This window comes from Peromyscus leucopus, chromosome 8a (assembly GCF_004664715.2).
Source record: "Peromyscus leucopus breed LL Stock chromosome 8a, UCI_PerLeu_2.1, whole genome shotgun sequence".
Taxonomy (NCBI): Eukaryota; Metazoa; Chordata; class Mammalia; order Rodentia; family Cricetidae; genus Peromyscus; species Peromyscus leucopus.
This window is the reverse complement of record NC_051085.1, coordinates 10,392,255-10,464,343: the sequence shown is the minus strand read 5'-3', so window position 1 is coordinate 10,464,343 and position 72,089 is coordinate 10,392,255. Positions and strand designations below refer to the sequence as shown.

General features: G+C 39.7%; 1 pseudogene; it reads left to right on the top strand.

Moving 5' to 3' along the window:
- The first annotated feature begins 23,093 nt into the window (after positions 1–23,093).
- On the top strand, positions 23,094–55,947 carry LOC114696852 (annotated as a pseudogene).
- Positions 55,948–72,089: the final 16,142 nt, after the last annotated feature.

The following is a 72,089-nucleotide window of genomic DNA, read 5'->3' as shown; positions in this document are numbered from 1 at the left end:
AGCTAATTAATAAGATAATGATGAAATAAACATGAAATATTGTTTCTAAGTTATGCTAATGATATTTCTGATGAGCTAGAAAAGGCCATTACAGAGGAGCAGATGCTAGTGTGATAGTCTGTGTTTCACTGGCAATGTTTAAATTTCCTAGCTATGTATTTTTAACCATCTATTAATCATTTGGACAGCCATCACACACACACACACACACACACACACACACACACACACACACACATACATACATGCACAGATTCACACATACATACATACCTGCACAGATTCACACATGCACACACACATACACACAGAGAGACTGCTTAAATGATAAAAACAATAGAAATTTGCTTACTCACAATTCTGAAAGCCAGAAGGAAGAATAAGATCAAGAGACTGACCAACTCTGGTATAGATGAGGGATCCCTTTCTAGCTTGCACACATCTGCCTTCTTACTTTTTGTCACATGACAGAGAGAGACAGAGACAGAGAGAAACAGACAGAGACAGAAAAACAGAGAGAGAGAAACAGAGAGAGAGAGAGAGAGAGAGAAGAGAGAGAGAGAGAGAACTCAGTCAGCAGCTGGCGCTTTTTTTAAATAAAACATCAACTCTATCGAAATCAGGTCTCACCCTCAGTTTTCATAGACCTAGTCATATATAGTCTTCTTAGACCTAGTCATATACAACCTGGAGGGTTGGGGCTCAACAAATGAATTTGAGGGAGACATAGATATGTCCATAATGATTCTAAAAACACCACCACTGTTGAATGCATATGGTAAATTTCATTTTGTTATCACAAGATCAAGACGGATGATACCTCATCTCTATTCTTCTTTCCCAGCTGTATTTGATGAATCAGCACTCTATGAAAAAAAAATATTACACTTGATGAAGTAACTTGAACTTTTATAGTGATTTTAGACATGAATGGAGTGTTTAAACAAAAGGAATATTTGATGTTTTACTCCTTAGAAAAATAATTCTTGAAGGTACACAAACATGTCTTACCATCTTTACAACACCCTTTTTTCTCCACATATTTTAGCAATAAAATGTCAATGTGTGGCATTTTGAATAATAAAACGAAAAGCATTGTATGAAATAAAAGCAAAGATTTCTCAAAGGCTATGAAGTATTTGTATGCAATAACTTTACTACAATGCACATAAAAATTTTATATGTCTCACCAGGCAATGCTAAGAAAATATCGGTGCTATTTTATTTTACATTTGAAGTACATTATATTTTCTCAAGGAATGCTGATGTGCATAGCATACTGGCTGTACCCCAAGTCTTTAAAGAATTCAATTTATTAACTGTCATTAGACATCTAGGGTATATCTTTTCATTTCTTGCAGTAAATACATATTGTTCTCTACCCTGACATCTGAAAGCTATTTTCTTATTCTTACTTTCTATATATTTGATAATTTTGCCTTTTATGTTTAGGCCTTTGTGTATGTATAAAGTAAGGTAAAGCTTCAGTTTGCTTTTCATGGGAACAGTATTCAGAAATAGAATTGTTAACCCTCCCCTAATATTCCATGATACTTTTTTCATATACAGCCATATTTTAACAATAGGGTTCTGTTCTAAGAGATATTTCATTCATTGATTCCATTATTGTGTGGCCATCATAAAGTATAATTGTAAAAATGAGTGTGCTATAAGTCAAACCCCTAATAAAGCCTCTTGGTGAAACTAAGTGATGTAGTAAATGTGAGAGATCTAGGTTGCTGTCAGCATGATCTAGTAGCATGTCACTGTACAGCAAACATTTCTAGTAACTAGCAAAGGATTATAGTCTAAGACAGTCTTGAAGATAATAGCACAGTAAATAGATTAGTCATCATTATTATCATTATCAAGCTTCCTATACTGTACATAATTGCATATTCTATATTCTTGTACAACTAACAATACTGATTTGTTTACACTGTTGTTGTGATTTGAATTTGATATGTCTCCCTTAGGCTCATGTCTCCAGATGGTGGAGCCATTTGGTTATATAACTTTTAGGAGATAGACTTACAGGAGGAAGTATGCCACTAAGGGTGTGCTTTGAGTTGTTAATATTGGCAAGCTCTGCTTACTGTTTGCTCCCTGTTTCCTGACTGACTGGCTAGCCTCATGCTTCTCCTGCCATGACCTCCCTGCAATGATGGACTGTAATCTGAAACTGTAAGCCAAAGTTAACCCTTCTTTGTTTAAGTTGCTTTGTTGGGGTATTTTATCAATCAACAGAAAGGAAACTCATAAAATTATCATCTCCACAAATCAATCACATATTATGCTTTGATGTTATGATGGCTCTGGTTTTACCAGGTGTTATAGCAAGGATCTTAAGTCTCTTCCAAAGATCCATGTGTTAGAAGCTTAGTCCTCAGTCTGAGGCATTGTGGAGATAATGGAGCCTCAACAATGTGGGGCCTACCTTGAGGAAGTTAGGTTATTGGAAACATGCTCTTGAATGGGATTTGGGGTTCTATCTCTTTCCTTTCTCATGCATTGCTTTCCAGTCTGGAAAACACACATGAATATTTTCTATCATGTGACCCTACAATGATACACTGTGCTACCACAGTCCCAAAGCAATAGGGCTAGTCAACATGAACTGAAACCATGACCCCAAATAGAGCTTTCTTCTTCTAAATTAATTGTCTCAGGTATTTTGTCATAGAGACAGGAAGCTAGCAAACATGCTAGATGGGACTTTTTTCAACTCCATATTAAATCAAACGGGACCACAGTTTGTTTGTGGTCCATTATTGCCTAAAATATTATACAATGCATTACTATACATGTAGACATTAACTCCTGGCCTCTCACTTTATTTAGTCTTTTGTTGTGATACCTCCTAATATGAATTATTAGAATACTAAGTATCAATACTCAGCAGAGCAAGTCTTTGCAATGACTTTTTTTTAAAAGACCATCTGTTTTAGTCAGTGTTGTATTGATGTGAAGAGGCACAATGACCAAAGCAACTCTTATAAAAGAGCTTTGATTGTGGCTTGCTTACAGTTTCAGGGGTATAGTTCATTATCATCTTGGTGGGAAGCATGGCAACATGAAGGCAGACATGTTGGTGGAGAAGTAGCTGAGAGTTCTACATCTGTATCCATAGGCAGAAGGAAGAGAGAGACACTGGGCTTAGCTTGGGCTTTGGAAATCTCAAAGCCCCACCTTCAGTGACACACTTCCATTTAAAAGGCCACACCTACTCCAACCAGGCCGCACCTCCCAATCCTTCCAAAACAGTGGCACTTCCTGATGACTAAGCATTCAAAAATATGAGCCTATGGGGGTCATTCTTATTCAAAACACCCCACTACCCTATTGGGTTTACATTCAAATTTTGCAATTATCTTGTTGATTTCTATAAAAAGATCTTCTTGTGATTTTTGACTGTGATCACATTAAATATATAAATAATTTTGAAGTAAAATGATTAATAAAATTTGTCTTATATTTCATTAGGTATTATTTGATGGTTTTCAATACTTTTCAATTGCTATGTTTCTGGTTTATTTGCAGAATCCTTGACCATCTCTGTTGGTCCTATTACTAGGTAATATGCATATTTTGTGCTACTATAAAGAGAATCTTTAATTTTTATTTATATTCTACCTGTTATTATTACATAAAGATACATTTTACTATGCATTTATTATAAAGCAAAATTGTCTTGCTCCTTTCTTTCTTCATCCCAACAACCTGTTTGTAAGAATTTTAACTATTTCTATCACACAAAACATGATTTTCAAATGACTCATTTTACATCTTTGTTCTTTCCATTCTTGACACCCACACATTTTTTCTTGTCATCCTCTACTGGCTAAAAATCTCTAAATAAATTCTGAATAAATGATGTGGCATTTGTGGTCTGGTCGAGTCTTAAGTGTATTTCACTATATGTCATCTGTTCTGCCTCTAATTTGCTAAGAACATCAACAACAACTATTAGAGAAACACATACTCATTTATACATACAGAGTAGACAAAGCCTTTAGTGAGGACTGTCTTAAGTCCTCTTTTGCAGTAAGAGGTCACTGCAAAAGAACCTTGAAATAGAGCAGAATTTGCGATGGAGTTCAAACACCACATAAGCAAGCAGGCAATTACAGTGATCTATGCAGAGAACTGAAGACAGAAACATCAGGATTCTGAATAAACATGCCTAAAATAATTCTTATTGAAGACAAGACCAAGAGATTGAACACTGGGAGAGTAGAAAAAAAATGAGGAGCCTGATGAGATACCAAGTGAGAGTTTTGATTATGTTGACTTATCATAGTTCTTGTTACATCTGTGTCTCACACGGAAGTGCATAGATGGCCATAGGAGAAGGCTCAGACTGTTGACTAAAGTTTAGTCAGTAAAGAATTTTTGTCACAATGAACATTATATTCTATCAAGTGTTTTTCTTATATAACTGAAGTAATTATAAGATGCTTCACTGTATCTCATAATGTGACAAGTTGCCTTAATATGCCTTTTAATATTAATATGAACTAATCGTCTTAGGATAAACCCTACTTTGACACAGAGGATTAAACTGTTATCACTTGTGTGTTCTAAATTTGTCTTGCTATCATAACACGTACAGCTTTTGCATCTCTGTGTTGCAAATAAGACTGTCCAAGATTTGGAAAACTTGGAGCTTTCCTAAGGGGAAAAAAATACATTTAAGGTTACTGCAAAGGAGATATAGTCACTATAAAGAAGTCATGCCGTTGCACAGGAACAATATGGGAGATGCCTTTTAGCATCTCAGAAGTTGGCCATATTCCCAAGCATCATGAAATTAAAGACTTTTGCTTAAGAAGAGAGTCCTTGAGTTCCCTGTTCTCATATAGAAGCCACTAGAGTAAGTCCTTTGAATCTTCCATGAGTTCAACCAGCATGGCACTCAGAGCTTGCAGCAGCTGAGAGAACCTTAGCAGATGACCTTTGCATTATCTATGTGATGCTAGGTCTGCAGGAATTCTGAATGCAAGAGCTCTGGGGTCATAGGGGCTTCCACCAATGCTTTAGAGCAAAGTCTCAGAGGTCAGCATATGCCAAGTTAGAGTCCCCATAAGCCGCTACTGAGAGTGTGATGTATACATCTGTGAGAGTAAGAGTCAGTTGAGACCCCGAGAAGTGAGAAGCCAGGAGCATGGAACAACATCCAATGGAAGCTGTGGTGGTTTGAAAGAAAAGGACCCTCAAAGGGAGTGGCACTATTAGAAGGTGTGGCTTTGTTGGAGTAGGTGTGGCCTTGTTAGAGAAAGTATATTACTGTGGGGTGGGCTTTGAGGCCTCATATGTGCTCAGGCCACATCCAGTGTCACAGACCACTTCCTGTTGTCTATAAGTCAAGATGTAGGACTCTCAGCTCCTTCTCTTGCAACATGTCTGCCTGTGTGCTGCCATGTTTCCTGCCATGATGATAATGGACTAAACTTCTGAACTGTAATTGAGCCACCCTAATCAAATATTTTCCTTTTTAAGAGTTGCTGTGGTCATGATGTCTCTTCACAGCAATAGAAACCCTAACTAAGACAGAAGTCATAGGCCCACGTTATAACCAAGAGAATAGCAATGTGGGCTAAAGTCACTGAAGACATAGCAGTGGGGATGGACAAATCCTTTAGGGGCTATATCCTACCACTGAGTACACCAAGTATGAGATGTGACACTTGCTTTGGTCCAAGTCTTTTTTGCTGTTTTCCTAATCTCCCTTTTTGAAGTATTTCAGTGTGTCTTGGATGTATGAAACTTTTTAATAGAAGTGTGTAGTTAAGAGTTGTCTTGAGTCTCAAACTTTGAACTTGAACTTCTCCTCAGTATTTTAACAGTTAAGCATCGAGGGGCTCCTGGAGAGGATCTGGGTTCACAAGCCTCTAAAGCCAGATGTAGAATGTTATTGTTTGGATGCAACATGTCCACTCAAGGCCATATGTTAAAGGGTCATTCACCAGACTGTGGGACTTTTGGGGAGGTGGTAGAAATTGTGGAATGAAGCCTGGTGGCAGTTCTATCACTTCAAGTGTGTTCTTGGGGGGTATACTTAGGATACTAGGCCCTTGCTCTCTTTTTTGCTTCAGTGCTTGTAAGGTGAGAACGGATTTCTACCTAGAACTTCCGTCATGATACACCAGCTCAATGCACATCAGAAACAAATGGGACCACGCATCATTGACTAAAACCGATTTCCTCCGCTATTTTGTCAAAGTGAGGGCAAGATGAATAACATAAGTGGATACCATCCCTTTCATTTGCAGAAAGAAAAAAAAAACAAAGTTTGAAGTTTCAGTAATAGCCTTCAGATACAGTGACAGAAAACAAAGTGTCGATTCAAGCCCAGAGTGGAGAATAAAAATGGCCAAATGGCCCCAAGGGCTCATATATCTGAATGTCTGCTCATCAGGTAGTGGAACTATTTGAAAGGATTACAAGAACCAGAAGGTGTGGTTTCTTGGAGGAAGTGTGTCACTGGGGGTGGTCTTTGAGGTTCCAAAAGCCCATGCTAGGTCCAGTTCTCTCTGTTCTGGAGTCTTGGTATCAGATGTAGCTCTCAAATACTTCTCCAGCATCATGTCTGCCATGCCTGCTGCCCTGCTTCCTACCATGATGATAACATAAGCTAAAACTGTAAGCAAGCCCCCCACTAAATGCTTTCTTTTATAAGAGCTACCTTGGTCATGGTGTCTCTTCACTGCAATAGAACAGTGACTAAGACACTCAGTGTTCCTGTTCTTTGAGCTCTGTGGCTGATCATCATGCATTTCTCTCTTAATCAGTGCTAGCCTAGTGAGGGAGGCTTCATTATGTGCTATTATTAATCACCTTTATGTGGCAGATGGCTCTCACCCACTTCTACAGTTCTGCCTCATAATAATTATGGCTGAAATTAAATTGATGTCTTACAGCCAAACCACTCATACAAGATGAAATCATCCCTGTTTATATGATCAATGATGCTTTAAAGATAAGGTGCACACTTCAGTCATCATTCTAATAACCCGTAGTTCTTCTTTTCTGTAAGGGAAATATGGTACAGACAGTTATAGATTTATTTATAATATAACTGGTCAGGTCATCATGAATTCTGCAAGTTTAAATTAAGAATAAATTAGGCAAGTATTTCTAGATACTTAAATTCTATCTAAAAGACAGAATTAATTTATTATTAATTTTTGACATACCATAAAGGTTGTATGGATATGTGTATATGTTTAGAAGAGAGAGGGCAGTACAATGTGCTGTTCAAGACATACTTCTCAAGATTGCATAAGCTAGTGAGGTCTTAATTCTAACAGCTTTAAAAGCTGTTATCAGCATTAATAATAATAAAATACTGCCAAGGGAGAAAAATAATCAATAGCCCTATCCAGCTGTCACATCATTGAACCAAAATAATGACCAGCATGGCAAGATATGAGGGTAAGCCAACAGCCACCTAATTAGACTAAAGCCCTCTTCAATAGAATGGGATGCATTCCAGGTACTATAAAATTAGACAACCGCTCGTGTCTGGTGAGGCCAGGGAACCTAGAGGAGAGAGCCTGCTCCCACCAATTTCCTAAACCAGTATAATTCTTCACTGCATTTTAAATGTTCATCCTTATATCCATAGAGGATTGTAGTTCTCCCCCATCATCAATGAGGCTTCTTTTTGCAACAGGCAGAGATCATTACAGAGAGGCACAACCAGTCAAAATGCACAGATAACTGACCATGGGGTGCCTATGGTATATTTACAACACAACCCTTACACTTAAGGCTCAGGAACAATGGCAAAAATGGGGTGCAAAAATTTGCAAGAGCCTGAAGACCATAAAATCGGCTAAGAAATAGTCTACTGTAAAAAGAAAGAGAAAGAAAGAAAAAGACGTGAATGGACAGGGGTGAGGAAGAGGATGTAGGTCTGGGAGGGAGAACGGGAGGTGAATATGATGAAGATACATAGTATAAATTTCTCAAAGTAGAAAATATGATATTATTAAAAACAATAAAACCACTCTGGCCAGGGAAGCAGGTAGGTTCACGACAGATCTTTGCCTCTCCTTCTTCTCCTCCAAATCCAATGCCCCAGTCTCATCCCAGGTCTGTAGCAGACCACCTGCTGCCGCCTCCCCTTCCACTCTGCCCCATCTCCAATAGATCACACAGACCTTCTCGTCAACATTTATCACTTATCCCAGCCCCCAACTCCAGCAGGCCTTCCCTGGTGACCCACAAGTAACTCCAGCCCGTGAAACAGATAGCCTAACTAGGAATTTCACCTCCCCCTCCTCTCTAAAGCCCATCCCCATCTCTGTAGCAGACTACTTGTCATGGCCTCTCCTCACTCTCTGCCCCCATTGCCAGGGGACTAAGCAGATCCTTGTGGAAGACTTTGCTTTCCTCCCTCCTGTGGACCCCCTCAGCCCATCCCCATTCCTAAGCATCAGCCCCCAGTACATGGAAACACATTCTCCCTGAAAATACCAGTGGCCACACCTAGAAAGGATCCCAAAAGAATTCCCAACCAAGCAACACACAGCTACCACACCCTCCTAGAAATCAGAAGGGCAACGGAACCCAAGGAATGAAACACCCACCCAACAAAGACAAGATCAGATATCAGCACCTGGAATTACAATCTTGTTAAACCTGTATACCTACACTCGAGCAAAAAAAAAAAAAATCAGTAACAGCCTGGACAATGTGTCTTCACTAGAGCCCAGCAACCCTACCAACAGCAGGCCCTGAGAAATGTAACATAGCTGAAGCACAAGAAAAAGACCTTGAAATAGCTTTTATGAATATGATAGAGGTCCGTAAATAGGAAATGAATAAATACCTTGAACAAAAGTATGAAAACACCAACAGTGGGAGGGAGCAAATAAAACAGTTCAAGACATGAAAGTGGAAATAGAATCAATAAAGAAAACCCAAACTGAGGGAAACATGAAAATGAAACATTCAGGAACATGGTCAGGAACCTCAGAGGCAAGCCTCACCAACAGAACATAAGAGATGGAAGGGAAAATCTCAGGCATGGAAGACAAGGCAGAAAAATAGATCCCTCAGTCAAAATGTTAAGTCAACAAAGAAAAGGTTAGATCTACAAACATCCTGGCACAAAACATCCAGGAACTCTGGGACACAATGAAAAGACCAAACCTAAGAATAATAGGAATAGAGGAAGGAAAAGAAACCCAGGTCAAAAGCACAGGAAACAATTCCCTTTTTAAAAAAAATTACAAACTATTTGGACTATGGCTCAGGCTTATTATTAACTAGCTCTTAGAACTTAATTCAACCCATTTCTATTAATCTATATTTTACCATGTGGCTTCATGGCATTTCCTGTGTTTCATTACAACTTGCTCCCCTGGCAAAGATCACCATCTCCTCTAACTCTGTATGCTTATCCTTCTCTCTCTGCTTGGATTCCCTGCTTGGATCTATTATGCTTTGCCATAGGCCATAGCAGCTTCTTTATTAACCAATTGTGGCAACACATATTTACAGTGTACAGAAAGACCACCCCACAGCACCCTCTGTGCAAGTCTCCCATGTCTGCATCATCATGATGGTACTGGATCAGTTCTACAGTCTCTATATACTCTGTACTTAAGTTGTAGTTGTCTTTTTTTTCCCCTTTTCTTTTTACTTTATTAAGAAATTTTCTACTCACGCTACATACCATCCACAGATCCCCTCTCCTCCCTCCTCCTACCCTTCATCCCTCCCTCCCAAGCCACCCCACATCCCCACATCCCCAAAATCAAGGTCTCCCATGGGGGGTCAGCAGAGTCCAGCACACTGAGCCTAGGTAGGTCTAAGGCCCTCCCATTGCACCAAGGCTGTGCAAGGCATCACACCACAGGCACCAGACTCCCAAAAACCTGCCCATGTACCAGGAATAGATCCCAATCCCCCTGCCTGGGTACCCCCAAAACAGTTCGAGCCAAACAACCGTCTTCCATATCCAGAGGGCCTAGTCCAGTCCCATGGGGGCTCCACAGCCACTAGTTTACAGTACAGAAAATAATTTCAATAAAATCAAGGAAGAAAATTTTCCTAAACTAAAGAAAGAGATGCCTATCAAGGTACAAGAAGCTTACAGAACACCACATAAAATGGATCATAGAAGAAATTCCCCTCAGAACATAATAATCAAAATACTAAATGTACAGAACAAAGAAAGAATATTACTAGCTGCAAGAGAAAAAGGCCAAGTAACATATAAAGGCAGACCTATTAGAATTACACCTGACTTCTCCATGGAGATTCTAAAAGCCAGAAGGGCCTGGACAGATGTCCTGCAGGCTCTAAGAGACCACAGATGCCAGCCCACAACACTATCCTCAGCAAAACTTCCAATCACGATAGATTGAGGAAATAAGATATTCCATAATAACCCCAAATTTAAGCAATATCTACCTACAAGTCCAGTGCTACAGAAGTGGCTAGAAGGAAGACTCCACCCTAAAGGAGTCAGCCATACCCAGGAAAACACAAGGAGTGAACTCCACCCTAAAGGAGTCAGCCACACCCAAGAAAACACAAGGAGTGAATAATCTCAGACTAGCAAATCAAAAGAGGGGAGACATACAAAAACTACCGCAAAATAATAGGAATCAATAAACACTACTAATATCCAAAATATATAAAATAAATCTCAGAAGATTAGATATCAAGAAAACAAACAACCCAATTAAAAATGCAGTACAAATCTGAACAGGGAATTCTCAAAAGAGGAAACTCAAATGGCTGAGAAATACTTAAAGAAATGTTCAACATCGTTAGTCACCTGGGAAATGAAAATCAAAACTGTTTTGAGATTTCATCTTACACCCATCAGAACGGTTAAGGTCAATAAAAACAAATGACACCTCATGTTAGTGAGGATGTGGAGTGAGGGGGGCACTCATCCATTGCTGGTGGAACTAAAAACCTGTACAACCACTGTAGGAATAGGGGTGGTGGTTCCTTGAGAAGATGATAATCAATCTACCTCAAAATCCAGCTTTACCACTCTTGGACCTACACCCAAAGGTCACGTCATCTTACCACAGAGACACTTGCTGTATCTTGTTCATTATTGCTCTCTTCATAATAGCCAGAAATTGGAAACAACCTAGATGTCCCTCAACAGATGACTAGATAAATAAAATGTAGTAAACTTATACAATGGAATATTACTCTTCAATTAAAAAAATATGAAATTAGGAAATTTCCACGTAAATGGATAGAACTAGAAAAAAAATATCCTAAGTGAACAAAATCTCTAAAGATGTTAGTTGCAGAGATTGAAAAAAAAAATATTATATTTACATCTTGATTAAAACAAATGCAGGCTGGCCCTTACTGAGAGAAACTGCAAAATGAATTATTCCATGATAGATAACTAGAAAAATCCATAAGAAATCTAAAAGGCTGTTGTAAAGAGCAGAACTGCGTTCACTACTGTTTTAGATAGTTCTCTAAAAAAGTAGAGAGAAAAAAAGTTTGGTTTAGAAGATGTAATTAAAAGCCATTTACTTTCTTTGTAATCACCACAAATGTTTGCAACTCAATTTTCTTTTGGACTGTGTGTGTGTGTGTGTGTGTGTGTGTGTGTGTGTGTGTGTGTTGTATGTAGCTATTGCCAAGCAACATCAGTATTTTTACTCGCATTCCATGTTTTTCTTTCTAGAATTAAAACATATAAAATGACACATGTGTATGAATTTTTTTTAAAAAATGATTTAAAAGAATCTTTAAAAAATATGTCAGAGACTAGACTTACTCAACTATTCCAGAAACTAAGTAAAATTTGGATCCACTTTTTTTATCTTATTGGTCTTAATTTTATCCCTGTATCCTTTCGTTCTACTTTTTTTTTTTAAAGGTTGCTACTTTTCCTAAGTTCTGAAATTAAAAAAAAAAAATGCTATATGCTTAGTAGTGGATGCTGTACTAGAAGAAAAATTATACATGGATGCACTTAATGTTCTGGACTTTAGAATATCTTTTGTGCATAATAGAGAAAAATAACTAAATATATGTGGCTATATGAAAATAATAGCTACTGATTTCAAGTAGCTGGTTACCATATTTTATTCTGGCATATATCCTAAAGCAGTGAGGGTTATGTTTTTCTTTTGTTACAAATCTAAATTTATTGTACACATGAAAAGCAGCAAACTTTTGGACAAGATGACATTAATTATTAATCATATGGGGCTTATTCTAGGTTTGTAGATGAGGGAGCTTGGAGGATAGAGGTCAGTGGAAGGACTTGGAAAAGTTAGACACCTTTTAGATTCAGAGAACTAAGACCCTGAGATGAATAATAGGTGATCACTGTGTGTTTTAAGCTCAGCCTGCTCTCTATGTAATTAGGAGAAAAGCTGTCCAGAGAGCATCGGAATAACTTTCTAATTTTTATCTTCAGTATTACTGATTTTATCTTTCTTTAAATCTTCTTAGACATTTGTTTTCCCAGAATGATGACTCAAGTTTAATTCAAACACATAACAGAGAAGTGATCAATGCACTCTTGAAAAACACAAAATTCTAACAACTGAAACAATGAAATAATTGCTTGAATGTAAGTAAATAGAAACACTAAAGTACCAGTTCTCAGCTGTGGCATTTCAAAAGATAAAACTGAAGCTTAATATATGTATGTGATCAGAATCCTCCAATCTTGGGCTGCCTTATCTGGATGATTCTTCTGTAACACTTCCCTGGGGTCATTTATGGAACTGCCAGCAGCGAGGTTTCCACTGGCAATAGGTGGTCCACAGTGGTTTGCCTCCTGCAGCTAGTAACTATTCAGGGCAGGTGTCTGAGGCACCTCAGTTACCCTGTTTAATACAGGGTAGCCCCTGTTTCCTATAAGATAAAATCCAATGACTTTGGGTTTTCAAGGCCCAGCCTTCCAAAGCATGCAAGGTCACTTCTAATATTCTTTTCTCAAGTCAATGAACAGAACCATCTGACCCAAGAGGTCAGAAGATAGATTTCACCTTTTGATAGGGATAAGAAAATGTTATTACAAAAGGATATAGACCCAGGCAGTATGACTCACCAAAGAACTTCATTGCAAATGTCCATGAATCCAGATAAGAACTATTCATGCAGAACAATGACTGTGGAATCCAACATGTGCTGAAACATATGCATATGTCAAGCAATTTTTCTGAATACTAAATGTACATTAATTTACACAGATACCTAACATTATTTCCAGACTTTCACAATAAGAAAATAGATAACACAAATATAAATGTGCTAAAATTGTTCAGTAAATAAATGGTTATAGTATTCACTGTTAAAGAAGTGAATGGGCTTAATAAGAATAAAATGAAGAGATCAGAATTACTTCTGATGACATGTAGAAATTCAATCTAACACAAAGCAAAAGTGTATTATGAAATAAAGTATTAAAGCATTTAGTAATTAATAAAATGCATTATAACAAAATGATAAACCATTAAAAAAAATGTAATACATATTCAGTTTGAAAGACCCTAACCCTTCAGGCTTATACTCCCAAACCCCAGGAGAATAAGGAACTAAAAAGAAAACTAGTTCCAAGGGCAACCTGACTCAGCCATTATTCAACCACCCCTGCAACAATGTAACAATGTAAAAAGATTTCTGTTAAGAGATGTGCTGGGGGGGGCTGGGGGGAAGGCGGGAGTGGGGGGTGGGGGTAGGGGGGTGGGAGGGGGGAGAATAAGGGAATCCGTGGCTGATATGTAAAATTTAATTTAATAAATAAATTTAAAAAATGGAAAAAAAAAGAGATGTGCTCAACTGTGACTGGGATAGTTGCAAGTGTTCCAGGAAGGACCACTGTGACCTTTGTGTAAACTCCACTCCCGCCCTGATACCCCCTTGAGGTTTCCGAAAGAATGTGCATGCAGACGTGACTGTACCCACTCTGTGATCACCCTGTGATCAGGCCATGAAATTGTATGGGAATTGTAATCTTATGGCTTTTGTGGGTTTTTCCTTTAAAAGTACCCATGTGATTGCAATAGTTGCGACTCTTGCTCTCTGGAGCTGAGTTCACCCGACTGTACAGCCGCAACAATAAACCTCGTGCTGTTGCATCAACTGGACTGAAGTTTGGGTTCTTGGGGTGCCCACTAGAGAAGGTAGTACCCTAGAATCTGGGGTCTATCAAATTCATAAAATAAAATCCTAATAAGGAAACAAAAATAGTAATACCATAAGTACTGAAATAAAGTTTGTGGGTTTATAATGCAAAACTTAGAGTGACCAAGTACATGTAGCATGTCCAAAATCTTAGTGTAAAGAGGATGTGAAATGCAGGTATTTTGGGAAAAGATAATTTGTTTCAACCATGATAGCTAAGATTTATTAAGAATTGTATAACATTATTCTAAATAGTTTACATATAACATTTAACAAGTAATGTCCAGGAGGTAAGTGGTATCGTGACAAAAAGTCTACATTGGGGAAAACTAAGACATTATCTATAGTCACACAGCTTATGAGTCACCAAGCAAGATTGGAATGTCAGAATTCTGGCTCCATGTTCTGTGCTCCAAAATGAGAATATGAAAAAGAAAAGGAGGAGGAGGAGGGGGAGGGGGAGGAAGAGGAAAAAGAGGAAAAGGAGCAGGAGAAGAGGAAGAGGATGAGGAGGAAAAAGATGATGATGATGATGATGATGATGATGATTGATGATAAGGGCTCATAAGCTTTAAAATGTTTGCTGCCTAAATTTGAATAACTTTCCATCCCCGAAACTCATAGAGAGATTAACTCCCTAAAGTTGTCCTGTGACATCCACACATGAGTTGTAAAACACATTTGTCCCCATTTAAAACACATATCATACACACAAACTCACATATACTATGATAATAAGTAAAATAGAGGCTTGAAAACAAATAAAAGGGAAATATTATGAAACAGCAGAAATAATAACAGAAAATATATTTATAACATAAAGCAGACAAAATATTAAGATGACACATGGTAATTGTTGTGTATCCTAATAAAATTTGCCTGAAGATCAGAGAACAGAACAAGCCATTAGATTAAATATAGAGGCCAGACAGTGGAGGCACACACGTTTAATCCTGGCACTTGGGAGGCAGAGATCCTTCTGGATCTCTGTGAGTTCAAAGCCACCCTGGACTACATGAGATTGACTCAGACTAGCAAAGAAAACAGAGCCATGCAGTGATAGCACACACTTTTAATCCCAGTACTTGGGAATCACATTCCTTTAATCCCAGCACTAGGAAGTAAGTAATATGGTGGACAGAGAAAGATATATAAGTCGTGAGGAGGCAGTATTGGTGAAATTATTAAGGCCACTCCACGTAGTTAAAAGGGAGGTTTATTTTGTGGGGTAACTTACAAGTGAAGGGATAGGCTACAGGGTCTGGGAAAGGTGTGGCGCAGTCCAGTGGTATTTTCTGTTATTTTGTCTTTTTTTTTTTTTTTTTTTTAACAGAGCTGAGGACTGAATCCAGGGCCTTGCGCTCAAGTGCTCTACCACTGAGCTAAATCACCAACCCCAGTGTTTTCTGTAGAACTCTGCTCAGTCTAGCTCCAGTGTCCAGGGTCCAGGAACCAAGAGAGCCCCTGCATCCGGATCTCGGGTCTTCAGCATCCTCTCTCAGCCCTGCCTTGTAGGCATGATCATTACCGAAGCCTCAATGGGGGTTGGAACTTCCAGGTCAAAGCTGGGATGGCTACTCACTACAAGGCAGGAACTAAAGCCTTTCGAGCTGAGGAAGTTCATTCTGCTAGAGGCCTATTGGCTGAGGTTTTTCAGGCTGAAGAGTCCTAAAGGTAAGAGGTGGCTTGTTCTCTTGCCTCTCTGATCTCTCAGCAAATTTTATTAGGGTACACACTATATCACCACAATGACAAATGACAAAGGATTCTTACAAATAAAATCAGTAGGAAAAAAATAGGCAAAGAATAGAAATGGGGAATTTAAACAAAAATACAAATGTTTGATAAACATCAAAACCATGCAAATAACACTAGCAATCAAATGAACAGAAGCACAAGAAATAAAATATAAGCATTAATTATTTGAGAACCATGATAATGATAAATTATCCCCACGGTGTAGGAAAATCCTGACCAGATGTACTGAAGGAGAATTCTGAATTAGAGAAAAATTAAACAAATTATTTGAAAGTCAACATGATCATACTCTGAACCCGAAATACACTCTGTAGAAATGTATCTCAAATGGAATACTTAGGCTGATACACGCTGTACTATGTTCAAAGGATTGCCTATAAACTGAAGGAAAAACACTCAAGCTGTCTTAAAACTCCCTGATAAGGGTTGGGTAATAAATTTCTGAAGAACCATGTCATACAATGATATCCTTTGTTCTCATAGAAATGGATGACAGAAATCTGTTCAGATTGACTTTGCACATTTTAGCCACTGTAGTGTCGGCAGGCAGAAATGGCAGGCAATAAAACACTCTACTGTGTGTAGCCCCTTAATATAAAATTATATGGTCACATGCTGAGGAAACTTAAAGAATCTTCACATGTGCGCTAGTGGTTATAACTGGTGCTAAGGGAGCCAGGAGTTCATATTTACTCTATTTTTTTCTCCGTGTTCCTAAACTTTTGATGAGGACTCGAAATCAGAGAGCCTGGCTTTTTTGATGTTGGTGTGTGAAGACTCGGGAAAATCTCCTCCCAGCCCAAAGAACAAGTACATAGCAGGACAAAATCATTAACAGCAACCATTTCAAGGCTGTGAAAAGTTGACCAGTTGAAAAAAAAATGAGGAACATTTGTTTATGAACAGAAAATTGTACTTTCTATAAAAATAGTGAGGTGTCTGTAACCTTCTTTACCTAGCGACGGGGTAGGGGAAGGGATCAAACATATATATACAGAGCACACACACAGAGTCAGTCAGTCAGTCAACTGACCAGGCACAAGCAAGTTTACATGGGATAGGCCAGGGCTGACAGCAGCTTTACTCAGAGAGAGTGAGCTCAATTGTCAGCAACACACAATGCATTATGGGTGATAGTGTTGTTAGGAAAAATATCCAAAATAGATGAAAAGAATCTTGGTTGGGCTGAGACTCCAGTTCTAGCTGAGTGAAATCAGCCATAAAATAGGAGGATTGCAAGACAATGTATGGCATAAAGTGCACCCCTGTATCATATGTTTGTGACATTTTAGAAGGGATATGCATGATGACCATAATATTAAGTAGTAGAGAGTAGAGTTGTTGCATCTTACTGGACTTTCACACATTTTTAACCTCACCTAGATTGTGACAGTTAAAATGTATAAAAGTTAGAGTTCCACTCAGCAGTAGAATGCATGCTTAGCATGTGCAGAGACCTGAAGCCAATACTAAGAATAGCCTTCCCCCACAGACAATGCATAGTGCATCCTTGGAATAACCACTGAAAGAGAACCAATGTACAAAGTCTTCAAATGAGAGAGAAGAGAAGCTACTACCAAGCTCACAAAATGAAAAGGGCCGTAAGGGAGTCCCATGAGCTCCACGCCAACAAATTACATAAATTAGACCAACTTCAAAGAGGACATTTAAAAAAAAGATGAACACAAAAGAAACAGAAAACTGGAGCAGTAAGTACAGAAGCTGCATACACAATGAGAACTCACAAGGAAAAACCCAGGCTCAATGGCTTCTTGGTTGCATTCTACCAATCACTTAAAAAAAAAAAACCTGCCAATTCTTCACAAACTTTTCCAAAAAGGGAAAAGAACAGAACATGTTCTAGCTCATTCTACAAAACCACTCTCATCTCTGTGCTTGAATCAGCAATAGATATCAGACAGAATGAAAACCATAAACCAGTAAATATCTCTTATGGCTATAGAGGTAAACATCCTCAAGAAAGTATTACCAAACTGAATTCAGACTAATAATAATAATAACAATAATGATAATAATAATAAACAAATAATATAAAATAAATAAAAGTAAAAAATAATAATAAAAACTATTATGTACCATTATCAAATGGGACTTATTTTCAAGAATGCAAACATTAGCATCCCAAAATCAATTAGTGTAATACATCAGAGCAACAGACTGAAAAACAAAAAATCACATGAACAAAAGTCTCATGAGAAACTGTTGGTAAAACTCAAGCCTTCCCAAATTAATAAAAGAAATTCAACAATTTCAGAATAGATGAGAATTTCTACTTGATTAAAGGCATCTTTGCGAAATCCACAGTCAGCATCATACTTAACAATGGCCAATTAAATTCTTTCCTCCTAAGGTCAGAGATCAGACAAGGTGCTCACTGTCGCCAAAATAGTGTCATCTGTGCAACAGAAAGTGAATGAGCAGTTTCCCAGATCTGAGACAAAGAGGCCCAGAAAGAGATCAGGAGAGTCTGATGATGAGTTAGTTCTTTGCCCAACTCTGTGAATATGCTAAAGCTACCAAATGTCACGTTTTAAATGAGCAAATTGTAGTCATTACAATTTTGTATTAGTAACATTGATACTTTTAAAAAACTGTCTTCTGACCTCCACAGAGGTGTCTATGTGCTTGAATGCACACACACACACTCACACACACACACACACACACACACACACACACACACACACGCACACTATTTTTCTACATTAAATTAATGAAGCAATATTTTTGTGAAAACATTTTAAAATTTGAACAAAGAAGTGAAAAAGTCTATATGCAGAAGCCTATTACAGATAACTGGGAGAAATTAAAACCCTTTAACAAATATTTTTAAGATATCAATCTTCCCAAATCAGTTAGTGGCTTGGTTGGTTGGTTGGTTGGTTGGTTGGTTGGTTGGTTGAATCTAAAGCCTATTATAAACTTTATAGGATTTTTGTTTGATTGGTTGGATTGGTTAAAAAAATAAATGGCAAATGCAAAAAATTAAAAAATAAAAATACTGAAATTTAGCCAGTGAGTGGTGGCACACACCTTTAATCCCAGCACCCAGGAGACAGAGGCATGCAGATCTCTGTGAGTTTGAGGTTCCAGGACAGCCAGGGCTATAAAAACAAAACAAAATAAAACAAACAAATGAACAAAAAGTCTCAAAAATAATAAATAAAAATAACAAAAACTAACATTTGAAAATAATAGTTGGGAGAACTTCTCCCCAATTTCAAAATACATTATAAAGCTATAGTAGTAGTTAATAGTACAGTTCATAATAGAAAGTCCCCAAATAACTCTTTACATATATTGCCAATGGTTTTGCTTTGGGTCATGCAGGCTTATATAAATACCCATGCCCTTGGCCTTATTCCCTAAAAGGCTTTTATAAGTATTTTATTTTACAATAATTTTATATATACTGACAGCTCATCTTGCTTCGATTATAGCATTCTCCATGCCTATGGTCCAGCTGTCAGAAATAAGGAGCCAATGACAGCACACTGTTATTGGCTAAATTCCACAGTTCATTTGTGTTTCTTTAGGAGACACTTGGTGTGCATCTTCTGCACCATGATCTCACCCAGGACACCACCTTACTTTCAGTCATCATGTCTTCTCTAGCTCCTCTAACTGGAGTCAGTTAGTTTGTCTATGTTTCCTTGCTTTCTACGCCCCCCATTTCTTTGAGGATTACAGGTCATGCATTTTTAGAATGTCCCTCACATTGGCTTTTCCTGATTTTCTTGTTCTACTGGTTAGACTGTGGCTTTTTTTTTTTTTTTTTTTTTTTTTTTTTTTTTTTTTTTTTTTGTGGGATGAGAATATAAGCTTCTCACACCAAGGAACTAGGCTATCCACATGTCATCACCAAGGATTTCACTTAACCACTGTGAAGGCTATTGGTTGTCAACATGACTACATTTGAAAGTGCAAGCCCGGGGCACACCTGTGAGAGATTTCAGTGAATTTCTCGGTTACTGTAGAAAGAGCCATCTTTAATCTCAGATCATTTGCATTTGGAAGACCCACCAGGGAAGCTGGGCTACATCTTCCTCTGGGAGCCTATAGAAAGGAAAGGAAGAAAGACACTTTTGCTCCTTGCCTTCTTACCCTCACTCTCACTGGCAGACCCTTTCCTTCACTGGCATTAGAGCATGCTTCTTCAGGATTCTGAACAATTACTTGATTATTGAACTTTCTGTCAGGAGACAGCCATTGTTGGACTAGCTGGACCATAGCCTGTAAGCCACTTTAATAAACCCCATTTATATATATATAATTTTACCATTCTGTTCCTCTACAAAATCCTGACTAATACAATCACCTACCTGTGGGAGTGGTTTTCAGATTTCTCTACTGGCAAATCATTCCCCCACCCCCCAGTACTACCCATATTGTCCCTTTGGAAGGAAAACTCTACACACATCCTTCACTTAAGAGTCTGGCAATTGTGCTGTCTTCCTCAAAGCATTTATGCCTAGACAAAGTACAATTTTCAATCTAGATATTCATCTATTCTTCCTCATTCATTTACTTGACTGTTTATATTAGTATGAACTCATCTGTATTTATTTTACATTCTGAGTTATAATCTGATACTACATTGTTTATTTCCTTCCTTCGTTCCTCATATTGTCCCTCTTTGGTTGTTGGGAGCTTTGCAAGTTAGCTGCTGCTTCATTTTGACATGTTGTCTGGAGCATTTCTTTGATTTCTAATCCTGCAGATTGTCTACGTTACTCTTATACTTCCCTGACTCACCCTTAATTCATCCCTTTCTTCAGAGATTTCTATTAGAGAATGTGATTTGACCTTTAGATCTACACTAGGTATACATGTTGTTTCCAGAATCCTGTTGTTTCTTGACCCTCTCTGAGGACAGAGCTAGAAAACATGTATGTCAACTTACCTCTTACATAGAGATGTACCTGTGACTACACATGATTATATCTATGGATGGTGGTACCGTAGTCAAATTTCTTATTTGTTTATGCATACCTATTTCTAGACGCATTAGCAGTACAAGGAATATTTTGTCTTCCAGAGTCCTTTTAGGTCAACAGAAGAAAAATAAATAAATGAAGACCACCAGGGAAGAAGTTGAAAATCTCTTTGGACTCAGAAATCACACTGTGGCTAACAGCTTCATGCTTGGTACTAAGTCAAAACATTCACTGCGATATCTGTGGAGGTAACAAAGCCTATGAGCAAATACTTCCCAAAGCAGGCACTGATAAATCAATGTTATAGTTCTAGGCAGTGACGTAATAAATGGTGGTGAAAGAGGATCCAAACCAATCTGACTCAAAGTACATTCTGTGACCAGGACCAGCTGAGAGATTCGGAGCAACCTGCTGTCAAGGTGAGAATTAAAATAGAGAGGAGTCTTCTAGAAACCTTTTATAGAACCAGATACAGTAATTTTTAATCTGTTCCACACAATCCTCAAAAGTGGGATTTGTGCTTGTCACAGCTACATTTTATCATACTTTTCTAATCATCTGCTTTTATTGTGTGATGGTAAAATAATAGTCTGTCACAGATGGTAAGAGTATTTAGGAAGCAAAAAAAAAAAAAACTTTCTTTGCCAAAGATGGAGAAGCAGTGGCCTTTAGCTAAGTGAATAGGCAAAAATAAATCCAAACATGAAGTGGTAAAATATATACAATACACATGATAAGTACATACTGGAGAGCTAATGTGTAAGATGTGACACACTTACCTCTGACCTATGAACCCTCTAAGAAGGAAACAGCCAACGTAAGGAGTAGACATTTTAACTGTCTGCAAGCACTGCTTTATTGTAAAAAGATATCTTATGATAAAAGTAAAAAAAAAATGGAATTAATCTGATTTTTCTGCAGCTTAAGTATTGTTTAAAATCATCAAACTACAGAACTGGACAGATGGCTGAGCAGTTACGAGCACTTGTTCAGTTCCAAGCACATGACACAAACTCATCACCTAAGAGGAAACCCCCAGTCACAGCAATGTCTCTATTGAACTGGCCCGTGTGCACGTTTGAGGAGTATCTTCTTGATTCAGGATGAACACACGTGGGGCCAGCCCACTGTGGGTGGTACCATCCCTAGGCAGGTGGTCCTGGGTTATATCAGAAAGCAAGCTAAGCAAACCAGGAAGCAGTGTGTCTCCCTGGTCTCTGCTTCAGTTCCTGCCTTTAGATTCCTGAGTCGAGCTCCTGCTTGGCTTCCCTAGATGATGGACTGTGCGGCTGACAGAAGTCTGCCACATGACACACAACAAAAGATATCTTTAAAAAAATGGCTGAGATAATCAACCAGAAGCCACAGACCCCATCTGGACCTGAATCGGCAGAGAACACAGATGGTACCCTCCCCGGCTTTTAGATCCAGGGAGGCAAATCAACCAGGAGCTCGCTGGGTGCCTCGGTCACTGGGCGCTCGGGTACCATCATACCAAGTGCTGCCTGAGATTTAGAAGCCCCGGCCCCACACCATTCCCTGCTCGGGTGGGCAGTACCCAACCAGGTGCCACCTGTAACCCAACCTACAGGCCTGGTGCTGGACAGTCGGACCCCACTATGGTGAGAGAGAACAGGGTGGGGAGGGGAGGTGGAAGAGATGGAGAGGCAGAATGGTTCACGGGCTGGGGAGAGAAGCAGATATGGAGAGGTGGGGCTTCTGAGGAAATGGCTAATGTGAATGGCCAGGTGGCCACCCGAGTCCAGAGAGATGTCTGGGCCTGGGCCACGACCAAGGGCCGGGTCTTGGTCCATGGCCCTGAAGCAGCCAAGGAGGCCTGTATTGATGTCTGTGACTTCTGTCACCACTGGGGGGATGTGCAGGGGCCTGTGGTCTGGGCCGCCACCTGGGACCACATTGGTATCCAAGGGCCTTACCACTGTATGGACTATGCCAGTCTAGGTGGCCTGTGCAGCCACTTGGGACCATGGTGTCATCCGGCCCAGGGTACTGCCTAGGACTATGTCTGGGTCCGTGGTCCTACCACAACCAGGATCTGTATTGATGTCCATGGCCCATGTTGCCACCAAAGGCCACATGGAAGCCGAGGGTCTTGGACATAGCCTGTGGGCATGAGGGTGTCTGAGGGCCATGTTGCCATGAGAGACATCCAGATCTGAGTGACCTGGTCTGTCACCCAGGGCCGTGGTATCATCTGGGCTAGGGTTGCTGCTAAGGGCCATGTCTGGGTCTGTGGCTCTACAGCAACCAGCGTCTGAGTTGATGTCTGGGGCTTCTGTTGCCACTGACGGCTATGCAGATGACCAGGGTCTGGTTACCTTGGACCATGTAGGTGTTCGAGGACCATGTCGTATGCAGGGCCATGATAATCTTGGTGGCCGGTGCTGCCTCCTGGATCCATGGAGATATCCAGGCACAGGCCACTGCTTAGGGCCATGTCCGGTTTTGTGGCCCTGTGGCAGTTGTGGTCTGCGGTGGTGTCCATTGCTCTTATTGCTACTGAGGGCTCTGCAGATGCCCAGGGTCTGGTCAGCCAACTAGGACCCTGTTGGTGGCCAGAGCCATGCTGTTGCTGGAGTTGTGCTGATCCGGATGGCCTGTGGTGGCACCAGGGCCTTGGTGGAGTCCAGGTCGAACCTGCTTTGAGGGCCATGTCTGGGTCTGTGGTCCTGCTGCAGCTGGGGTCTATGGTGATACCCATAGCCCATGTTAGCACAGGGGTCATTGGTTAGTCCTGCCCTTCATTGGATACTGCAGCATGTAAGCTGGTCCTACCACTCAGGGGAGAGTTTGACCCCATACTCGGGAAAGATGGCCCCACCCCTCACCTCACCTGGGCAGCACACTAGAGCTGACCCTGTAGTCAGGGATGCATGTGAGCCGGCCCTGAGGACCTGGGAGCAGAATTGGCCCGCTGCATTGGGTGAGCTAATCGAGGCGGTGCTGGAGAGCTCACTCACCAGGGTAGTCATGATGGGGGAAAGCTGGCAGGCTGACCAAACCAACAAACACCTAGACCCAGAACCAGGGCTATGAGTTGGTCCACCCCAACATCCACCTGATGTTGGAGCCTATGAAGGGAACAAACCGACAGATTCAAAATAGCAGGGTCTCCATAACATAGGACATCCAAGTGGAGCCCCAGTGAGAGCCCTTAATCAGTGGTATAACAGAACCCAGAGGCCTCGAGCGAGACTCCTGTCAATGAACACTTGCAAGTACAGATGAATGGACTAAAGGGTAAACTATGTGACTCAATGGGCCACACTACAGCTTCCATGACAAAATTCTTTTTTGTTTTGTCTTGTTTCTTTGTTTTGTTTGGTTTTTGGTTTTTCTTTTAAATTTGGTTTTGATTGGGGGTAGAGGGCATTGCAAGGGCAGAAGGCAGATTCGAGATGACTGGAGATAAGTAGAATCAAAATGCATGATGTGAAATCCACAAAGAATCAATAAAAGTTAATTTAAATGAAAAAAAAAACATGGCTGAAGGTTAGTGTTTTAAATCTTATCTGTGGTTATGTGCGTAGTCTTTGTATTATTGTCTATCTCCTTTCATGTTTTAATATTTCATAGTAGAAGGCATAAAAGTAAAGTTTCCTTCCAAATTCTATATAAACTGCAGATTTTTGGAAATTTTCCATAATGGGAAAAAAAAAGATCTAAGAGAATATCAAAGCTTTTCCAAATCTCCTGACATATCTTAACAGATTAGACATCTTTCAAAAGTCGTTTACTGAATCAACTGTGTGCTAGGAACCGTGTGAGACTGGGAATGTGGAAAGCTATTTATTGAGGATACAGAAAGTCTCTTTGGAAGGAACCGGAGACCTAACCAAGAACCGATTAGGCCAGATGTCTCGATACATACCCAAAGCACAGCCTAAACTCAGTATCTTAGACAAACTGCATTTCCCCCTAAAGAGACAAGGCTTCCATGCTCATTACTTTACCCTCCCCCCACACACATTATCATTGTCTATGCTTTACACTAGCCTTCACTTTTCAAAGTAATGCTTCGAGAAGTAGACAGTCTCAGGGTCATGAGGGAGAGAAAGTTTCATGCAACAGAGGCTGAGCAGATGGTCTCCATCCTTTTTCATTACTCCTTTTTTTTATTTAACTCAGACATTGCTTAAGCATGGTCCTTATGCTATTGCTTAACTCTGCAGGCCAGCTACCCCACCACAGCCTCAGAATGAGTAGATTTCTCTGTGTCTGAAATCATCAGCCTGGGGGTTTCCTTCACTTGGGAGTGCTGGGCTGCCATGCTACCCAGAGTCCAGAATGACTGTAGAGGCGGGGTACTTTCCACCCTGTTCCATTAAACTGAATATGAATTGAAAGGGAATTTGGCATCTTTGAGAGGGGATTTTCTTTGACTTAGGAGAAGTTGGCTATAGAAAATGGAAAGGCAATCATGGGGGGGGGATGTAAAAGACAAACCTAAGCTGATCACCTTGTAGATCACTTACAGTAATTAATAGAAAAGAGTCGAGAGTTCCAGAAAAAGCGATTCTGTGCTGATCACATGATATCAAAATATAGAGCTATTTCTCTGGTGTGTCACGGAACAAGGAGGACATCAGAATCGCAATAAAGTTTCCTAATTATGACTCTGGGCCTCAGGGCTGTGGTCATGTCAAATATTCTTCAGTGGAAGCCTGAGTGATCAAGATGTCCGATTCCCAGGGAGAGAACTTTGTGTTAGCCAGGCCTGGCTGAGCACAAAAGCTCTGAAGACTGTCTTAAAATAGCAAGCTCTGCAAAAGGGCCCGAGATTCTTCTTGTCTAAAAATACACAGATTGAAATAAAATGGACTGTTTATCAAAAACAGACAAGTTGTTAAATTAATCCAAAAAAATAAAATTTGTTTTGTATTCATTTCATCGTTTTAGAAACTTGCCTAGCAGACTTTTGTAAGGGGTCATTTGAAATGATTTTTTTTTTCTAGATCTAAACTACTCAGAAGAATTTTACTAAGAAAATAAAAGTGAAATCTTCATCAGTCAAAAAAAAAAAAAAAAAGAATCTCAGATATTTGTGAAATTTCCCCTTTTCTCTATCATGACTAAGGAATAAAATCTGCAGTAAAACCCAACCTGGTATATATACCTGGGTTAGCTATTCATTATACTGACTGTTCAACAGCATGTCTTCCAAAGCCTGAAGATTTCTCCATCAGTGTCCCTCAGTTCAAAGTGTATGTTAAAACAGAAATGCAACAGCAGAGGGTAATTTCAGGAAATTTCAGCTCCTTATTTACATACATCCTTTCTCTCATCGTCTCATCCTAATGATCAGCCCTCCATGGCTGTCGAAAGAGACCACATGCAAGTTAGAATTTGGCTTCTGCTACATGGTAGTTGGAAAATCACTCAAACTCTGTGTACTTCCCTTTCCTCAAAACTAAAATGTCAAATAATACACAGGCATACCTGAGTTTCCTCAGGGATTTCAAGATCCCTTTCCCTTCTGAGCTCCTTATATAAAATGGCACAATGGTTACATATAACCCAGACACACACTTCCATAAGCTTAAAAGCATGTCTTGATTACTTATAGTACCCCTGGCAGTGGAAATGATACGTCAATTGTTATCTATGTTGTTGGAGAATAATGACAGAAGACCTGTACCTGTTGAAATTGACATAACAAACTTTCCAAATATTTTCAACCCAACCGTTAGTTGAATCCAGGGATGTTGCACCCACAGGCATGGAAGCTGGCTTTAGCCTTTGCTTTACTGCTCTCGTAAGCAAAAGTGCTACATGTATCAAGTACAGTGTACTTATCATACACAACATACAGATGGGAGTCCTTCTGCTACAATATCATTTTCTACAGCAAATGTGAACCTAGAGAGAAAAACAGACAGTCATTGATTAAGATTTTTACATATAAGCCAGGTGGTGGTGGCGCAAGTGTTTAATCCAAGCACTTGGGAAGCTGAGGCAGGTGGATCCCTGTGAGTTCGAGGACAGCCTGGGCTACAGAGTGAGTTCCAGGAAAGGCGCAAAGCTACATAGAGAAACCCTGTCTTGAAAAAAAAAAAGATTTTTACATATATATATATATATATATATATATATATATATATATAAATACACACACACACACACACATACTTAGAGAGAGATAGGAGGGGAGACACAGACATGACTACCTTATACTAATACTTTAAAACAAAAAACAACATTCAGTGATTATCTATAGACACGGTAAATGAATATTTTTTGCTCCCTAAAAACAGAGATTTTAATAAGTAAATTAAAGATCAATTAAAGTTCTATCATTGGGTAACTTGTCTCCAAGAACTCTTCTAATCTGCATGTTGGGTAATCATCATGGTTTTTGGATAATCAACATGGTGGATAACCATCAATGCTTTTCCTTAGTTGAGAAAAATTTCATTTCCGGATGTAAATGTGATCCTTCGTGGAAGATTTTTCCAGCTCCCTCTAAATTGAAGTGTGTTCACGATAACTCTGTAAGTGAGCTTCCTACTTAAAGTAAATGTAACTTTCTATGGCTCTTTCACTTGCATGAGTTAGTTTTATTCATCCATAGAAAAATTAAACTATGTCATCTGCAAGAAAATGCAAAGAACTGGAAATCATGCCAAGTGAACTCATCCAGACTCAGAAAGACAAAGATTGCATACTTTCTGTCATATGCAAAAATCTAAATTTGAGTATATAGACACACCCAAATATATAATAACATGCATATATTTCTAATAAATATTACATACATATATTATATATTAAATAATAGCATATATATGAGATATATGCATGTTATTATGTGATATGTATTATATATTTATTGAAAATTATACATCATATAATTTAGACTGTAGATGTGTGGCATGAGAGCATAAAGAAGACTATTAGGGAAAAGAAACTGGTTACCAGGAAGCAGGGAGGGTGGAGGAAGATTAAGCAAATTGCAATAATATGCATGTCTGAAAAATGTCAGATGAAAGCCATTATTTTGCAAGCTAACTAAAAAGATTATTTTTAAAATGCAAAAAAGAAAATTATGTAACTACAAACTGATGGTTTAGACTTAAAGTGGCTGGCCCTGGTATCTGTGCACATGCAGAGCATTTCCCTAGTCACGGCATCTCAAAGGAGCTGAGATACCAAACAAGCCAACAAGGCTAAGGAGCAGCATGAGTGAGGAGATCCGAATTGTGTTGAGCCCATGAGATGGGTCATGGGATAAAGCACCTCCTGCACAAGCCTAACATCCTGAGTCTGGTTCCTGGAACCCCCTGTGAAAGGAGAGAACTGCCTCCTGAAAGTTGTTCTCTGCCCTCCACACATGCACTGTACTGATACATACTTACCACTCTAATGCACATATAAAATTATTAAATACTTCAAATGGGTTTGGGTTGGCTGGTTTTTTATTTTTCTTTCTTTCTTTCTTTCTTTCTTTCTTTCTTTCTTCCTTGTGTGTGTGTGTGTGTGTGTGTGTGTGTGTGTGTGTGTATGTTTTGAGACAGGGACCCTGTATGTATTCCTGACTGTCCTGGAACTCACTTTGTAGACCAGGCTGGCCTCAAGCTCACAGAGATCCACCTGCCTCTACCTCCTGGGTGCTGGGATTAATGGCATGCACCACCATGCCCAGCATAAAAAAGCAAAATTTAAGTTTAAATTTTTATTTATCTTCAGAGTGATCCAGGTCTTTTTCAAATGTACTCTTCAATATTTTTCAATCTTGAGATTGAAACTCTTGAGAAGGAAGTAAGAATAAATAATCAAGAAGAGTTTTTAATATACCTAAGTGATGCTGGTAATTTGATGGTTTTATAGTTGATTATTAGTTGGTCAATTAGGTCTAGGAAGTTTCCAGAAAATAATAGCTTGTAGCTCTATTTTGTATCATACATGCTATATGCTATATTACTACATACTATATCTGCAAAGGCTCTGAATACTTTGATGAGTTTATGAATTTACGTTGCCAGCTTCCATCGCCTTAAATAATCCAGAATTTTCACAATTTCTGATGGGCAATATAATAACCCTCACTTAAAATGATTTTCTAAGTTTACTGCTTTATCCTGAGATGAGTGTGGTCAAATCCTCCACAAATCCCCTCCAACAATTCCTTCGTCTTAGCCTATCTGGTTCCAGGAATAGAAGTGTGAAGAGCTCACTTGGAGGCACACTACACTTCCGACTCCATACAGCTGGGCCAATTGTCTGGGAGACGGAAGGTGCTTAGGAAATGGTTTGTGGGGAGTGGAAAATAGCTCTAATTAAGGATAGGCTCCAGGTTAGTGGAATACATAAATGTTTTATATCTGTATACCAATTATTCTTATAACCTTCCCACTAAACTGTGGCATCAAAGTGCTATGAAACCAGGCCTGTTCCTCTGGCTCTTACAATTTTTTCTGCCCCATTTTCCACAATTATCTCTGAGCTTTAGCTACAGGAGTTGTATTGTGGTAGATGTTGTAGCCATTGGGAGTGGGCTCCACAACTCTGAGTTTTGATTAGTTGTGATTTTTCTGTAATGGCCTCTGTCTGTTGCAAAGAGAAATTTCCTTGATGTGGGATGAGAATTAAACTTCCCTGTGGGTATAAGGCCCAACATTTAGAATGTAGTTAGGGATTGTGCTGGGTTAGTAAAGTGGCTGACACAGGTTCTCCTCCAATATACACGACTTCACTATCCTTGGGTTGTGGGCTATGTTTCCAGTACCAAGCATGGTTTCCCTCTTGCTGAGCAGGTCTTAAATACAATTAGAGAGATATCACTTCCTGTGAAGGTGTGCATGCTACTACCACAGCCTTAGGGTATTGTGCCATGCTGGCTGCTGTGGTTCATAGGCATCATAGCTGGGTAGAGTGATTGGTTCCTTCCCTCCTCTGGAGCTTGCATGGCACCTTCTGGCCTTTGGCGGTGACTGGATAATTGAAAACATGGTCCATATACACTATGGACCAGTAGTCAGCTGTCAAGAAAAATGTAACCATAAAATTTTCTGGTAAATGTATAGAACCAGAAAAAAAAATCATATTGAGTGAAATAACCCAGACCCAGAAAGACAAACATCACTTGTTATCTCTCATTAGAGGCTCTCGTGTCTCATGTTCTCTCTCATTGGAGTACATAGCCTAGAGTAACAGAATAAAACAGGAAGGTCAAAGGGGAACATTGCCAGGGGAAAGGACTTGGGAAACAATAGTGTAGCTAGAGTTTTTCTCTCCGGGTCCCGCCAAGCCCCAGCAGTCCCGTAGCCCACTTATAAAATAAACATACAGGCGCTTATATTATTTAAACTGCTCAGCCATTAGCTCAGGCCTGCCATTGTCTAGCTCTTACTCTTATACTCAGCCCATTTCTGTTCATCTATATGTCGCCACATGTTCCGTGGATTTACCTGCTGCCTTTACATGCTGCTCCCTGGACGGCGGGCTGGCGTTTCCTCCTCTCTGCCTTCCTGTTCTCTCAGTTTTCCTCTCTGCTAGTCTGGTCTATACTTCCTGCCTGGTTACTGGCTAATCAGTGTTTTATTTATCAATCAATCATCCACATCACAGTAGAGAGAGGAAGAGCAGGGCATAAGAAAAAAGTGGGGGGTGGGGGCCTGGGGGTCTCTAATTAGGAAGGAGGAAGGAGATCAATACAGAAGGAGAGAGGAGAGTAAAATAAGAGAATGGCTGAAAAAAAGTCATAAGCAACCATAATATTAATTGTCTATCTAAAATACATGTGTATAAATACACATAAATAGTTTAAATGAAAATTTCCCATCTAGGCTGACAGTATTCTCCCAATATCCAAAGACCATGTAACAAAAACTCAACACCAGGCATGAGGCAAGCTCTTTTGAGTTGTTGGCCAGGCTTGTCTAAGATACTCCCAAAACATTCTAGACTATTGCTATTTCTGTTGGCCCCTCCACCCTACCCCTCGCCCCATGGAAGGTAAGTCCCTATTGCTGAAGACACCATGCCATTCAGACACAAGTCCCAGAGGCCCCTGAACTGGAACTGACTCAAAAAACCCATCCCTAAGGACTAGCTTTCATGGTACCAGAAATAAACCAGTTTTTAATTAGAACCAAACCATGACATAAAAGAGGAGGCTTTTTCCATCGGTTAATCCCATGTCAATAATCCGGGGTAGGGGTGCAAAATAAGTCTGAATCAACAGATACTGCAGCTTAAAGGGTCTTCCTCTGCAGGATCTTCCTTGAGGGCTCCCCAGAGTCTGAGAACCTGCACAGCAAACAACCAAAGTAGATTGCACTTTTAACTGACTTCATTAGGGTTGGGGACCATGCGGGAACCGAACCCTAACAGCTTCAAAGAAAAGCAGAGGAAAGAACAGATCGAGGGAAGAATACACTTTCCCCTTAATTTATTTTTTAAAAAGCTGTTACTTTTCAAAGTTGCCCCAAACCAATGACCCCTTGTGCTCCAACATATTTAGTATTCTTTTTAATAGTATGTATCAGAGTTCTTTCCTCTCAGCAAAATTCAAGGGGAAAAATCGTATTTAATTAACCAACTAAATGAATGAAAATTTCATTTGAAGTAAAATACTTTTGAAATACTTGGCTTAGGGCCCCATAATGCAGTGCCCAAAGTATCTTCAGATTTTTATTCCTAAGTGAGTTTTCGTATTCAATTAAATTCCCTGGCTTCAAAGTTAATTTAAGGAATATTCTGAGCCAAAAATATTTCAGCTACCTTTGAGCCCTCTAGGGAATGCCTCTCCAAAAACCTCTGGTCATTTATTCTAGGAACTCATAAATGTTGATGTAAACATACCCAGAAGGTTCATTTATCACATACAGGCTGAGGAGACCTATGATTGAGAGCAGAGTGAATAGTAATAAATTCTGAATAGGTTCCATATTTTTGCACACTCTGGAGTCTCCAGTATCGGTTTTCCTTCACTGCTCCAGAGCTGGAGTTTATTAAAGTATATTAAGGAGACGACTGGGCTTCATATTTCAAATATTTCTGCCAGTCTCCCATGCAAAAACAAAAAATAAGTGTTCCCTGATACTGATAATTCCCACCACTGCTGACAAGTATCACTTTTCCCCTCTTCTCTTCCCAGCTGAGAAAATATTTGCTGTTGAACATCTGGCTGAGGAATGCTGAAAGTCCAGAGAAGTCTAGGACATCATCTGAGGTAGACTTTGGAGGAAAAGTCACGTGGAATATTAGGCAGTTACCCAGAAATGCATTTTCAGACAAAATGCACAGTATCATTTTGTGATGGTCAGAGCATCCTAAATGGAAGACTGAAGATAAACACTTGGATTGGCATCACGAGTGTATTGTCATTGTTGGCACTGAAATGTGGTGCCATAGCAGCATTGAGTTAGAGTCACAGAACTGCTTGACAGCTGTGCAAACAGATCTGGAAGGGAGTGAGCTAGGTGACCCTCTGGATGACAATGTTATCCTTTACCAGTGTCTACACTCCCTCTGAGGAACAAGAGAAAAGTACATCAACATCAAGTTTTTCTTACTGAACCATTTGGTCAAGCACTAAGTCATTCATTAATTTCAATGAATTTTTGTCCTGATAATATGTACAGAGGTAGAAAGAGCATTTCTACAAATGAACATTGGAAAATTTAATGCCAAACCAAGGAGTGATTTTGTTCAAACATGTATCAATGAGCCTGCAAAAAATGAGTGTCTTATCCGTGGAGTTACAATAATAATCTACCTCTAGTTATGCATGAACAGAAACCAAAGAAACATACAGAGGGCATGGCAATGGAAATGGTAGGCTGAACGCTGGGTAAGGAGGATGTCATTGGTTATTGGGAGCAGAAGGTGATGTCCACCTAGTAAGAATTATTGGCTGCTACACTGGGCTTGAATTCAACTCAAGACCCCTCGAAGGCTGAGTAAGTACTTCACTACCAAGTGTCAATCCCCAGCCCCATTTTTTCATTTTACCAGTGAAAAATGACTTGTGATGAACAAGGCAAGCAGATTTAAACATTCAACGATGCTTTTGATGTACTGAAGCAACATTCAACTGGAGATCTTGAGTATTTCCAAGATTAGAAAAAAAAAATTGCCTGACTCTTATTAACTATTTCCCTCACACATCAGAAGTTATTCCAACTGATATAGAGTATTATCCACAGAGGAACCTTCTCATAGATGGAAACTGATAAATCGTCCTGTGAACTTCTGTTTTAAAGGAAATACAGATCTGTCTTGTCTCTGCAGAATATTAGTGAAAACCAACTGATACAGCTCCCTCTTTTCCAGGAAAAGAAAAAAAGGCAGAGCCTGTGAATAACTTTGTGAGTCCTTGTGCAATCCTGAGATGGATAAACGTTGAAAGAAAAGAAAAGGTACCTGAAGGAGTCAGGCAGTGATAGTGCATGCCTTTAATCCCAGCACTCAAGAGGCAGAATCAAGTGGATCTCTGTGAGTTTGAGGGCAGCCTGGTCTACAGAGCTAATTCCAGGACAGTCAAGCATGTTACACGGTGAAACCCTGTCTCACACACACACACAAATAAAGTGTAGACTAAATGTCCTGACACTTGCTGTTACTGTTCTCTCTGAAACGGCTTCTAGACTGTGTTAGTTTAAATAGAGGAAACATAGATTTAACACTTTAGTGTCTGGTATCCAGGTGAATATATCACTCTTAACATGTATCCTATGGAGTTACAAAATAAAAAACCTGGTTGACAATGTCTCTCCCTATTCTACATGCACATTACATCCAGGGTGCTGAGCTCAGTTCCCAGAACCAAAGTGGGGGGGGATCATTTACAAAAAAAAATAAACTGCTTTAGATGAAGCAGAGTTTACAACAAAATGTGTTCATGACTTTAAAAGCTACAGTGGAATGTTCTTTTTATTTTTTTTTAATACGTATGTGTATGGACCTAAGTGTATGATATGTGTATGTTATGAAGCTACCAGTGGCCAGGAGAGGAAGTCAAACACCCTGGAACTGGAGTTACAGGCAGTTGTGAGCCACCACGTGAATGCTGGGCACCAAACCTAGGTTCTCTGCCCTTCAAAGATTTATTTTTCATGTGTTTGTCTGCATGTCTGTGTGTGTATTCCAGAAGCAAGAATGAGATACCCTGGAGCTGAGCATCACATCCCCTGAACCTAGGGTTACAGGCAGTTGTGAGCCTCCTTACATGGGTGCTTGGAATCAAACTCAGATCCTCTGGAAGAACAGCATTCTTAACTGGTAAGCACTCTCTCCAGCCCAAGATTGTTTCTATTTTTTTCTTTTTTTAATTGCTTTGTTTTAATTGAAACATAATTGCATCACTTTCCCCTTCCCTTCCTCCAATCTGTCCCATGTCCCCTCCTTCCAACACCTCTCATACTCTCACTGCCTTTCAAATTCATGGCCTCTTTTTCATTGATTATTATCGTTACATATATAAACTCATAAATACAACATGACGTATCCATTTAGGGTTGCTTTTGAGTTGGCCACTTTGCATGGAATAACCAATCAGGAGCTCATCCCTGTCACTGGTGGCCAATAGTTCTTTGTCTAAAGGTAGAGCTCTGTGAGATTTGTCCCCTCCATGTGGGCATGCCAATTGGGGTTGTACTTGTTCAGGTCTTATTTAGGCAAAAAATTCTGTTGAGGTATCATAGGTGAAAATTCCCTGGCATATCTAGGAGATACATTTCCACAGCACACTTCCTGGTCGTCTGACTATTACAATCTTTCTGCCCCTTCTTCCGTGATGCTCCCTGAGCCTTAGGTGCAGGAGTTGTGTTGTAGATGTATCCACTGGGACTGGGCACACCCTATGATCAGTTGATCTCTGCTTTTGCTATCAGGTGTGGTTTTCTGTAATTGTCTCCATTTGCTTCAAACAGAAGCTTCTCTACATGGGGTAAGAGCTACACTTCTCTATGGATGTAAGGATAAGCATTAGAGTACAAGTTAAGACTTAGGCTGATTCAGAAAAGAGGCGGTAGTAGGCTCTCCTCTAAGATGAATGGCCTCCCTAGCCCTAGGTAGTTGGCTAGGTTTCTAGTACTGGTCATTGTAGATGTAACCAACCCTCTTATTAAATAAGAAACACAGAACCAATGCAAAGAAGAAAGCCAAGAGGTCAGAGCTAAGAGCTAAAACCTTACCCTTCCTCCTCCGGTGGTCCTACCTCTCCGAACCAGAGCCACTTCCTGTGTGTCTGTCTTTTTATAGTGTTTCTGTTCTGCCTTCTCATTGGTTGTAAACCCAACCACCTGACCGCCTTGTCACAGCCTGTCTGTATAGACCTCCAGGTCTTCTATGGTTGGTATTGAGATTAAAGGCATGTATATCCAATACTGGCTACACACAGAGACTTACCTAGCTCTGCCTACCAAGTGCTGGGATTACAAGTGTACGCCACCACTGCCCTGCTTTCCTATGGCTTGCAAATAGCTCTGACTGCCGGGCAACTTTATTTATTAACATACAAATAACATTTTAATACAAATAAAATATCACCATAGGGCATGATTTATTTCCTGATCTTAAGTCCAATTAGACAGGTATTGGTTACCACCAAGATATACATGCCAGGATTGCACCTTTAGGGGTATCTCGCTATGCCAGTCATTGATGTGGCTCCTAAATGTCACCGCTTGCTTTCCTCTCCTGGCAACTTGCATATCGCCTTCTGGTACTAGGAAAGCTAGACCTCAGGAAACGGGCCTTCTTTTAGGTTAGATCCAGCTCCCGTCTTCTGAGTCCTGTGTCTGAAGTGTGTGGCGTCTTCTGCAATACAGACTTAACCTTCCATCTCTGAGAGGTAACCAAGAGTAACAGCGATATACCATTCTGTTTGGGGAGTCACTTGAACTACTCAGTCTAGTAGCTCAAACAGAGGTTCCTCATGTCTGGCACGGGGCTTTTGTTATGTAGTCTGTGGCCCCCATGGGGAGCACTGCGCCCCCTGTGGGGAGCACTGTCAGGTCAAGTGGCATGCATAACTCCATTTAAAATAAATATAATATATATGATATATAATTTAGGTAAATATAAGATAATGATTCCTTAAGGTTTTATCAAAAATCCTTAGTGTTTCCTACTTTTTATGATATCTAGTCAAGTAGATGAAAGGCGAAATGTTGGTTTTAGTTTATAGCTTTGTAATTACAGATGTGTGTTTTTATGCATCTATTAACTGTTCATATGTCTTGAAAAACAGCTGTTCAAATCATTTGCTCCTTTGTAACCAGAGATATTTGTTTTCTTATTGCTTAAATATTTTGGACATATCCAGTGTCTTATCCAGTCCCTGAATGGCAAATACTTCCTCACCGTTTGGGTTGCCTCTTCACTTCATTGTTTCCTTTGCGGTGTAGATTTCACTGTTCAGTAAATGCCACTTCCTTGTTTCTGCTTTCATTGCTGGTGTTTGAGAGATCAGATCTGAGACATCTCTGCTCAGTCATGAATTTTCTACCTGTGTTCTCTTCTAGCGGATTGATAGTTTCCAATCTTTTAGTTAAGTTGTCAACCCATTTAGACTTGATTTGGTTGGTTGGTTGGTTGGTTGGTTGGTTGGTTGGTTGGTTGTGTTTTGCTTAACAGGCGGTCACACAGGCCAGAGACATTTGATGTCCCTGGAACTGGGGTTATAGGCATTGTGAGCTGCCCTGTGTGGGTGCTGGGAACCAAACTCAGACTTTCTTCAGAAACAGCAAGTTCTCTTAACTACTAACCCATCTCTCCAGCATTTTTCAGGGCATTTCTTACCCTGATAGTCACAGGCCAGTTTTTAATTTAGCTTTTCTATTGATTTCTGAAATTTAGTTCTTATGGTGTCTGTTTAAGCTCAGAAACGTTGACATGGGGATCAGAGATGTATGTCAGAAAAGTGGGGCAAAAGGGGGGGCCAGGACTGGTGTGATATAATGGTCATGCCTGCATATGAAAACACAGCTCAGAAGATCAAGTTCCTATGTTATGCTCTATTTCTTCCCCCTTTCATTTTCGTTCCTTCTCCTGTTTTTCTACATTTTCTTTCTTTGTAATACTTTGACAAGTACAGTCATTATTATGATGACGAGGGAAAGAATTCCCACAGAAACACACAGCCTGATACCCATCACATTAGATACAGCTTTTTACCATTTTCTCCTGCAAACTAACCGTGTTTGAATCATTGGAAAAGACAACAGATACCATTCAGAATAATGACAATCTTCCCTTTCGGAAACTGGTAAGTTGTGTCTCTTCCTTTATTACTAAGTGACATTTCTTTCTTGTTTTTTAAAAACTGAAAGTAAATGTTCTGTCCTGCTTAGTGCTCTAGGCCAAGGGTTGGATTTGGGTTTGGACTGTGAGTTCTTCAGAGGGATTTCCCAGGCAGAAACTGTTGCTAGAGAAGCCTGATTTTGATGGCTCTCCTCTGAGGATGCTGGACTTTCACACCTGCACAGATGATCATTTCCGGTTTTGATAGTAACGTTGGCTCCTGGATTCAATTTTCCCTGGTTAATCAACCCTGAAGCCCAGAATTTCTATGCAGTGCTCACATCATCATTTTCTAAATGGGCAATGAATAGACTGTTATTAATGGAACCAAATGACTGAAAATAATGTGAGGCTCAACTGTGTAACAAAACAAAACAAACAAACCAAAAACAAAAACAAAACAAAAACCAATAAAAGCAGACAGAAGCCCTGGTCCCTAAGAAAAGGGCTTTTTAAACACCACGAAGTGTGTCCCATTCCCCAGTGTTTCCTACTTTTTAGAGACCCCTTAGACTATCCTAAATTAATTTGACAAATTATTCCTCTCACCAGACTTATTCATTACCAACTTTCCTGAAAGGGTTTTAGTGAACAAGATGGTCTTCCAGTGACAAAGGCATCTGACAGATTTATTTCTCGGCATCTATGGAGTCGCTTTCATCAGAGGGGAGTGTGGAGTGTGCTGGGCTCTGGGCTCTTGTAGAGTTCACAGCCCATTTTTCACTGTCAATCGCCCTGTGGCATCTCTGACCTGTCCTTCCCCTACCCTCGGAAGTCCCCAGCTCTGCTCTCCGAGGCATGACTCAGGCAATGTCCTACCTGTTTTACAGAACATATATCTGCCTTTCAAATATAACGTGATATATTTTAGAAGAATCTCTTCCTCAAAGACCATAAAACCAAAACCAATACTTTATAATCAATAAATCTATCACCATGTGCTTACCTTCCCCTCAGCACAGTCATCAAGATTTATTTCCCATTCTACAAATATATGAACATCGGTCTATCACTTAGGGAATTTTTCAAGAAAGTATTGCCACAGACACTGAGAAATGAAAAGACTGCCCTGCCTGTTTCTAGCCTTACTGTTTCCAGCCCTTTCTTCACACTGAAGCTGTCCATCTCCTTCCAGCCGAAGACTGTGAGTACCACGGACCCTGGCTCCAGTCTGAATAAGTCACCGCTTCTCTAGTCCACCTCAGTTCTTTAACATGAAGTTCAACCCCCTTTGTGGTTTTTTCCTCCTTCGCTTCATCTTTCACGGCACCATTTGCCTCTCTGGCAGCCTGTACACCAACCGCCAGAGTGCCTGTAGTTTATCGAAATGGGAGCCTTGTACAATGATGCACCACCCCCTCACCTCCAAGGCTTTACAAACGCAAACAATTCTACTTGCAAAACTGTCCCCCCTGCTTCTTCTCTGAGTGACCCTGACTTTTTATGGCTCCTGTCTTTTGCCAGTGCCTTTGGGGGATCCTTTGACCTCCAAGGCTAGACGAATTTCCCCATAGTCCTGATACTTCCTGTCAAGGAATCAATCTGTTCAAATGTGATGATCTAGCTTTATTTCCACCTTTGTCCTCTTTGTTCTCAGCTGTGAATAAACATCTTCAGAGTGAGGACCGAATCTAATAAGTCATTCTAGGCTAAGCGTCTAATACAAAAACTGCAAAATATATAATTTGTTAAACTTGAGTGTAGCACTGTGAATAAGAACTTTACTAACACTTTTCTAGCTGTGATGGTGATTATAGGCCCTATTCTAAAGGATCTTGTAATTTTGATGAACTGACAACACTTTTTTTAAGAACCCATTAATTTTAAAAAAATGAATCAGAACTGGATACAATGCTATATTAGCATACAAATAATTGCCATGGTGATGGACCAGGAAAGGGCAAAATGAGCTGCATTTCCAGTGAGAAGAGATAGCAAAAAGGTATGGTTGGGTCTAGAGTCTACAGCAGTGGTTCTCAACTTTCCTAGTGCTGAGACCCTTTAATACAATTCCTCATGCTGTGGTGACCCCCAACCATAAAAGCATTTTCATGGCTACTTCATAACTGTAATTTTGTTACTGTTATGAATCATAACGTAAATATCTGTGCTTTCTGATGGTCTTAGGTGACCCCTGAGAAAGGGTATTTTGACCCCCACCAAAGGGGTTGCGACCCATAGGTTGAGAACCACCCTAGACTCTGAAAGACTTGGCTAATAAAAATGAAATTAGAAATAGGGCAGAATTTAATGATCCAGAGAAGGCAAAGTCCAGATGGAAACATTTACGTAAAAGAGATAATAACTAGTTCATTAAGTGTGGAAGGAAGGAAAGGAAGGGTGATGTGACACATTTATCCAATCTAGTAACCATGGAGCATCTGTCATGTGCCAGGCACTGACTGACCTCAACACTTGAAACACAGCAAACTAAATAGCCTGAATTCTGCCCTCAGGGAGTTTATCCTCCATTGAGTCAATAAATATGACATATAACTAAACATAGATTCACACAGAAACATGTTTGAATCCAAGACTTGTTGAGATATAACACATAATATAAGTACGTAATTCTCTACTAAAACCTAAAAATCCTGAATTCAGAAATACACATGATCTCAATGGGTTTTGAGGGATGGGTGAACTAACATATAAGCAGTACCCTATTGGGGGACAGAATAAGATCAAGAATATGAGAGGAACTGGTGTCATAACAGGTAGGGTAGTCATGTGGGCCTCACTGGAGAGATGGGGTGCAAGCATCTTTACCCATAAAGATAAACGAGTAACCAAGCAAATAAGCAAGGAAAGAGAGTTTCAGCCAGCATCAAAGGAAGGTGGGGACTGGAGACAGACATGACCAAGGCAAGCAACAACAGCCAGGGTAGTCAAATTGTACAGATCTCTAAGCCACGTCAAAAGGAGAGGCTGCACATGATCTAATTCGCATTTTAGAAGCATCATTCCAATTGCTGGGCTAAAAAGAAACTAAAGAAAAATAGGACTTCTGTTCCGGTCTAGAAACAAAACTGTCCCTGAAGCTCATGTGTTGATGTCTTGGTCCCCCAGCTGCTACAGCTATCAAGAGCTGATTGTTTTGTGAGGACGCTAGCTTTGTCAGTGGATTAATGTGCTGAAGAGGGAGACCAGAAGGAGCTTTGAGGAGGTGCCCAGTGGGAGAAATTGGGCCACAGGAGCATGCTTTTGAAGGGTACATTTGTGCCCATACATTTTCTCTCCTCTTCTTTTTTTTCTTTCTCTTCCTCCCCCCACTCTTCCTTCTTCTCCTCCTTCCTCCTTCCTGGCCACCATGAGGTGAGAAGCTTTACCCCTACCCCATGTTCTCTGTCATAATGTCTGACATCACCACAGCTTAAGAGCAACAAAACTAGCTGATCATGGGCAGAATCCAAAAATTTAAGCTTCCTCCCTCAAGTTGCTCTTTTCAGGTATTTTATTAGAGACAGAAAAACTAATACAGGAAGAATCCCAGAGACCTACCTCTTAAGGCTTTATAATGGTCCATATGAGAGGATCGTGACTCTGGCAAGGGTAAGGGGAGACGATGGAAGAGAGTCAGATTCTGGATAATTTTAAAAGATAGCAATCATGAGATTTCTTAACAAGATGGGCATAAATGTAAGAAGAGAGTCAGATGACTGCAGAATTTGGGGCCTGGCCATTGGAAGGATGAAGATGGCACTATCTGAAAAAGGCAAAAGTAGAGATGAAGCTTATTTGGGGGGAGAGATAGGAAATGGGTTTGCTTATGATAATTTGAAAAATAATCAAAACTTCCAAGTGATAACATGGAGGGGCCATTGAGATATTTCAGTGGTTCCAAGTACTGGATGCTCCCCAGAGGACTTGGGATCAATTCCCAGCACATACATGGCTCACAATCTCCTGTAACTCCAGTTTCAGAGGATCTGACTCCACCTTCCAGGCACCAGGCATACAAGTAAAAACAAAATACCCATACATATAAAGTTAAAACTTAAAAAAAAAATTTTAAAGTGGTAAGATGGAGTTAGCCTAGAATTCATATACTAAATCAAGCCTGAAAATAAATTTGAGGATTATTATCAAATCACTACAAAATTTAAATTCATGTCACCTGACCATAACTAAGGAAGTAAAGTTGGACTTAGAAGAGAGGACTCCCAAAGAGTGCACACTTCAACAGAAGATAAATATGAGGTGGGAGGGAATGTTCAGGAAGGTCCTTACATGTCTATAGACTTAAGCAGTACCTCTGCAACAAGTACCTCTCAAATTGTATGAAACTCAACACAGCAGGGATGTGCTATGTGCTCATCCATAGCTCATAGCAGGGATGTCTCCAGTAAGTCCTGAGCACACACTGATTGAGAGGTGGAAATAAAGTACCTTCGAAAGTGGATGCCCATTTCCTGATCTGAAAGGCATTAGCTAGGAATGGAAATAAGAATTTACTCGAGTGCCCCAGCTCTCCGGTGCCTAATGTATTCCTGGCAGGATTCAAATCAACAGTAAAAGCATGACATTCAGACCTAATTCTTGTTCCCACAGAGCAGGAATAAATGTAATAAATACTTTCCATTTCTATTATAATAAGCATCAATTATGTTAACAATGGTATTTGATGCTGCGGTTAGGCAGCCTTTAAAAGCTGCCAGGCCAAGTTCCAAGTGTTTTATGCTTGTTAACTCATTAATCCCCACAAACCTATGAAGTCAGTAACAAATGAGCTAAGGCTTTTGCCTATCTCATATATTTATACCACATCCTGGATTTAAACTCCAGCATTTTGATGCCAGACTCTGCTAACTTAATCATTCTGAGACCTTCTTGGGCATTATTTGTTATGGATTGGCTGTAGTAAATTCTAAATATGAATCTACTTCTTTAGGGCAATAAAACGACTAACTAAAAACTGACAGACTAGGTTTAGTCAGAGAACAGAGACTCAAGTTCATGCTCTTCCTCACTTAAGCACGTGTCTGTGGCTGAATAAACAATTTCACGACGTTGAACCTGGTGTTCCCCATGCCCTCTTCAACCGAGCTTTGAAGGCTTCTGCTGTTCCATAAGGAAATATTCCCCTGACAATCTGTTTGTGTTTCACACCAAACATGAGGAGAAGCTCTCTAAGAAGAAAATGTCTTTGTTACAGTGGCATTGGCCCTGCTCTGCAGAGTGACAATGTGGTGGCCCCCATAGACTCATATTAGAATGCTTGGTCATCAAGGAGTGGCACTATTAGGAGGTATGGCCTTGTTGGAAGAAGTGTGCCGTGTGTCACTAGGGATGGGCTTTGAGGTTTCAAATGCTCAAGCCAGTCCCAGTATCTTTCTCTCTCTCTCTCTCTCTCTCTCTCTCTCTCTCTCTCTCTCTCTCTCTCTCTCTCCTCTCTCTCTCTCTCTCTCTCTCTCTCTCTCTCTCTCTCTCTCTCTCTCTCTCCCTACCACCTTCCAATCCAGATGTAGAACTCTTGGCTCCGTCTCTGGCACCGTGTCTGCCTATACGCCACCATGTTTCCTGCCATAACAGTAATGGACCTAACCCACTGAACTGTAATCCAGCCCCAATTAAATGTTTTCCTTGATAAGAGTTGCTGTGGTCATGGTGTCTCTTCATGGCAATAGAAGTCCTATGTAAGACAGACAAGTTGTTACGCTCAGTGCTAGATCAAGAAAACTTTACCTTGTCAGTTTATCCAAGAGGCCAGATGTCTGTCTCTTGCCTGTGCCCCTTCCTCCCCCACTTACTTCTCTTGCAATAGTCCCTCGTTAACCACATCTTTGATCTGAAATAGCACAGGAAGACCAGCTGCTCTGTATGCCTGCTTAGCCTTTCACCATACTAGAGACTCAGAAGGTGGCCTCAGTGACAAGTCTCTGAATTAGAACATATGCAAGCCTCTGGTGTTAAGCTTCTTGCCTGGATTATGTGTTTCAAAGCCTCCTACTGCTGCAGAAGCACAATTATTTTTGAGAAAGTGGAAAGAGATTATTGACAAATGAATAATCTTCATTGGGCTGATTTGATGCATCAAAGAATTTTCTCATCCTTGATAATTCCATGTGAAGGTACTTCCCATTCATACTAGTTAAGAAGTTGCCACGGAAGCTAGAAGTAGGACTTTGCTTCGCTGTGGGAGCAGGGAGTGATAACTCCCTCCCACCAAGAGCTGAGCTGTTTAATGAGTCATCAGAATTCAGTCTTCTGGCCAAAAAGTTGTGAACCTGACCCAAACTTATATCTTACAACTCAACTCTTCTCATTACATCTCTACAAGATTAACATGGGTAGACTCTCCTGAGATGAATGTGCAATGCAGCCCACCAAGTGCCCTTGTTCCCCATCTTATCCTATGGCCTGGAACACTGCACTGTTTTTCTCTATAGAATTCTATTGGGAAAACACTCTGGTCAAAAAGTACAGATACAGGGTGGCTTCTCTGGAGCCACCTTTGGTATTTTCCAAACTGTACCCATATAGAACAAAAGGACCATCACATTTGCCATGGGCATCTGTCTTAATCAGTGTTCTATTTCTGTGAAGAGACACCATGATCACGGCAACGCATATAAAGGAAAATGTTTAATTGGAGCTGGCTTACAGTTCATAGGTTTAGTCCATTGTCATCATGGTAGAAAACATGGCAGTATGTAGGCAGACATGTTGCTGGAGAAGTAACTGAGAGTATAACATCCAGATCTGCAGGCATCAAGAAGAGAGAGAGCAGCCCAGTGTAGGCTTCTGAAACCTCAAAGCCCACCCAGTGACACATTTCCTCCAACAAGGTCACGCCTACTCCAACAAGGCCACAGCTCCTAATTCTTCTAAGTAGTGCCAGAGACTATGGGGACCATTTTTATTCACAACACCACACACCTTTCCGATTTCAGTGACACAGCACTTTCATTTCTCAGAAATGTTACCTAGAAAGAGGAGAGATGACGTAGGAAAGAAATAGATCTTTTTTTACCTCCAAAATGTGTTGAGAAACAATTTTTAATCCAAGAACTCTGGGTTTTGCTGGTGGTGGTTTAAAACAGGCTAATATGTTGAGGGGCTCTTCTTTCAACAAAGATCCCAAATACTACGTTTGAGAAAAGCAAGTGAGGCAATTATCCCAATCAAAGCTTTATCGACCATCTGGCTCAGTTGGAGGTAAGACATTAAAGAACCCTGAAAAAAAAGAGAGAGCTGGGTATGATATGATGCAATCCTGTGAGGAGAAAGCAGGGTGCAGAAGCTCACAACCTCCCTTTCTCTATCTGTGAAAATTAAAAGACTTGAACCATAAATAATCTTCAAGAAGTCCCTCAGAGAGCCCCCATTAGCAGCTACCAAACATGCCATTCCACCCTCACAAACAGAGAGTGCATCTTTAATTATTCATTAATGTGCAGGGCACTCCTGGCATTTATCTGAAGATATATCAGTAAGAACATGAGTTTGATGAAATAACTGGGGCTTTTAATATCCACTTAGCCTCTCCTTTGTTTCCCTGACATGCGGAGACTGAGATCTTAGACATAGATGGAAAATACTCTCTCATTTCCCTCACTACCTTTCATCTGTAAAAATTGCAAAGACGTGTGTGGCTGTCTACTTATCAACAGAAAGAAAATCAAGGTTCCTCTTAAATTCTGCTTTCTTCCTATTTTAGACCGTTTTTTTAATTGATGCAGCTGGCATAGCATGAACTGGATATAAAGCATACAATTTGATGTTTTCAAGACACATATGAACTAATGAAAAGTCACGGTGTTGAAATTTTCTATTGCTCCCCCTAACTCTCCTGTTCTTCTTTCCATTTCTGCACATTCTCTTTTCTTGCTCCTCTCCACCCTAGAGAACTGTATTAACCTGTAATTATTAGAATCTGATACAAATGCAATGATACTGTTCATAATATATTTTTGTCTGGCTTCTTTCATGCAGCATAATAATTTTGGGGATGCATCCCCATAGTATACATAGTTCATTTCTTTTTATTTTTGTAGCCAGTAAAAAAATACACCACAGTTCATTGATATATTCACCTATTTCAGAGTAATGGGAAGTTTTGACTATTTGAAATAAAATTGACATAAATGATATAGATTTATATATACACATATGGCTGAGTTTGATTTTTTTCTATGGGTATTTTGGGATAACTACTCTGGAGTAAAACTGTCTGTGATAGGTATATGATTGTAGACAAATTTCTAAACAGTCTTATTAAATAAAAAACTTGGAGCCAGATATAGGGGTGAAAACCTGAGAGATCAGAGAAATAGAAAAAGCCAACAGCCAACCTCATCTCATCAATACCTCAGCTTCCAAAGAGTCCTTCTTCCTGTATTCTCACATCTATATGCTTTTTGTTCTTTCCTCTCATTGGTTCTCTCAGCCCAGCTACATCACTTCCTCTTCCTGCCCGGCTATGTCACTTCCTGTCTGTCTCTACAGACCTACAGACCTCTATGGTTGGTGCTGGGATTAAAGGCATGTCTCACCACACTTGGCTCTGTTCCCTAGTGTGGCCTTGAACTCACAGAGATCCAGACAGATCCCTGCCTCCCAAGTGATAGGGTTAAAGGCATGTGCTACCATTGCCTGACTTTTGTGTTTACTTATAATGGCTGGCTTTTTCCTCTGATCTCCAGGCAAGCTTTATTTATTAAAGCACAAATACACATTTCAGCACAAATAAAATATCACCACATATGATTAGAACTTTTGACAGGTTACTAAGCCCCTTATCAGGGTGATTATACTATTCTATACTCCCACCAAGAATGTACTAGAGTTCCAGTTTCTCTACAGTCTTACCAATACTTAATATTGTTCATAGTTTTAATTGAAGCCATTTAATAAGTGTAGCCTCACTTTTATGATCACTGAGTTGGGAAATACTTATGTAAGGACTTTCAGCATCAAGAATCTTATGATCCATGGGTACCCACTGAAGAGAATCTGGTCCCTCAGTTACACATCCCCCTTAAGATTATCAATTTTCACATACATCAGTCCTACCTCTAAACTTCTACTCCCTTTATTCCATTTTTCCTGGACCCAAAAGGAAGATACTATACTTGCTGTCCTTGACATTTCAGCATATAGACATTCACCCAACCATGGTTAATAGGAGGTCTCTAGGCAGTTAGATAACAGGAAGACATGTTTACATCTGTATCTCCTAGCACTGAGTTTGGTGGAAGAGGCACTCAGGAAAAAGCTTGTTTGCTAACTAGAATGAGTTGGTGACTTAATCCTGGAAGGATAGAGCTGCATCTTGTTTCACTTTACTGACGTCTTTGGCTGTATTTAAACCATCTGCATGAATGAGCACTCCAGCTCTTTCCATAATTTTGCTATTACACAAATCTTGCTCATGCCTTTTGATACAAACGTAAATACTCATTAGTAAAAATTTACACATTTGTTTTTGGTGCATTCCCAGTCTCTCATTGCAGGCATGGTCTCTAGTTACAAAGTGCCTTAGACCCCATGACTAATTATGCAGTTTAGGAGAAAAAGCAGCCAGCCAGCAGACCCCACACTCCTTGGCTCTCCACGGCTTCCTGAAGCAGCACTGTGCCTTGGTGGGAAAGAAGCGAAGTCAGGTCTGAATTAAAACTCAGCTCAGTTTCCTCTCATCTTTGCTCCTACCAACTCACAGGGAGATGTGTGAGGCACTGTCTTCCAAGAGAAATGATTGCAAGAGGGTTTAACTGAGGCGCATCCAGAATGGCCGAGGTACAGAACTAGGCATATAACTAGATAGCATGTTATCTTTATTTCGAGACAGGTACCAGAAGCACTCAGGAAACCAGATGTTTGTCTTTCCATTTCGAAACTTAGGAAGGTTGAGGAGATACACTGTAAAGTTTCTTGGATACTAGATGGACAGCGGGCCCAGGGTGACAACTATCCCTACTGGAGTAGAGTAATACTTTAGCCCCATCCACCTGTAGGAAAGCACCAGCGTGAAGAAACACATACAACTTCATAGGTGCTCTTAAATTTTGACTTAGTTCCTGACATATTATACACTTATTTCTTTTATACTTCATTTATTTGTTGCTCTGTATCCTAGACACAACATTTTGGTTTGTCGTGACTGTAACATAAAATCATGGGGACAATTTTAATATCTCCCTAATGGAAATGCCACCTCCGGTTGTCAAGTTTACCAACTTGCTGCCTATACTAAAGGAAAGTGGTTTGAGCCATTATTTTCCTCCATCCCTGCTTCAGGACGACTCATTGGCAATTACACTCAAAGCCAGGGAACAAAGAAAGCAACATTGTAAATGCTTTAGTCTTTGGGCCTTCACTTCAGAAAGAAGGCCCTACTTGAGTGTGGAGGAGGAGCTGATCACAAAATGCGGGAGGTCCCTGCTCAGTTAAAAAGCACACTTGCTTACATTTGCACCTCTCAACACTGACTCTGGCAGAAGGGGCACTGAAGAAAACGCTTGTTGAACTGAGATGAACCTGTGACTTAATCCTGGCTGAATAAAGCTATTCATTGGAATACCATCTTCTAGGCCTGCTGTTCCTCTCTTATGTAAAAGCTCAAGAAAATTTGGAAGGGAGACAGAGAGAGGAGAGCAGCCATGAGGAACACAAAGTTGAACTCAAAAAGCCCAAACATAAGGGGGACTGTAAAGGCTCCACTTTCACAACTAGGTGTACCATAAATCTGTGTGCTTGCTTGCTCTTTCTTACTGTCTTCATAACTCTAAATGAGTGTGCACACCCTACAGCTTATACATATGACCTTGAGACTCTCTGGGTCACAAAGAGAGTCCAAAGAAAGTCAGCATATAAACGAACTGGGGCAAGGGGCCTAGCAAGGGCTGCACAGTTAAGAGCATGTCCTGCTCTTGCAAAGGGCCTGGGCCCCACATGGTAGCACACAACTGTCCAAACTCTAGGCATACACATGGCGCACAGCCGTACATCCAGGCAACATACCCACACACATAAAATAAAAATAAATAACCCTTTAAACAAAAAACAGCAGGGTTGTTCTTCATCTGAGCATTGGTTTGATTATAGTCACTTTATCCTTGGGACGGGTCTTGCTCTCCCATTCCTTGTAACTTGCAGACGGTTTCTAATGGCGCTTGTTTATTTAATTAAGCGTGTTTTCACTTCAGGGCTAATACTGGCTTCCCATTGTCTCGGTTAATAGGTTTTTAATATTTTAAATTCTCAGTTAGGCTTGTTTCCCTTGGCCCCGGTTCCACTAAAATTAATCTTCCCTAGCGTTGTGCTTGCAGTTGCGGCAAAGGCCAAGACAGGACCCAGAACACCACAGGGTGATGAGCTGGCCCCCAGATGTGGCCTCTAGCCAAAGGAGTCCAGGTGTTTTGCATTAGAACTGGAATGTACTGTGTGCCTGGTGTGACATTTTCGGGTGAAAATGAACTTCGGGCTAATGAAGTGAGAAATGGCTGCATCCAGCAAGGCTAATGGGGTTAGCAGTTTCTGCCTCTGCAATCCCTATGCCTGCCTAAAGCCCCCTTGACATCACCCTTCTGAATAATCTAATGATTTCTGGTTGCTAGAAAAGTGGTTGGTGGAGTCTCCTCTCAGCTCCTATCTTACTTGACTCACAGGAGCTAAAGATTGAGAATGCACTGGAAAGTGGCTGTTTTCTTAACAGCTCGGTTTTTGCCAGAAAGCACTTTGGACATACAAAGTGGATTCAAATAGTCTGTAATGATAAGAACACACTGAGCTGGAGCACATGTTTTGTCTCTAGTGTGTTTTGATGCCTGTTTGACAGCTAAAAGAGCTAATACCCAAGAGATTAATTAACGTCCTCCAAAATTACAGTTATTAATGACCAGACTCTGGAGGACAATGCTTCCATCTACATTCTCTCACATTCTTTTTCCACCCATCCTGCCTCACCCTTCTGATTTCTCTATTTTTAAATTCTGAAAATAACACTATGGAAGGTAGAGAGTTTCGATCACTTGTAGATTAATATTGTTGTAGTAAGTCTCTTGGTATGGACTTTTTGCAAAAAGCTGTTACCCCGTGTAGCATATAAGCAAGTTTATACAGAAGACTGGCACCCCAGGGGCATGACCAACACCAATGTGGGGTAGGAAAGTACCTTTAGCCCAGTTCATGGAATTTCAAAGGTCACCAAAGCCTTCTCTGTGGCAGACACTGTTATGAGGGCTTACACCAACTCTTCACACAGCCCTGTGAAATGGCTGTTGTTACAGCCCCGTTATGTACATGACATTGAGATTGAATAATGGCCATGGCATTTAAGCCCAAGCCACCCAGAACCCAAGTTCAAATATTAATTCTTCCAGTTATGCAGGTTCTTAATAGCTAGTGAATTAAAGTGGGAATCAATATCCTCTACCTATTCTTCACTCTCTGCATGATTTATAAAAGCTAGTTGGTGGGTCTGGAGAGCTGGATCAGAAGTTATGAGCCCTAGCTGCTTTTCCAGAGGACTCGAGTTCATTTCTCAACACCCACATGGTGGCACATAAGTACCTATAACTCCAGTTCCAGGGGATCAGATACACTCTTCCAGCTTCCACAGGCACCAGACATGCACATGGTACACATACATACATCACACATAAAGACAAAACATTTATACACATAAAATAAGAACAAAATTTTAGAGGTACTAAAACAAAAGTATGATATATGACAGTCTTTTTGAGCCCCTACCTACAAAAATTCTACTTCAATTCCCTCCAAATATATATAAAATCGATATATAAATAAATATCTAATCTTGAAGCATGACTATCGCCAACTCTAAGTGAAATCGGTAATTACACTTGGGCTGAATTCCTAGAGTGCCATTAAAGGGACTGCAGAGAGTCGGCAGTTCCAGGTCATTAGCACTTGATAAATATTTCCAAAATTTTTCTTACCCTTTGTCGACTGACCCTCGGGCAGTCTGTTAAACAGCATGCAGGGTTCTCCATGGCCATCGTTGACACTTAGCTTTAAGCTAAGCCACTGACGTCCACATGGGGGACCAGGCTTCTGCTTCCTTCTATTACTCTTATGAACCAGAATAATCTACGAAGTACAAACATCAGGAAATTGTTTCACTTTTTTAAAACAGGTAATTTTATTGAGAGGGTAAATTATTTAACTGTAAAACTAGCTTATAATAAGACTTTCCTTTATACCACTGAAAACTAAGTAAAATGGAATCTACAGTACTCTAGAAGAACTAAATCGTGATTGTATCTCATGTTTATGGGCTGTATTCCTCGTATTTAAGGAAACATCCTTTGCATCTGATAAAACCTGTAGAAATGAGGTTTGTTTTCCACAGCTCCTCCAACTGTAGAAAACACTTATAGACTTCAAACAAATCTTAAAAACTAAATAATTTTTTCTTTTAGGCAAAGGATAAAGGGCATGCTGTGCAAACACGAGGACCTGATTTCAAACTCCCAGAACCCAGGGGTAAAGAACTGGTGAAGTAGCATGCCCTGGTAACCACAGCAGTAGGACAAGGCAGAGACACGTGGACCCCTGAAGCTTATAGGCTGGTCCATCTAGCCAAATGAACGGTTCAGGGAGAGACTCTACCTCAAAATAAAGGTGGAGAAAAACTGAGAAACTTAACACTAACCTTAGGTTCCACATACACAATCCCCCACCCACGTGCACATATGCAATCACACACACACACACACACACACACACACACACACACACACACACAATGTACATTAGACTGCTGTTATCAGTCAGAAACTCAACTTGTGTTATGTGCACCACATATATGCCTGGTGCCCATGGAGGTCAGAAGAGGGTATCAGATCCCCTGAAACAGGAGTTATAGATGTTTGCGAGCCACTATGCGGGTGCTAGGAACTGAACCCAGGTCCTCTGCAAGAACAAGTGCTTCTGACTACTGAGCCGTCTCTCCAGTCCCCAACACAATTTTTACAATGACATTTGCAGCAAATAAGAATCAAGCGTAAGATGAAAAAGATGAAACTATTAGTCCATTTCTCAACTTTTGGGCCTTAAGCTACTTAATGCACAGTCAGTTTATCCTCTCCCTGTCAATTCCAGGTGCATCTGTGACTCTCTTGACAACAGACTTTCAGATCATCAATTTTTGTGACATTCTTACTAGACAAATAGATGGATTCTGTTAGAAATTCTAGGACTGTGCAAGTTTCTATTATAAAATGCAGCAACTAGGAGTGTGCATTGTATTATCACTACATCTTCATCATAATATTTAGGCATAATAACAATTAATATTGATTATGAACCACTTGGCAAAATAGAAATAATAAAACTTTTCAATAGGTACATCTCAGTTCTAGTCCAGACTGTTCAATATCTTGGCTGCGTGACTTCTGACAAAGAACCTAACCTCTCTGAGCTTTGCTTCTTCCTATATGCACTTTCCATACAACCCTAAACTGAGCTGCAGTATCATCTGATATCACTTGTTTCCATTCAGATCCAACTTTGTGGCCACCAGAAGATGAGAAGGAAGAAAGTGAGACCAAGTCTGTTCCCTTAGTGCCCATCCCTTCCACTTTCAAGGCATCTTTCCCTATAGCCTCGCACTGGGATCCTGGGACCACCTCTTCTCCCCTTATCTTCTGAGCCACGCAACTTCAGCAACTCCATGATTAACCCTTAGTGGTCTGTGTGTCCCTACACTAAGGTCATCTTTGTGGAATCCCTTGACTTAGCCATCCTTGATCTACCTATGTCATGGCTGTCTATTGTTTCCTGCTAAGATCCTGGCTGGCATAGTTCTCTGGGCTGGGCAAGGGTACAAATAACTCAATTCATGGGACTATTGGGAGAGAGAGAACATAAGCAGACTCCGGCATTTTCCTGCCATGCATTGTGTCTTTGCCTACTCAAAATCCCTTGCTTCACTTGCCAAGTTTCCTTGTGGGCAGAAGTGAATTTGGTATGTGCTGTGTCACACATCCTTTAAAATTGCTTTTAAAATTTCATATGATATTTGTATTACAAAGGCACAAGGAATAAAGTATTGAAAACTCAAGAGAAATCCTACTGTATCAATAGTCAAGATTTTGTTTTCTAGTCACACAACTCACTGGCCTGTTGAAAAAATAGTATATCTACATATCGATAAGTACAAGAACATACATACATGTATATTATAAATATATTCTTATATAGACAGAAAGTCTGAGCAGGGACATGAAAAGGAGAAAGTTATTCTATGAGATAGAATATCTAGATACTGATGATGTCTTACAATAAATCATAATTTAAATACAGAACTTTGATAAAGAAATAATTATAGGAGTTTTAGAGCTAGCATTCTGACTTCAGAGTACAACCAGGCTGTTCAAATTTTATTGCAAGCCAAGTTAAACATGTATATATCAATCCGCCATCTATAGCAAACAAAATCTGGATTTCTCCTTCATATATAATATTATTTGCTAGATTAGCTTGGAATTTTGAAGTACTGCTACCCATGTATATGTCTTTTCATTGATATCACACATATATAAATACCTTTCAGACGTTTAGAATTTGCCTAGCATACCTGGTGCTTAGTCACATTCATTAGTTCACAAATCATCTGATGGTTATTATCAAGCAATTATTATCAAGCACAATTTTATTTATTCAGGAAACTCGCTTGGCATATTCATTTCAAATATGGGCTTGAGTATGATTATAATTGCAAGGAATTGCGTTTAAACAGGCAGGATATTTTAAGAACTCTACATTGATATGTTGTCCTCCATTGGGGGAAAAAAGAAGTATTTTAGAAGAGAATTATAAAGGAGAGGAAAGCATCTATTGTCTTTTAGGTATATTCCTCCTTTACTCTATGCTGATGTAGGTAGTGCTAGGTAAATACTCATCAAGCTTATTATGTTTATGAAGAATTACAATTCACATTTATCAAAAATTCAATCTTTGTTGAGGGGTGAGAGTGACACTTATTTGTGGTTATAAGGCTAAGAATTTACAATGCAGTTAGGAAGTACACTGGTTTAGGAAGATAACTGTAGTACACAGCTGGATAGGACTATTGATTACTTTTCTCCCTCAGCAGATTGCCTATCACCTTCAAATGCTAAGAGCTAGTCCTCGGGGAGAAGGTTTTTACAACAGTTCTAGCTTAATCCTTCCAAGTTCAGTGTCTAAAATGTGTGGTGTCTTCAGCTATAGGGACTTAACCTTCAAGTTCTGTGAAGTAACCAAGAACAATAGCAATAGTCTGTATTATTTGGGAGGTTCTTCACCTCCCCCTAATAACTCAAAGGGAGGTTCCCCATGCCTGACACTGATTTTCGGTGATGGCCTATTGTTCTTGGAAGAATCATTATCACCCCAAGTGGTATAACTTCACTCAAAACCACATATGTGTGTAATTACATATATTTGTATTCTTAAATAGACATAAAATGTTTCCGCATGGCCTTTTCAATCATCCTTGTTACTTACTCCTCCTTCCTTCCTCTCTCTCAATGTTTCTCTCCCTTCTTTTTGCACCACATGGAGACCATTATAGAGATCTACAACTGGCCAAACTGCATGAACAACTGATCAGGTGATGGATACCCAACTCTAGCTGGTACATCAACAACACAACCCCTATCCCCAAGGCTTAGGGAACATTGCCGAAGAGGGGGCAGAAAGACTGTAAGCACAAGTACAGCAGGACATTCGCTGAGAGACAGCATCTTCTATGGATTACAGAGAAGTTGCATTCATGAAATCTCAACAGTACAGTCAACCTGAACAATATGGTCACAATGACAACACCAGTTGACATACCAACATGGATAGGGGAAATCTTACAAGGCCCCATGCACAGATGAAGAGTTACAGACAACCAACAGCTTCTGAGAATGGGATGATCTGTCTTCTTCCTGGTAGTTTAACCCTCCCAAGCATTCAACCATACACACATGAGTAACACTAAATAAACTTAACATAGTGTATTTATATATATATGCATGTATATATGTATCTGTGTATTAACAATAATAATTAAAGAAAAGGAAGTCATAAATTTGATAGGGAATGAGAAGGACACAAGGAGGAGTTGGAGGTAGGAAAGGGAGGGGGTGGGGATGATATATTCATGAGGTCTCATGAATGAAATTCTCAAAATAAATTTTAAAAATAAGAAAATTACAATTCTAACCAAAATGGCAATAACTCATTGAATTCTTATCAAATGCAAATGATGTGCAGCAAATTTTATATGCATGACCTCACTTGACCTACAACACTCCATCAGGAAATTAATGTTACTTTCCTCAACTCAGGAATGAGAAATGAGGAAGCAATTTTGTCGAAGTACAGAATTGGAAATCATGCCTCAGGTTTTTACAGAACCAAGGAGCTTCTTGGCTCTAATTATAGTTTCTCCACAAATAAACTTTCATATTCTTTATTCAATATTGGTCCTAGCAAGAAGGCTGAGCAGGTAAAGCATTTGCTGTGTAATTATGAGAACCAGAATTCTTAGATTCCCAGCATGCACGTAAGTGCCAGCTGGGTTTGGAAGATTGCCTGTTATCAGAGGATGTGGAAAGGTGAACCAGGGATCCCAGTAGCAATTGACTAGCTAGCCTTGACTATAAGGATGAGCTCCTGGTTCAATTCAGAAACCTTGCCCCAGTGAGTATATACAGAATTATTGAGGGGCACATATACACTTTACTCACATACAGATGAACACAAATACATATACGAAATATAAATTTAAAAAGTAAAATTAGAAAGTTCAACAAAAGGCTCTCTGCTCCTCCCTGTTCCAGAGACAGCTATGTCTTCTCATACAATGCCAGCCTTGTCCCTGAGACACGATAGCAAAGGTCAGAGTGAACAGATTTGGCCATATGGACACCTGGTTACCAGGGCTACCACTGTATCTGGTGAAGTGGAAATTGTTGCCATCAATGACCCCTTTATTGACCTTAACTACATGCTCTACGTATCCCAGTATGAATCTATCCATGGCAAGTTCAACAGCACAGTCAAGGCTGAAAGAGAAAGTTTGTCATCAACCAGAAGGCCATCACCATCTTCCAGGAACCAGATCGCACCAACATCAAATGGGGTGATGCTGGTGCCAAGTAAGTGGTGGAGTCTACTGGCATCTTCACCACCATGGAGAAGGCAGGGGCCCTCTTGAAGGGTAGGACCAAAAGGGTCATTATGTCTGCCCTTCCTGCTAATGCCCCCATGTTTGAGATGGGTGTGAACCATGAGAAGTATGATGACTCACTCAAGATTGTGAGCAATGCTTCCTTCACCACCAACTGCTTAGCCCCCCTGGCCAAGGTCATCCATGACATCTTTGGCGTTTTGAAAGGGCTCATGACCACAATCCATGACATCACTGCCATGCAGAAGATAGTGAATAGCCCCTCAGGGAAGCTATGGCATGATGAACATGTAGCTACCTAGAACATCATCCCTGCATCCACTGGTGCTGCCAGGTTGTGGACAAAGTCATCCCAGAGCTGAATGGGAAGTTCACTGGCATGGCCTTCTGTGTTCCTTCCCTCAATGTGTCCCTTGTGGATCTGACATGTCACCTAGAGAAAGCCACCAAGTATGATGACATCAAGAAGGTAGTGAAGTAGGCAACAGAGGACACTAAAGGGCACCCTGGACTACATTGAGGACCAGGTTGTTTCCTATGACTTCAACAGTAGTCTATTTATCCACCTTTAGTGCTGGATTCAGCATTGCTCTCAAGGACAACATTGTAAAGCTCATTTCCTGGTATGACAATGAATACAGCTATAGCAACAGGGTGGTAGAGCTCATAGTCTACATGGTCTCCAAGGAGTAAGAAGCCCTGGACCACCTACCCCAGCAAGGGCACAAGAGCAAGAAAGAGGCCCCCAGTTGCTGAGCAGTCCATGTCCCATCTCAGCCCCTGACACTGAGCACCTCTCTCACTGTTTCCATCCCAGAGCCACAGAATAACAAGAAGGGCTTAGGGATTCCTACTCTCTTGCATGCCATCAGTCAATAAAGTTCACTGCATGCACAAAGAAGTTCAATAATCATAACTCTCAAAGACAGTGTGTCCCTGAGTAATTGCATTTGATTATATCTAGAAGAAAACCTACATAACTTTACAATGATGTGGCTTTTGCATGTAACAAGCAGTCCAAAGGAACAGTTCCAGGCTCCTTCAAGGTCTGCATGAACCCATCATCTCCTTCCAGAGGCAGATTTTGTCCATAGCTCTTCTTTACAAGATGGTTTGGAGTTCCATCTTCTAAGTAGAAATGAAAGGAAAGGAACAAGGCGAAAAGGTGCCAGCCAGCCAAATGAACCCCTATCAAAGCCCTAATTCAACCACTTCCATTTATATCTCTTGAGCAAAGACAAGGACCCTTCTGCAACAATTTCGTAAAATGCAGTCACCCAGCCAAACACACAGATAATGGTGTCAAATGCATAGCTGTGTAACATAAAAGAGGGAGAGAATAAATATTGACCAGGCAACTGCTCTAGTAAGTGCTGTTCATAAATGAACACTTCAAGTGTCTTATGTTTAGAAAAGTTACTAATACTCCTAAGACTAGAACCCTTTTTGGCCATACTATCAAACCTATGCTTTTAATTAGTGGTTTAAACTAAAAATAATAATACTAATAAAAATTAAATAAAATAAATAAAAAAAACACCAGCAGGTTACCATGTTTGCCACAGAAAAAGAAAATGTATTTTTCATTCTCTTCCCAACAAGCATTAAGATGCAAAACTTTCTCTAGCTTTATGCAAAACATTTATTATTTTAAATCTATAGAAAGTTATAAAATGCTACAAGAAGAATCCTTATTCCTTTCACTCATTAGTTAAGGTTACTATTGCTGTGATGAAACACCATGATCAAAAGCAAGCTGGAGAAGAAAGTTAATTCTTGCTTCCGCTTCCACATCACTGTTCATTACTGAAGAAAATTAGGACAAGAATTAAACAGGACAGGAACCCGGAGGCAGGAGCTCATGCAGAGGTCATGGAGGGGTGCTGCTTACTAGCTTGCTTCCCATGGTTTGCTCAGTTTGTTTTCTATAGAATGCAGGACCACCAGTCCAGGAGTGTCCTCACTGGCAATGGTCTGGGCCCCCGCACATCCCACATCAATACTCAGATATATCAATTATATTTTATCACTTTTGTTTTATACATATACACATATGTACCCAAACGTGCTCACATACATACCTGTATGTATATATTTTAATCTGAACCATCTGAGATACCAGCAAGCAAACAACATCACCCATCAGGTCAAATACTTCAGTTTATTTCGGCTAAAAATAAGAGCATCACCATGTATCATGAAAAAAAAACAATTATCATCAGGAAATATGATATTATTTATCATGTGATCTATATTCAGTTTCTCAACAACCACAGTGAATACTTTTTTGAGATATGGCCTAGTCATTTTTATTTCTTCTTTTGAAAACTCCCTGATAATATCCATAGCCTTTTATTTAATTGGGTCATTTGTTTTTGTTTTTGATACTTTGTGTGTGTGTGTGTGTGTGTGTGTGTGTGTGTGTGTGTTGTATATTCTAGATTGTGTTTCTCTATCAGATGTATAGCTGGTAAAAATTCCTGCTCCAATCAGTGACTCTATAACACAATACAATCTACAACACAATATAATCTACAACACAACACTACTATGGTTCATGAAATATCACAGAGAGAGCAGAAAGGTTTATAAAGCTGAGGAACCAGCATACCTGCTGCAAGATATCACCTTCTAGACATGGCAGGGATACTGTATCCACTAAATTTCAACAATATAATTGCCTAAATAAGATAATTACCACACTAATTGACATGTCAATGAGGAAGGGGGAAATTTCACAAGGGTCTATCACTAAATACAGAGCTACAGGGAGTGAATGTCTACAGGAGGAGAAAGAATCACTTTTCTCCAGGGATGAACCATCAGATACGGTATTCAATCCCAAGTGATCAGCTCCAAACCAGTGTACATAGAAATAACAGAAATGTATGTATATGTAACAATATTAACAATATAAGAAGAAGGGAATTCGAGAGGGAGTGAAGAGAGAAGAAAAGAGTTGGATGGGAAGGGAGAGATGTTCTAAATATATTGCATCATTCACATATAAAATTATTAAAATAAAAAGATGCATCCCTTGGCATTCTTTCAACAGCTTTATGCCTTTTTAAAATCAAAACTCTCAAAAAGATGAAAGTTAACAGCTTGCTGTTTCTTTTGGAATCAGTTCCCTCTTTCTATCATGCCTCTAGGGATTAAACTCAGCTCCTCTGGTTAATGTGGCAAATGCCTTTACCTGCTGAGAAATCTCTCCAGCCAACATAGATAATAACTTCTTTTTGTAATTGAAAATAATTTTTCATACACTATACTCTGACCACAGTTCCCCTCTCTCATCTCCTCCCAGAGTCTTTCTGCCTCCCCACCCTTGCAACTCCATGCCTTCTTCCTCTCTCTCATTAGAAAGTAACAGGCAAACTTAAAATACAAACAAAAGTAAAACAAAAAAAAAAAACACAAGAAACACATACACACAAAGACACACTACACAGAAACAAAACTCCCCAAAAAATTAAAAATTGAAAAGCATAACACACAAGCAAAAGATCAGTAAGGGGAAAAAGGCCTAAACAAAGCAATATGAGACAAAAGGAATCTCCAAAACTACCACTGAGTTCATTTTATGTTGGCCATCTATTGCTGGGCATGGGGCCTGCTCTTAAATGTGGTTTGTATACACCATGAGCCTCCACTGGAGAAATTTCCTTTTCAAATGGTTGGAAATTGGAGATACCATTTTGGTTAGAGATGGAAGGTCATGTCCACTTCCCCTTCTCAGAGCTGGGAACCTCTCTAGCCTGAACCTGTCCAAGAATTGTGCATGCTGCCACAGTCTCTATGAGCTTATATTGGTATCCTGCTGTCTCTGGAAAACAGTTTCCTTGGTGTTCTCCATCCCCTCTGGCTCTTAGAAACTTTCTGCCTCTTTTTCTGCATAGTTTCCTGAGCCCTGAGAGGAGAAGTTGGGTGAAGACATCCCATTGAGGACTGAGTGTTCCAAGGTCTCTCGCTCTGCACATTGTCCAGTTATGAGTCTCTGTATCTCCTCTTATCATAGAAGGAAGCTTCTCTGATAATGACTGATCTAGACACTGATTTGTGTGTATAGCAGAATGTCACTGAGAGTCATTTTATTACTATGCTCTTTAGCAGAACAGCAGTGTTGGTTTTCCCCTAGGTCCAGGGCCTACCTAGTCTCAGATTTCAGGCCACCCAAGCAGTGTCAGGTATGGATTCCCTCTCATGGAGTGGGCCGTAAATCCTAACAGGCAGTGGGTGGTTACCCCCACAGGATTGTGCCGCTACTGCACCAGCATATCTTGCAGGCAGGTCACCACTGTATACCAAAGGGTGTGTAGCTGGATTAGTGTTTATTGTTCTCCTTTGGTATCACACAAAGTATTTTCCAGCCTCATAAACAATAGCCAATAGGGTTAAGGGCTTTAAGTAAACACTGGCTTGACTTCTCTGTGTTCAATGAGATATGTAAGTATTGTCTTCAGCCATGGGACTTTACCATCAGTTTGTGAAGAGCAATCAATATCCCTAGAAATAGCTTGCATTGTTTGAGGGTTTCCATGGAACCCCAGATATAATCCATCCTGGCACTGGAGGTTCCTCTTGGTGGTGAGAGATATATAGTTGGGGCTTTGCATCCTTCATTGTTTAGTAACGCTACACAGATTTATTTCATATATGTATATATTTTAAGAAGTTTTTACTATAGTAGGTTTCCAAATGACCCCTCAAACAGTCCTTAATGTTAGTTGTTCCACCCTGTATTCCCACACTTATCCTCCATTTCCGTCCCCATTTGACTGTTTAATCTGTTTAATTGTTTAATCCTCCCATTCCACACATACCCCCATCTCTCCAAAACTATATATATATATATATATATATATATATATATATATATATATATATATATTCTATACATAGTTAGATATACATATATATAGTTAGATGTATAGTTAGTTAGTTAGTTAGTTAGTTAGATACAGAGAAGATCTTTTTCTTGTCTCCTGGTTCCTTATTCTATGCCCAACCTCTGTGCTTATATGGATTGTGAACTGTCTGTTGAATGCTTAAAAGCTAACATCCACATATAAAAGAATACAAACCATATTTGTCTTTGTGGATCTGGGTTACTTGAGGATCATTTTTTTAGGCTCCATACATTTATATATGAATTTTACAGTTTGTTTAATTTTAACAAATGAGTAATAATCCATGTGTAAATTATATTTATTACAATATTATGTTTTCTTTTTCCATTTGTCTGTTGAGGAACATCTCGGCTGTTTCCAAATTCTTGTTATTATAAATATAGCAGCAATGAATATGGCTAAGCAAGTGTCCTTGTGATAGGATGAAGTGTCCTTTGGGTAAATGCCCTAGAGTAGCACAACCTCAAGGTATTGAGGTAGATCTATTGCCTTTGAGGTAGATCTATTGCCAGCTTCCTGAGAAACCGCAACCATGATTTTCATAGTAACTGTATATTTTGCACTCCCACCAGCAATGGATGAGTGATTCCTTCACCTCATATCCTTACCAGCATGAACTATCGTTTGTTTTATTTATCTTGGCCATTCTGACAGGGGTGAAATGTAGTTTTGATTTATATTTCCCTGGTAACTAAAGATGTTGAACATTTCTTTGTTTCTTTGCCATTTGTGTTTCATCTTTCAAAACTCTCTAGTTCTTTCCCCATTTTTAATTGGACTGTTTGGTTTATTGATGTCTAGTTTTTTAAGTTCTTTATACATTTTAGAGATTATCCTTCTATTGGACATGTAATTGTTAAAGAAGTTTTCTCACTCTGTAGGCTGCCACTTTGTCCAAATGATGGTGTCTCTTGCCATACAGAAACTCCTCAATTTGTTGTTCTCGGTGCCTATACTAAGGTGCTCTGTTCAAAAAGTTTCTTCCTGTGTCAATGAGTTCAAAACTATTCTTCATTTCTCTTCTATCAATATTTAGCTTTATGTTGAGGTCTGTGATCCACTTGGAGTTTATTTTTGTGGAGGGTGATCAATCTATTTGCTTTTTCTACATGCAGCCACCCAGTTTGACTATCACAATTCATTTAAAAATGCTGGTTTGTTTTTTGCTTTTTGTTTTTTTTTCAGTGTGTATTACTGGTTTCTTTATCAAAGTTGAGGCTTCCATAGGTGTGTTGATTTATGTCTGGGTCTTCAATTTGATTCCATTGATCAACATGTCTGTTTTTATGCCAGTACCATCCTTTTTTATTACTACAGCTCTATAGTAGAATTTGAGATCTGGGATGGTGATACCTCCAGAAGTTTCTTTGTTATTCAAGAGTGTTTTAGATATCCTGATTTGTTTGTTTGTGTGTGTGTGTGTGTGTGTGTGTGTGTGTGTGTGTGTATGTGTGTGTGTGTGTTTCCATGTTAAGTGAAAGTTTTCCTTTTCTTTCAAATTTGTGAAGACTTTTGTTGAAATTTTGATGGGGATTGCATTGGATCTTTAGGTTGCTTCTGGTAGGGTGGCTATTTTCACAATATTGATGTTACCAATCCGTAAGCATGGGAGATCTTTCCATCTTTAATGTCTTCAACTTTTTTCTTCAATGTCTTGATTTTTTATTTAAATTTGTTTTCATTTTACAAACAAACCACACTTCCTTCTCCCACTCCCCTCCCCATGTTTCTTCCCCTCCCTCTATGCCTAATCCACTCCTCCAAAAGGGTAAGGCCTCCCATGAAGAGTCAACAAAGACTGGTACATTCAGTTGATGCAGGACCAAGCCCCTCCCCACTGCATCAAGGCTGAGCAAGGCATCCCACCATACTGAATGGGCTCCAAAAAGCCAGCTCATGCACCAGGGGTAGATCCTGATCCCACTGCCAGGGGCCCCTCCAACAGACCAAGCTACACAACTGTCTTCCACATGCAAAGGGCCTAGTTCGGTCCCATGTAGGCTCCACAGCTGTTGGTCCAGAGTTCATGAGTTCCCAGAAGCTTGATTCAGTTGTCTCTGTAGATTTCCCCATTATGATTTTGAACCCCCCTTGCTCATATAATCCCTCTTCCCTCTCTTCAACTGGACTCCCACAGCTCAGCCTGGTGCTTGGCTATGGATCTCTGCATCTGTTTCTATCCGTTACTGGATAAAGGTATGTGATGATAGGGTATTCATCAATCTGATTGCAGGGGAAGGCCAGCTCAGGCACCCTCTCCACTACTCTTGTAAAAGTGAAGGGGGGCACTAGGGGGAGCTGGAGAGGTGGGAGGAGGGAAGATTGGGATCTTTGGTTGGTATGTAAAATGAATAAAAAAATCTTAATTAAAAAAAGAAAAATAAAGCAAGACTAAAATTAAGAAGAAAATTTAATTTATTTAGGATTGAATGAAAATGAAAACACACTGTACCTTAACCTATGGAACACAATAGAGATTCTCAAAGGCAAGTTCATATTACAAAGTGCCTAAAAAAGAACTGCAGTAATCTCCTATTAGCAACTTAACAACACACATGAAAACTTTAGAACAAAAGCAGAAGTAATACCCCAAAAGAGGAGATAACAAGAAATAATCAAATTCAGGGCTAAAATCAATAAAATAGAAACAATACACAGAATCATTGAATTGAAGAGTTGGTCCTCTGAAAAAAATCAATTAGATTGATAAACCCTTCCTTAGCTCTATTAACCAAAAGACACATGGAGATGATCTAAATTAATAAAATTAGAGACATAAAAGGAGATGTCACAAGACTATGAAGGAATCCAAAGAATTATAAGGGTATATTTTAAAAACTTGTACTCCATTAAATTAGAAAGCCTAAATGAAATGGAAAAATTTTGATATGTTTGACCTATCAAAGTTAAATGAAGATAAGCAATTTAAATAGACCTACGACCTTTGGTGAAATAGAAGCAGTAATTAAAAGTTTCCCAAGCAAAAAAAAAAAAAAAAAAAAGCCCAGAGCTAGATGGATTCAGTGCAGAATTCTATCAGACTTTCAAAGAAGAGTTATTGCAAATACTCCTCAAATTATTCTTCTGTAAACTAGGAACAGAAGGAACATTGTCTAATTCTTTTTATGAAGCCACAATTACCCTTATATCCAAACCACACAAAGACTCAACACAAAAAGAGAATTACAGACCAATTTCCTTTATAAATATAGACCCAAAAATTCTCAATAAAATACTTGTAAACCAAATCCAAGAACATATCAAAAAGATTCTCTACTGTGATCAAGTGGGCTTCATCCCTTTAGGTAAAGGGGTGGTTCAACATATGTAAGTCAACAAATGTAATCCACATAAACAGACTGAAAGACAAAAACCGCATAATCATCTCATTATATGCATAGAAGGCCTTTATCAAAATTCAACACTCTTTCATGATAAAAATCCTGAGACCAGGGATACAAAGGACATACCTCAGCACAATCAATGTGATTTACAGCAAGTCCACAGCCAACATCAACTGAAACAGAGAGAAGCTCAAAGTATTTACACAAAAAAAAGAACAAGACAAGGATGTCCATTCTTTCCATATCCATTCACTACAGTACTAGAAGCCTTAGCTAAAGCAACAAGACAACTAAAGGAGATAAGGGGATACAAATAGGAAAAGAAGTCAAAATATCTTTATTCATAGATGATATAAATTTATATATAAAAGGACCTAAAATCTCCCTCAGAAAGCTTCTACAGTTGATAAACACAATCATCAAAGTAGCTGGATACAAATTTAACACACACACACACACACACACACACACACACACACAATCAGTAGTTTTTCTATGTTCAAATGGATTGAGAAGGAAATCAGGGATACAACACCTTTCACAATAGCCTGTAAAATATCTTGGGGATGATTTTAATCAAGTGGGTAAAAGACTTGAATGATTTAAAAAAAAGAAGAAGAAAATTAAGACATTTTCTATTTCCATCCATTTGCCTGCAAATTTCATGATGTCATTGTTTTTTACAGCTGAGCAGTACTCCATTGTGTATATGTTCCACATTTTCTTTTTCCATTCTTTGGTTGAGGGGCATCTAGGCTGTTTCCAGGTTCTGGCTATTATGAATAATGTTGCAATGAACACAGATGAGCAAGTGTCCTTGTGGTATTATTGAGCATCCTTTGGGTATATGCCTAAGAGTGGTATCATTGGGTCTTGAGGTAGATTGATTCCCAATTTTCTGAGAAGTCATCATCCTGAGTGAGGTAACCCAGACTCAGAAAGACAAACATGGTATGTCCTCACTCATAAGGGGATACTACATGCAAAGCAAAGGATAACCAGACTACAACCCACAGCTCCAGAGAAACTAGGTAACAAAGAAGACCCTAAAAGGGACTCATGGATTGCCCTGGAGAGAGGAAATAGATGAGTTCACCTGTGTAAATTGGAGGTTGGGTGACATTAGAGGGGAGGTGATAGGGAATGAAAACATGAGGGAATGGATGGTCGAGCTGGGAGAGGGACAGCTGGAAGAGCAAAGAAAGATATCTTGATAGAGGGAGCCATTATGGGGTTAGGGAGAAACCTGTTGCTAGAGAAATTCCCAGGAATCCACAAGGATGACCCCAGCACAGCCTGGTACATTCAGTTGAGGCAGGTCCAAGCCCTTCCCCCTACCTCAAGGCTATGCAAGGTGTCCCATCATAGGTAGTGGGCTCCAAAAAGCCAGCTCATGCACCAGGGATAGATTCTGATCCTAGTGCCAGGGGACCCCTTAAGCAGATTCATTCAGCAGTGAGTTTATGAGTTTGTATATTTTTTGGTTTTGATATACAGCTTAAATCCATAGTCATCGGACAGGGTGCAGAATGTTATTTCAATTTTCTTGTATCTGGCAAGATTTCCCTTGAATCCAGCTATATGGTCAATTTTGGAGAAAGTTCCTTGGGCTTCTGAGAAGGTACATTCTTTTGTGTTTGGGTAAAATGTTCTGTAAATATTTGTTAGATTCATTTATTTTCTCATTTAGCTTCAGCATTTTTGTTTAGTTTTTGTCTGTATAGCCTGTCTATTGGTGAAAGTATGGTGTTGAAGTCTCCGATTATCAATGTGTGAGGGTAATAGGTGATTTTAGCAGTAGTGGTGTTGCTTTTATGAAATTGAATGCCCTTGTATTTGGTGTGTAAATATTTAGAATTGCAATATCCTCTTGATTAATTTTTCCTTTGATGAGTAAGTACTGTGTCCTGTGGGATGTCACTCTGTATGTTATGAATATGTTTTGCTCTGATTGATTAATAAATAAAACTCTGATTGGCCAGTAGCTGAGCAGGAAGTAAGGCAGGGCAAGCAGAGAGAATTCTGGAAAAAGGAGGGCTGAGTCAGGAGTCATCAGCCAGACACAGAGGAAGCAAGATGACAAGGCAAAACTGAGAAAAGGTACCAAGTCACGTGGCTAAACACAAATAAGAATTATGGGTTAATTTAAGTGTAAGAGCTAGTCAGTAATAAGCCTGAGCCAATGGCTATACAGTTTGTAATTAATGTAAACCTCTGTGTGTTTATTTGGGTCTAAGCAGCTGTGGACCAGGCAGGACACAGGAAAACTTCCAACTACAACTGTCTTTCCCTATCTCTTCTAATTAGTTTTGGTTTGAAGTATATTTTATCAGATACTAAAATGGCTACACCTGTTTGCTCCTTCGGTCAATTTGCTTGGAATATCTTTTTCCATTCTTTCACCCTTATCTTCACGTCTTATCTTCAATGGTAAGACGTGCTTCTTGTATGCAGCACAAAGATGGATCCTGTTTTCAAATCCAATCTGATAGTCTGTATCTTTTATTAGGAAGTTAAGACAATTGCGGTTGAGGGTTATCAATGAGTAGAGTTTGCTGATTCCTGTTATTTTGTTGTTATGGTGTGTTCTCACACACCCACTTTGATTTGCTGGTCTGAGATCATTTATTTCTTATGGTTTTTTTTGGGGGGGGGTGTGGTTAACATCTTCAAATTGATATTTTCCTTACAGTGCCCTATGTAGAGATGGATAAGTAGACAGATACTGTTTAAATTTGTTTTTAATCATGGGTTGTTTTTCTTTCTTTTTCTGTTGTGTTGATTGTTTTGCTGGGTATAGTTGTCTTTGCTGGTATCTCTGGTCTCTTTGATTTTATAGAACATCTGTATAGGCTTTCTGGCTTTTAGAGTCTCCATTAGGAAATCAAGTGTTGTTCTAATGAATCTGCTTTTATATGTGATTTGGTCTTTTACCCTTTCAGCTTTTAATATCCTTTTTGTTCTATGCATTCATTGTTTTGGTTATTATCATAGGCAATTTCTTTTCTGGTCCAGTTTATCTGGTGTTCTGTATGTTTCTTGTACCTGGCTAGGCATCACCTTCTTTAGGTTAGAAAATTTTTCTATGATTCATTGAAGATATTTTCTGTGCTTTTGACATGGGTTTCTTCTCCTTCGTCCATTTCTATTATTTTTAGATTTGTTCTTTTCATCTTGTCCTAGATTTCCTGTATATTTTGTGCCAGAATGTTTTTAGATTTAATGTTTTCTTTGACCAAGATATCTATATCTTCTATCTTACTTTTGAACACCTGAGATTCTCAGTTCTGCCTTCTGTTGGTGAGGCTTATCTCTAAGTTTTTTGTTTGGCTTCCTATATATTTCATTTTTAGTTTTATCTCAGTTTGTGCTTTCTTTAGTGACTCTATTTCTGCTTTCATGCCTTCTACTGTTTTTTTTATTTTATTCTACTGTTTGTGTTTTCATAGACATTCCTAAGAGTTTATTCATATTTCTTTAAAGTCCTTAAACAGATACATAATAACTATTTTGAGGTTCCTGTCTTGTATTTCAGCTATATTACATTCATTAGGACCTACTGATTTTAGGTAGAGCCATATCTTCTTGGCTATTAATGATTTTGTTTTTGTGCTGGTGTCTGGGCATCTAGAATTGGGATGACTGGGGTGATTCTAAGATATCTTGTCTTTGTTGTCTTCCTTGGATTCTGTGGCCTTGTTTAGAACTTAGGGAAATGTGGTCGCTGCAGGTTGCCTGGTAAGGAGTGCTTCTGCAGGTCAGTGGGTGGCAAAGAGGAATAGAGGTGGGCTAGGAGAAAAGGCTGAGTGAAATTCAGGAAAGGGCTAAGGGGGTGCGTGGTCCTGTTCATACCTAGAACTGCAGGACTCCCCCAAGGAGTTGAAGGTATGGTGGAAAGAGGGATACTGTAAGTAGTTTGCATTAGAACACACAAATAAATATCTGGAGAGACAGGGATAAAAGGGCTAGGGGGACTTTGGATGTGAACTAAGAGTTGGAGTCCCTAGTGAATGAAATTGAAGTGGCAGGATGGACATCCTTAAGCATAATGGAGGAGAGAAAGGATGGTATATTCACCTACTTGAGTCATTACCTAGTGTGACCACTGGGCTCCCAGGTAGAAAGTGTTGCTAGGTATTGGGAACTGACAGGAAGGAATGGGAGTAGGTTAGAAGAGGGGGCTAATGCCGGGCGGTGGTGGCGCACGCCTTTAATCCCAGCACTCGGGAGGCAGAGCCAGGCGGATCTCTGTGAGTTCAAGGCCATCCTCGGCTACAGAATGAGTCCCAGGAAAGGCACAAAGCTACACAGAGAAACCCTGTCTCAAAAAACCAAAAAAGAAGAAGAAGAAGAAGAAGAAGAAGAAGAAGAAGAAGAAGAAGAAGAAGAAGAAGAAGAAGAAGAAGAAGGGGCTAAGAGGGTCCACCAGGAAGGAGTCAAGCTGGATTGACACCAAGGTTTGATGGAATCTCTCAGGAATGGAAGTAGGGTGAGAGAACAGACTCCTGCAAGCAGGCTGCTACAGGGCTGGGGATAAGGTTGGAAAGGTTGTAATGAAGGACAAGAAGAAGGGTGAATCCCTGAATCCCCTATCTGAATCCCCCACAGTGAGATCAATGGGGTTTTCGGGTAGAGAATGTTTCTAGGTATCAGTGTCTGACACAAAGGGATGAGAGAAAGGAACAAAGATGGGTCTACAGAGGGCAGAGGACACAGGGAATTGAGGAAGGGAGAGAAGGAATATAGGGGAGAGGGAGGCCCTGAAAGCAGTCTGCTACAGGGCCAGGTAAGACTGGGGTTGGATTATAACTTTTATTAAAAGCTATCTGTTCCTAACTCGTACCAATGTTAGTTTCAGTATATTGTAAAAGTTTACTAGGAAGTACTATGTCACAGAAGATTTACCAAGAAGATACCTTCTTTCCTTTCAAGGAAAAAAAAATATATGAATATTGGTTAAGAAGTGAATTGTCCCACAGCCAGACATTATGCAGAAAGTGAGAGATCCTGAAACACTCAGCCCTAAGCAGAATGTCTTGACCAAATCCCTCCCCGTCAGGGTTCAGAGAACTCTGTGGAATAGGAGTTGAAAAGCATGTAAGAGCCAGAGGGGATGGAGGACACCAAGAAAACAAGGCCTCTAAATCAACATGGTTGATGCACGTTAACTTGCAGAGACTGAGGCAGCATGCATGGGGCCTGCATTGGTCTGCAAAAGATGGGGTCCTAGAGCTGAAAGGAGAAGTGAACACATGCCCCACTTTTTAACCCAGAAACAATCTTCAATTGATAACCACTTGAAAACGAAAATTTCATTTCTTCCAATGGATTCTCATTGAAGAAACAAACTACTCTTAAGTGCAGGCTGCATGTCCAGCAGTAGATGGCCAACAGAAAATGAACTAATGACATCTTTAGAGATTTCTTGCCTCATAATGTAATGTCAGGACTCTTCCTTCTTTCCATAATTTTATCTTGTTTTTATTTTATATTATTTATAAGATTCTTTACTTTCATTTTACTCTATGAGTCTTTGGTGTATGTATTATGGTTTCCAAATTAGTGTTGTTATGAGATTCCTGAGTATGTAAACAAGTGGGTCTCTATTTCTTGTGCCTTCTCTTGGGTTCTTCTTTTCTTTGTCTGTTTTGTCCAATTCCAATGTGTTAGTTTTTTACCTTATTGTATTTCACTATATTACACTTTATTACTATCCCACTGAAGCCTGTTTGTTTTCTAAAGAGAGACAGAGGGTGTGGATCTGGATGGGAGAGAAGGTAGGGAAGAACTGAGAGGAAAGGGAGACAATACTCAGATATTATGTATTATACTCACATAATATATTATGTGAGAAAAAATACTGTGCATTTCCATACATAGTTTATTATTGTCATTCACTTCCTTTTATTTTTTAGCTTAATAGGTTTGTTTTTTTGTTTGTTTGTTTGTTTGTTTATTTTTTTGAGCCAGGTCCTTGAATACAAGCTTGCCTTGAAATTGCTATGTAGCTGAAATGATCCTCCTATCTCCATCTCCCAAATTCTGGAATTACAGTGTACATGACCACACATGAAGGATATTTTTAGATACCTTTTGATTAGTGTAATGAATGATTGCTTAGTTTTGTACTCATATTTATAGTAAATGAGATCATGCTACTGTAAGCATCAAAATGAAAATTAAAGGCCAGATCATTAACACAAGTGAAAGCTTTAGTGAGAGGAAGAACAATGGTGAATGGTGCATTATACATCATGCCAAAACTCACTCATATTTAAAATGCAGAACCTCTTACACACAAAATGCACCCACAGGGCACATCTCAACTGCAGGCTAACAGTGTCCACAGTTCATTTCTGCATTTTTCTTTCACCACACTGATGGGTCTGCTTGAACATATCTGTGTTTTATGAACCTTTAACTGGCCCCTGCCTTTAATATGAAGTTTTTTTCTGGATCTCCACAATCAGCAATCATTTCTCATTTCTCTTCTGTTTGCAGATCTGTTTGCTTCCCCTGAGGTTAGTTGCTCTGTGTAACAACTCCAAGGCTTCTCTTCCATGCTACTGGTTTGCTTTACACAATTGCTAAAACTTGGATGGTTTCTGTATTTTAAAATAAAGGGTTTCATTAATTAGTAAGTATAATTGCAATGTACCACACACAGACTGAGTAGTTTAATGAGAAAAAGCTTATTTCTCCATAATTCTGGAGTATGGTCCAAAACCAATGGAGATGTCAGTAGCAGGAACAGTATCTGCTGCCTTCTTGGTGTGTAGGTCATCTACCTGTCCTCCATGGTACAGGAGCTTCTTCTATTGTGATTGACCCCATGTTTTCTCTGGTTACAGTCACATTAGATTAAGGCCCACCTATGACCTCATTTTAATCGGCTTATAACTACTCTATCTCCAAACATAGTCACATCGAGAGATATTAGACATTAGAACTTTAACATAGGAATTGGGGGGGGGTAGAATCTAATCCACACTAATAAATGAGGGACAGAAGTATTTCCCCATGAGTTCGTTTGATTTTATACTGCAGGTCCCTCTTCAATAAAATGTCAACCTTGCATCCTTGCAAAATGAACGGGCCAGCAGCTGTCAACAACACAGCTGTCACTGCAGTTAGAAGACAAGAAAAGCTTTATTCTGGCTATTTAATTTCTATATTTTTTTAATGCTAGTTTAGCCTCATTTGGCTTACTCACTCCTGTTTGCAGCTGATTTCCTTATATCCTTTTTATTCTTCTCTATCAACAGCGGATTTTTGAAGCTTCTGGATGCTCTTTCTTCCATGGGATTCTATTACTTGTGTCAATAAAGTCTCCCATGCAGATACAGACAGATATGTAATTTTGGGTGTACTATTCTTTCTCAGGTTTCCCTTACAAAGCAAATAACTTGTCCATCCTTTGTGTACATAAAATAGCAAATGACTATGCTGTTTTAAAGATCTTTATTTGATAACCTTTCTTAATGTTATGTTACCTAAATCTTTTTTTTTTTTTTACTTGTAAACTGTATGGCCATGGCAGGCTTCTTGCTAGCTGTTCTTATATCTTAAATTAACCCATTTCTATAAATCTATACCTTGCCACGTGGCTGGTGGCTTACCAGCGTCTTTACATGCTGCTTGTCCTTGCGGTGGCTGCAGTGTCTCTCCTCCCTCTTCCTGTTTCCCCAATTCTCCTCTCTCTTTGTCCCGCCTATACTTCCTGCCTGGTCACTGGCCATCAGTGTTTTACCTTTCTTGTCAGGTGAGCTGGGGAGGAGAAAGAGGAATACCTGTGTGTTCAGTCAGCTCCTTTGAGACAATCATGGATACTCAGACCATATAGTTGAAGGCATTTGGGTAGATTTCATGGACCGCTATAGAAGAGGCAGAGTATGTTTCCTTGTATACAGAGAGTATTCCTTACACCTGCCTTTGAATCACAATGTCTGTGACATAAAACTAAGTTCTGAAATTAATCTTTCAACTTTGAATGTTGCCAACTGATGCTGTGGGATATTTGTACACTGTGTGAAAATGTATTCCTGTAACTGGTACAACAAAAAGCTGAATGGCCAATAGCTAGGCAGGAGGTATAGGCAGGACTTCCAGGCAGGGAGAGGAAGTAGGGGGAGATAATCAAGATACACAGGAGACACCAAGACATGGAGGGAGTTGGACAAACAGAATGAAAGAAAGATAAAAAGCCACATGATGAAATGTCAATTAATGGAAATGGGTTAATTGAAGTTATAAGAGCTAGTTAGGGACAAGCCTAAGCTATAGGCCAAGCCTTCATAATTAATAATAAGTCTCCATGTCATTATTTGAGAGCTGACTTGTAGGACAGAGAAAGACTCATTACAAGCTGGTGTTTTTAACCTCCTTATATTTCTAGTACATACATTCCCTTCTATCCAAGGTTTTAGATTCACTGGGTGAGCAACATATTTTGGCAGGAAGATAGGTCATCTTTATTTCTTGGCATAACTTGACTCCTGTGACAGCCACGCACTGTTTAGATTGTATTACAGAGGAGGACACCAACACTCACAAACATAAGGATCAGACTCAGAACTGGTGA